We start from the raw sequence: 72,089 nt of genomic DNA on the forward strand, positions 1-72,089 counted from the left end.
TCGTTTTCACTGTAGCTACTGTAGCAAAGTCGTTTTCACTGTAGTAAATAGTGTTTTACTGTAGCAAAGTCGTTTTTACTGTAGCAAATAGTGTTCACTGTAGCTACTGTAGCAAAGTCGTTTTCACTGTAGCAAATAGTGTTTTACTTGTACATCTTATAATATATATATATATATGTATATATATATATATATATATATATATATATATATATACCGGTTTACATAATATTAAATCATATAGAGAATTGGTTTAAATAAGTCAAAATTTTTCGGGTCATCACAGTACCTCTCCGTTAAAGAAAATTTCGTCCCGAAATTTTGAGTAGTACCTGTTTTATGAGCGATATCAGTGAACAAATGTGGGTACTTTTGCTTCATTTGATCCTCACGTTCCCAAGTAAACTCGGGTCGTCGTCTAGCGTTCCAACGAACCCTAACTATCGGTATTTTGTTTTGTTTTAATTGTTTGACCTCACGGTCCATGATTTCAACAGGTTCTTCGATACAATGGAGTTTATCATTGATTCGTATTTCATCAAGAGGAATTACGAAATCCTCTTCAGCTAAACATTTCTTTAAATTTGACACGTGAAATGTGTCATGAACACTACTAAGTTCTTGCGGTAGCTTTAATCGATAAGCTACTGCTCTAATTCTTTCGGTGATTTTAAAGGGTCCTACGTACCTAGGACTTAGCTTTCCTCATTTACCGAATCGTACAACGCCTTTTCAGGGTGACATTTTCAACATGACTTTGTCGCCCACTTGAAATTCTAGCGGTTTTCTTCTTACATCAGCATAATTCTTTTGGCGACTCATGGCCGTTTTCAATCGCTGTTGTATTTGAATGATCTTTTAGGTGGTTTCATGAATAATTTCTGGTCCAGTAAGTTGTCTTTCTCCTACTTCACTCAAACAGATAGGAGATCTGCACTTTCTACCGTAAAGTGCTTCAAATGGCGCTGCATTGATGCTCGTATGATAGCTGTTATTGTATGAAAATTCTGCCAACGGTAAGTGTCGATCCCAACCGGTTCCAAAGTCAATCACACATGCCCGTAACATGTCTTCTAATGTTTGTTTAGTTCTTTCACTTTGACCATCTGTCTATGGGTGATAAGCGGTGCTCATATCTAATCGAGTTCCCAATGCTTTTTGTAATGACTGCCAGAAACGTGATGTGAATCGGGTGTCGCGATCAGATATGACAGAGATAGGTACACCATGCCTGGAAACTACTTCTTTCAAATATAGGCGTGCTAATCTCTCCATACTGTCTGTCTCCTTTATTGGTAGGAAGTGAGCTGATTTAGTTAGACGGTCAACTATCACCCAAATAGTATCATGACTACTTGCAGTCCTTGTCAATTTCGTAATGAAATCCATGGTTATTCTTTCCCATTTCCACTGCAGAATTTCTGGTTGTTGCAGTAATCCTGATAGCTTTTGGTGCTCAGCTTTGACCTTCGCACATGTCAAACATTTGCTTACAAAAGTAGCAATTTCTGTCTTCATATTAGGCCACCAATAGAACTTCTTGAGATCGTGGTACATTTTCTCATTTCCTGGGTGAATTGAGTACCTCGTTTTATGTGCTTCATCCAGTACTAGTTGCCTTAGGTTACCATATTTTGGTACTCATATCCTACCAGCAAAATACAGGGTTCCATCGTCTTTTACTTCAAGTTGTTTTTCTAACCCTTTGCTCATTTCGCTTTTTTCGGTTTCTGCTTTTAAAGCCTCTAACTGTGATGCTTGAATTTGCTTTGTGAGATCAGTACGAATTGTAATGTTCAAAGCTCGAACCCTAAGAGGTTTTACTCTTTCTTTCCGACTTAGGGCATCAGCTACAACATTAGCCTTTCCGGGGTGGTAACGGATTTCACAATCGTAATCGTTTAACAACTCTACCCAGCGACGTTGTCTCATATTGAGTTGTTTTTGATCAAAAATATGCTGAAGACTCTTATGGTCAGTGTACACTGTACACTTAGTGCCATATAGATAGTGTATCCATATTTTGAGTGCAAAAACTACTGCTCCAAGTTCTAAATCGTGCGTCGTATAGTTCTTTTCATGAATTTTTAGTTGTCGTGAGGCATATGCGATAACTTTTGTGCGTTGCATTAATACACATCCTAAACCTTGGCGCGAAGCATCACAATAGATCACGAAATCATCATTTCCTTCCGGTAATGACAAAATGGGTGCAGACGTTAACTTCTTCTTTAATAACTGGAATGAGGATTCTTGTTCCGTGGACCAATCATACTTCTTTCCCTTTTGAGTCAATGCAGTTAAGGATTTGGCAATTTTAGAGAAATCTTGAATGAATCTTCGGTAGTAACCAACAAGACCTAAGAATTGGCGGATTTGTGTTGGAGTCTTCGGTGTTTCCCATTTACTAATGGCTTCGATCTTGGCAGGGTCAACTTTAATTCCATGTTTACTGACAACATGGCCCAAAAACTGTACTTCTTATAACCAGAAATCACACTTTGAAAATTTTGCATACAATTCTTCTTTCTTGAGTATCTCTAGTACCAGTCTTACATGTTCTTCCTTGTTCTTCGAGTAAATCAATATGTCGTCGATAAAAACAATGACAAATTTGTCTAAATACGGTCTACAGATGCGATTCATTAGATCCATGAATACTACTGGAGCATTAGTCAATCCAAAAGGCATGACTAGAAACTCATAGTGACCGTAACGGGTTCTGAACGCGGTTTTAGGAACATCTTCTTCCTTCACTCTCAGCTAATGATATCCGGAGCGTAGATCAATCTTAGAATAAACACTTGATCCTTGCAATTGATCAAACAAATCATCAATCCTCGGTAATGGGTACCGATTCTTGATCGTTAATTTGTTTAATTCTCGGTAATCTATGCACATTCTCATAGATCCATCCTTCTTCTTGACGAACAGAATAGGAGCACCCCAAGGTGAAAAACTGGGATGAATAAATCCACGGTCCGATAATTCTTGCAACTGGTCTTGTAATTCTTGCATTTCTGAAGGTGCAAGTCTATATGGGGATCGGGCTACAGGTGCGGCTCCTGGTACGAGATCAATCTGGAATTCTACACATCTGTGTGGAGGTAGCCCCGGTAATTCTTCTGGAAATACTTCGGAATATTCTCTTACAACCGGCATGTCATCAATGCTTCTTTCTTCAGTATCGATCTTCTTTACGTGTGCCAGAATAGCATAATAACCTTTTCTTATAAGTTTCTGGGACTTCATACAGCTGATAAGGTTCAGCTTCGAGTTGCTCTTCTCCCCATAAATCATTAATGACGTTTCATCCTTTCGAGGGATGCGGATCGCTTTCTTAGCACAAACAACTTCCGCTCTTGTTTTGGACATCCAATCCATGCCAACGATTACGTCAAAACTTCCTAATTCTATGGGTATCAAATCGATTTTGAAGGTTTCACCAGCGAGATTGATTTCACAACCATGGCAAATTTTATCGGCTTTTATCAGTTTACCATTAGCTAATTCAATAGTATATTTATCGTCTAGAGGCAATGATGCACATTTTAGTTTAGAACTGAAGTCTTTACACATATAACTTCTATCAACACTCGTATCAAATATAATAGAAGCTAGTTGATTATTAACGGTAAACGTACCGGTGACAAGATTAGGATCCTCACGTGCTTCACTGGCACTAAAATTAAATGCCCTCCCATGTGCGGATTCTTTGTTCTTCTCCTTATCAGGGCATTGATTTATAAATTGACCAGGCTTCCCGCATCGAAAACGTTTCTTGACATCGGTCGGTTTTGTCTTTACTTCAGAAACAGTAGCATAACAATCTTTCACCACATGTCCTTTCTTTTTGCACTTATCACAGACCACTTGGCAATAACCTGCATGATGTGTGTAACATATTTTGCAGAACGGATGAGGTCCCTTATAGTTTGGACTAGTAGTTGCCCCATCTTGTTTACCTTTAAAAGTTTCTTGCTTCTTCAGGTGAGTACTTTTGCCCTTATAGTCTTCCCATTTCCTCTTTCCTTCAGTTGTCTTGACTTCGGTAATTGGTGCCTTAATCGAACTCTCTGTGATCTGGTCCATGAGTTGGTGTGCCATTGTCATGGCTTCCTGCATCGTATCCGGTTTGGATGATGTAACATTTCCTTTGATATTGATGGATAAACCGTCAATATACATTTCTATCTTTCGTTTCTCGTTTGGCACCAATTCGGGACACAACAAGGCTAGTTCCATGAAACGCTTTTCATAGTTATTGAGATTCGCGTCGAAAACCTTCAGATTACGTAACTCGGATTCCATTTTTCTGATCTCATTTTGAGGACAGTACTCCTCGATTAGCATCTTTTTCAGTTCTTCCCAAGAGATATCATATGCCGTATCTACTCCTTCTACTTTAGCATAATTGTTCCACCAAGTAAGTGCACCGTCTTGCAACGTGCACAAAGCATACTTTGACTTGTCTTCGTTCGCACAATTACTGATTTTGAAAACGGACTCCATCTTTTCAAACCATCGGGTTAGACCGACTGTGTAGTGACCCGAACTTTTTCATGTTTATATATATATTAAATGAAATTGTTATTTACATGCTTAAGTGTTTCCAACATGTTAAGCAATCAAACTTGTTAAGACTTGATTAATTGAAATAGGTTTCATATAGACAATTGACCACCTAAGTTGACCGGTGATTCACGAACATTAAAACTTGTAAAAACTATACGATGACATATATATGGTTATATATATAGTTAACATGATTTTATTATAAGTCTGTATCTCATTAGGTATTTTAACAATGAGTTATATACATAAAAAATGAGACTATTAATTTAAGAAACTCGAAAACGATATATATAACGATTATCGTTATAACAACGTCTTACTAGGTACATATGAATCATATTAAGATATTGATACACTTGGTTAATTATGCTAAATGATAAGTAAATATATTATTAAGTGTATTAACAATGAAATACATATGTAAAAATAAGACTACTAACTTAATGATTTCAAAACGAGACATATATGTAACGATTATCGTTGTAACGACATTTAACTGTATATATATCATACTAAGATATATTATATATCATAATATCATGATAATATAACAATTTAACATCTCATTTGTTATAATAAACAATGGGTTAACAACATTCAACAAGATCGTTAACCTAAAGGTTTCAAAACAACATTTACAGGTAACGACTAACGATGACTTAACGACTCAGTTAAAATGTATATACATGTAGTGTTTTAATATGTATTCATACACTTTTGAAAGACTTCAAGACACTTATCAAAATACTTCTACTTAACAAAAATGCTTACAATTACATCCTCGTTCAGTTTCATCAACAATTCTACTCGTATGCACCCGTATTCGTACTCGTACAATACACAGCTTTTAGATGTATGTACTATTGGTATATTGTAACACCCCATCAAAAATCCCTTTAACGGAATGTTAACTCTGGTCCCAGTGCTTGGCTTGACTTCTACGTGACAGCAATATTCTACAGCGGAAGTAATTAATACTTGAGAATAAAACACGCAAAACGGATCAACAACAATGTTGAGTGAATCTACAGGTTTTAGGTAAACAATACAGTATGTTTAAGAAATACATTTCGAAAACGGTTATTAGTGGAAGACCACCAAGGTTCAATGTTAAAAGTTTGTAGACAACTCTGTGTCCCATTTCAAAAGTTTGTTGACAATACCATGTCAAGTTTCAATCATTTGTAGACAATACCATGTCAAGTTTCAAATATTCGTAGACAATACCATGTCAAGTTTTATTTCATTTGTTCGTAAACCACAATTTTAAATAACGTTGTATAGTATCTAAAAACAGTTATCAGAAAATAGTTTAAGTTCCTTGACCACGAGATTTTACAAGTACAACTCCAAGTTGCGAAACGTTTGCATAATCTATGAGCACCTGAATACTAGCAATGACCCGAGTATAGAATCCACTATACCCGCCTTTACCTCATAAAAATGTTATACACTTGTACGAATGTATTATGTTCAAAGTAAATGCACCACAGTTTTTATAGCGGGTGAGGTTGTCAACCTAACGGATCCGTCTATCTAAATTGTGCCTACACCGATGGTATTTAAAGTATTCAAGCTAGAGGCTTTGTGTACAAACTCAATATGCAGATATAGTACTCGTGTCAATACAAAAAGCATTTGATAATGTAAGTATAACAGCGTGTATTCTCATCCCTGAAAACGTGTAAAAAGCGGGACTGTAGACTCACCTTGAATAAAGCTCGGAATGAAAAGTGGACAATTTACTTGTACGGTTTATAGCCGAGTAATGCAACCTAAGTATACGTATATAGGTTGGTCAATAAATATGTCTTAAACAAATGTGGTTTCATAGTATAAGTTGTCTTATTGCTCGACTCGACGCGTTTCAAAGTAGAAATCAACATACAGTCAACTAATTCATGCAAGTCAAACAAAGTCAACCGAAGTCAAACCGAAAGTCAAACTTGGTCAAAGTAGTCAACTAAAGTCAACATCAGTTGGTTCATGTCAAATATGGGTCAACATGTCAAACCTAAGTCAAACAACACGTTTCAGGTCATGAATAATCATTTTCACAATTTCAGTTTATCGTTGTGCACAAAATTCATGAACACGTAGCATACTTAGCATATTATCTCATGGTACATAATTCATGCAAATATGGCAAACTCCAGATCGTAAATATACTTAAAATTGATTCCAAAAAGTCCGGCTAGGGTCTCATACGATAATTAAAAGTCAGAAATCAGAAGGGGTACATTTGGGGTTCACCAAGTCAGTTTCTGACCGCGCACTGATTTGGTTTCGGCTATAACCGGAGTTAGGAACATGAAATTGATACAATACCAGTGGACATAGTTCACAAACAAGTTAAACTAACACATTTCAAAAATTGAGCAATTTTGGTTTAGCCAATTTGTACAGTTTATTCATGCAAGTTGAATATTTGGTTTTTCAGCTCAATCAGAATTTACATAAAGTATGGCTCTATTGTGCCCAATGCATAAGGTTTAAGAGATTGAAATAAACTAAAAATAAGTCACATATCATGTTAAAATTCATATTCCATAAGCTTACATGCTCATTCAATAAACACAATCCTCAGAGTATAAAACAGGGAGCAATTTACATATTCGATTCTAGTCTCGCTAGTCACATTGGCACGCGATTATCCAAAGATCTAAATACAATTAGCCTATGATATCTACATGAAAGATGAAGTAATTTTTGAGTAGATTTCAAATATGCAAATATTTAATCACAGAAGTTAACACATCTTATTATACAAGGTCATTTTCATGCAAGCGCTGTATAAAACTACTTTTACACTAATTCAAGCATAACTCGAGTTTCACATGAGCAAACGACATGATATCCTAGTCTAAAGTGTGTGTTTTTAAATTATATTTCCAGTGGTATAAGTTTCACAAGCCAATTCGTGGTCTATCAAACCCAGATTTCTGATTACACAACAAAAACACAACGTTAATTTCAAATGGACATAACTTGATCATCCGGAAACGAAATCAAGCGAATCCAAAGCCTAAAATCAATAGTTTTTCGATAGCTATCCATATAAACACTTTTCAATTATATAAAACAAAGTCACAAAATCAGTAGCATATAAATACAATTCGTGATTAAACCCTAACTCGTAATTCGAACAATATAACGACTAAATACATGTACAAACGCGACCAATTGAGCAATAGAACATCTAAATCATATGATAAACAATTAAATCTGGAAAAATAGAGTTTTTAGATCTTACCCTAATCATACAATTGTTGGTATAGATACGTAGGGCTCGTCGAGAGGAACACGGATATGCGATCAATTTAACGATCAAGCAAACATCGAGGGTGTTCTTGAAGAAAAGATGATCGATGATGGTGAGTATTCATGAGATATGATGCACCATTTAACTCTTTATTTTCTGATTACTAGTTTTACATGTAAAAGGTGATGCATATGTCTAAAAAAAATTATGGGATTACCTACTAATGGCCTCCTCTTTTTGACTAATATAAGATATTTTATGATATAATGGCCACCTTCTTTTGACTAATATAATATATTTTAAGATATAATGGCCACCTTCTTTTGACTAATATGAGATATTTTAGGATATGATGTATGAGGTCACGGCCATGTGGCCTCGGGCTCGGGTCTCGGACTCGTTTTGTGTAAAAGCTCGTTCGCGCGTGGTTCGTTTCGAGTGCCGTTAACCGTACCGAATCTCCGGAACATTAACTAGTCGTTGAAACAAAATCACCGTGTTTAATTCATTAAGTAAATAATAAATTAAATTTCTTTCGTAAGTTCAATAATTATTAACAATAATTATTCTATCGTTTTTCTGAGTTCCGTTAACTGAAAAGTTTTCTAGGCGATTAACTTTAATCGTGTCGTTTCTAGTTTAATTCGTCAACCGAATTAAGTTTACTAATTAATATAACATATTAATTCAAGTAATTCACTAAGGATCAAGTACGCATTTAATTTCTTTAAATACAAAAAAAAAAAAATCACGTAAGTTCCATTAACTAACTAACGGACAGTTAACTAAAGTAACGGAAAAAGTTGGGTTGTTACATTACCTCACCGTTATTGAAATTTCGTCCCGAAATTTGGATGATGGCAGTTATTGATGAAAATAAAATATTTTCGTATCATTAGAAATCCACGTTTCAACGTGAGCTTGAATTCTATAACGAAGTTTGCAAATAAAGTTCATACTTGGCTTGAATAGTTTGTCTTTCCAGACGTAAGCCTTCATAGATTCTTTTAATAAAAGAATTTGGTCATATACGATTGTTTCGTCAAATAATATGATAAGATTAAATAATCTTTCGAGATCTCTATACGGATGGACTTCTAAGGTCCGTTTGATTTCGTAATGAATACCAGTTAAGTGTATAGAATTTCTTATCATCAAGAATATGAATGAAATGATTCGGTTACGTGTAAAAATACGACTGAATATGTCACTAATGGATGTATTGAAGTAATAGTTGTCCGCCTTGACTTTTCGATGTAATCACTATTGATTCTCCTAAATTCAAGAGATTTGAATATAATCGTTTGAAATTTGTGAGATTTGAATCCCGGTAATTAAGGAAATTAGAATCCTTTTCTTTTTAATTTAATACGATTATCTTAATCGGCTGACGCGTTGCTATGGTAAAAAGTTCTGATATAAATTGATCATCTCTGCGGCCTTATTTTCTCAACCTCAATCTTCTTACTTTCAAGATTCTATTTTCGAAAATTTTGTGAAGATGCTTCATCCGCTCTTGATTTTCGTTACTATTTTGACTGTGTATACAGTCATTCTTCTTTTTAATCTACCACCAGAAGAATCTCTGTTCTTCTATAATGCTCTAGGGGTGACAGTATTTTTAATTCTACCACTCCTCTGTTTTTCAATACTTATTGATATAAATGGTTTATGATCTTCCATGTTTGTTATCTTTTATATTCTGACCTATTTTTCGAAGACTCGTGCTTTTTATCCAAGAAGATCTTCAACTTGTTCTTCTATACATGGTCAAATAATATGGATCAATAGCCGATGATGATGCAGAAACATTCGCTGTTCATCGTCATAGTATCCGTTTTCACCTTGTTTTCTCTTCTCGACTTTAAATCAAGCAAGTAATGGTCCAGAATTCGTAGGTATGGAGTTTCGAATGATCATAATATACAAGGTAGAAAGGAAAGGTAATAGCACGATTTGATTTGTCAAATTACCAGAATATTCGAAAAAGACTGAATCATCAAGAAATATATTTCCTTGATATGTTTAGTAGTTAAATAGAATGAAAGAGTTATGTAACATGGTTCATGATGATTGTAAGGTCTGTGAATCATCATCTTCCATTAGAAATTCAGCATGACTTCGGAGCAAGATATTCTCTAAAGATATCATCGGATCCAGAATTACCTGGATTCTTTGAATATAAGGTTTGGTCCTTGTATTTGTCCTTGGTCTCCTTCATGGTTAGCTCAATCCGTTTTTCAGTTCCAAATCTGAGCTTTTTCAATACGTTATTCTTTATCATCAAACTTTTGGCCATTAAGACCATCTATAGCTTTTGCTGCTTCGTCAGCATTCTCAAGGTTAACGAATCTGAATCGTTGGTTATCAATCCGAGATGGTTTCAAGAGATTTTATTTTTAGATGATTAAACGCTGATTGTAATCGTTAACGAATCTAATGGTTGACGAATAGGCGTTGTTTATTTCAAAAGTAATGAATGATAATTTCGATGGTTTGATGTGATAATTCATCATGGAATACAAATGAATATAATTCGTGAATGTAGTGATCTTTAGGAAGATAACACGTGCTAAAGCTTTACTTAGATTCTGATACGTCAAAATCAGAATATGTAGTAGTTGTTCTTTAGTGAACGGATACACATATCTTGTGAGTGTAATTAGTATAGTTACTGATTATTGAATCAGAATTTGAAGAATGTATAATGTAACATATTAATGTGAGATATAAATATTTCTCGGGTTTTACCTACCCGTTAAATATTTTTACAATTTACAGTTTCTACATAAGGGTTTTTAATTACAATCTTTATGAAGATGTATATTCGTATATATTCTTCAGATGTAATCATGGATTTAATGAGTTAATATAATATTAAACTCATTTGATTTACGGTTGAAGATAATCTCCAAATCCTTAGAGATTTCATAATTGTCGCGAAATATTTCGCTAATGAAGTTATGAATCAATACTTCATCGTTCATTGTTTATTGATATACCTCGGTATATGATATTGATGCTCGTGGAGTTCTTGTGAAATTTACAAGGCACGAATAATGTTTTCTAGAAAGTTTCGAGTACATCGAAAATAGAAGTGAAAAATCAAACATGTATTTGAATAATACACTTAGTTTATTATGAAATGGAGTTTATTGTGCTGAAGCAGTGATTAATGATTGTTACGTCATTAACGAAGGATGTACATCATAGTATATTAATGATATGATTTAACCAAGTAGCACATACTAGTTAAGATTCACACGTAATAGCTTAGTACGAAAAGATTTATTATTGTTCCAACCCATATATTTATATAAAGTATACATATATAATTTTTTTTTTCAAGGAAGAATGAGTCAATACATCTTAACTCACAATTAATAATATTCCTTGGTATCTATGGGGCTTATGATGTTGATATCCGAAGTACCGAGTGTGATGTTGAGGTGTGGGATGCGGATGTTGTTGTTGGTGAAGCTGATGCTGTTGGTGGTAATGTTGATGGTACTGGTGGTGCTGGTTATGCTGCTGGTGCTGCTGATGCTCTTAGATTTCGCACCATATTCTCTAGAGCCACTACTCGAGCGCGAAGCTCATTGACTTCTTCCACTATTCCGGGATGATTGGCAGTTCGGACGAGTGGATGAATAAGATCTAGAATTCTAGATATTACATATTCGTGACGGGATATTCTGGAAATGAGGGTGAAAATAGTATTCCGAACTGGTTCGCCTGTAAGTGCTTCAGGTTCTTCGCCAATAGGTGAATTCGGTTGGTGGAAGGGATCGCCTTCTTCTCGCCTCCATTGATTAAGTCGACTACGAACCCACCCCCAATTCATCCAGAAAAGATGATGGCTAATAGGTTCATTCGTTCCGGTTACGCTGTCCATGGAGTTCGAGGAATCAGATAAGAAATCCATATTATGTGTTTGGAATAAGGTTTGATATGAATTGAATGTTGGATGATATATTCGTCTCCTTGAATACGTGTATATAGCAAAAAGATTTCCGTAATTTACGGAGGAAATTTAGGAAATATATCAGACAAAATCTAATATAATAAGTATGATAGCGACAGGATTAGTCTATATATAATCGGTGCAATAATTACAGTAAGATGTCGGTGGATCAAAAATGATAAGCAGTGAGAAGTAGTGATCGGTCGCGACTAGTAGTGAGAGGCGGTGTTGAGTAGTAGTTAGCAGTGATAAACAGTACTGGGTAGTGGTATAAGATGACGAGTGTGTCCAAGTAGTGTCTTTGTTGTGACAAGTAGTGGTCGGTGGGAACGGACGGCGTCGAGCAGTGAAGAGTTGTGTCATGATTACAAGTTACTTATAACTTATAATAACAATTAGTTTGCATAGTGTAAGTTTCTACTTGCATTTGAGATTACACGGTTTGTTCTAAACGTTGTTTATCCAAGTAACCTACTTGACTCTCTCCCAATTCCTTATTTTGCGGTGTCGGAACTTCTATATGAGTTACCGTAATGTAATCCCGGTCATTACATTACGCTATCTCACATTTCCATTCGACATCACTCCATAAGTTCAAGATGGCGTAATCAACTTAATTTAGTTAAATCTCGCGTCACGTGTACGTATGTGTTTTGTAGTATGGTGTTCAGTTCAATTCCATATCATATGAGTGTAAGGTGTATATGTACGTGATGTAATGTGTAGCTCTACATGTAGCATAGTGACACATACAGTGTAAGTACGGTGCATAAAATTCGTCCAAGACACACGGCTATAGACTAGACTTCACTAATGCGTCCTACGGTTAGACACGCTAATGTATCCTAGTTCCCTATAGCCAAAGCTCTGATACCAAATGTAACACCCCGTCAAAAATCCATTTAACGGAATGTTAACTCTGGTCCCAGTGCTTGGCTTGACTTCTACGTGACAGCAATATTCTACAGCGGAAGCAATTAATACTTGAGAATAAAACACGCAAAACGGATCAACAACAATGTTGAGTGAATCTACAGGTTTTAGGTAAACAATACAGTATGTTTAAGAAATACATTTCGAAAACGGTTATTAGTGGAAGACCACCAAGGTTCAATGTTAAAAGTTTGTAGACAACTCTGTGTCCCATTTCAAAAGTTTGTTGACACTACCATGTCAAGTTTCAATCATTTGTAGACAATACCATGTCAAGTTTCAAATATTCGTAGACAATACCATGTCAAGTTTTATTTCATTTGTTCGTAAACCACAATTTTAAATAACGTTGTATAGTATCTAAAAACAGTTATCAGAAAATAGTTTAAGTTCCTTGACCACGAGATTTTACAAGTACAACTCCAAGTTGCGAAACGTTTGCATAATCTATGAGCACCTGAATACTAGCAATGACCCGAGTATAGAATCCACTATACCCGCCTTTACCTCATAAAAATGTTATACACTTGTACGAATGTATTATGTTCAAAGTAAATACACCACAGTTTTTATAGCGGGTGAGGTTGTCAACCTAACGGATCCGTCCATCTAAATTGTGCCTACACCGATGGTATTTAAAGTATTCAAGCTAGAGGCTTTGTGTACAAACTCAATATGCAGATATAGTACTCGTGTCAATACAAAAAGCATTTGATAATGTAAGTATAACAGCGTGTATTCTCATCCCTGAAAACGTGTAAAAAGCGGGACTGTAGACTCACCTTGAATAAAGCTCGGAATGAAAAGTGGACAATTTACTTGTACGGTTTATAGCCGAGTAATGCAACCTAAGTATACGTATATAGGTTGGTCAATAAATATGTCTTAAACAAATGTGGTTTCATAGTATAAGTTGTCTTATTGCTCGACTCGACGCGTTTCAAAGTAGAAATCAACATACAGTCAACTAATTCATGCAAGTCAAACAAAGTCAACCGAAGTCAAACCGAAAGTCAAACTTGGTCAAAGTAGTCAACTAAAGTCAACATCAGTTGGTTCATGTCAAATATGGGTCAACATGTCAAACCTAAGTCAAACAACACGTTTCAGGTCATGAATAATCATTTTCACAATTTCAGTTTATCGTTGTGCACAAAATTCATGAACACGTAGCATACTTAGCATATTATCTCATGGTACATAATTCATGAAAATATGGCAAACTCCAGATCGTAAATATACTTAAAATCAATTCCAAAAATTCCGGCTAGGGTCTCATACGATAATTAAAAGTCAGAAATCAGAAGGGGTACATTTGGGGTTCACCAAGTCAGTTTCTGACCGCGCACTGATTTGGTTTCGGCTATAACCGGAGTTAGGAACATGAAATTGATACAATACCAGTGGACATAGTTCACAAACAAGTTAAACTAACACATTTCAAAAATTGAGCAATTTTAGTTTAGCCAATTTGTACAGTTTATTCATGCAAGTTGAATATTCGGTTTTTCAGCTCAATCAGAATTTACATAAAGTATGGCTCTATTGTGCCCAATGCATAAGGTTTCAGAGATTGACATAAACTAAAAATAAGTCACATATCATGTTAAAATTCATATTCCATAAGCTTACATGCTCATTCAATAAACACAATCCTCAGAGTATAAAACAGGGAGCAATTTACATATTCGATTCTAGTCTCGCTAGTCACATTGGCACGCGATTATCCAAAGATCTAAATACAATTAGCCTATGATATCTACATGAAAGATGAATTAATTTTTGAGTAGATTTCAAATATGCAAAGATTTAATCACAGAAGTTAACACATCTTATTATACAAGGTCGTTTTCATGCAAGCGCTGTATAAAACTACTTTTACACTAATTCAAGCATAACTCGAGTTTCACATGAGCAAACGACATGATATCCTAGTCTAAAGTGTGTGTTTTTAAATTATATTTCCAGTGGTATAAGTTTCACAAGCCAATTCGTGGTCTATCAAACCCAGATTTCTGATTACACAACAAAAACACAACGTTAATTTCAAATGGACATAACTTGATCATCCGGAAACGAAATCAAGCGAATCCAAAGCCTAAAATCAATAGTTTTTCGATAGCTATCCATATAAACACTTTTCAATTTTATAAAACAAAGTCACAAAATCAGTAGCATATAAATACAATTCGTGATTAAACCCTAACTCGTAATTCGAACAATATAACGACTAAATACATGTACAAACGCGACCAATTGAGCAATAGAACATCTAAATCATATGATAAACAATTAAATCTGGAAAAATAGAGTTTTTATATCTTACCCTAATCATACAATTGTTGGAATAGATACGTAGGGCTCGTCGAGAGGAACACGGATATGCGATCAATTTAACGATCAAGCAAACATCGAGGGTGTTCTTGAAGAAAAGATGATCGATGATGGTGAGTATTCATGAGATATGATGCACCATTTAACTCTTTATTTTCTGATTACTAGTTTTACATGTAAAAGATGATGCATATGTCTAAAAAAAATTATGGGATTACCTACTAATGGCCTCCTCTTTTTGACTAATATAAGATATTTTATGATATAATGGCCACCTTCTTTTGACTAATATAATATATTTTAAGATATAATGGCCACCTTCTTTTGACTAATATGAGATATTTTAGGATATGATGTATGAGGTCACGGCCATGTGGCCTCGGGCTCGGGTCTCGGACTCGTTTTGTGTAAAAGCTCGTTCGCGCGTGGTTCGTTTCGAGTGCCGTTAACCGTACCGAATCTCCGGAACATTAACTAGTCGTTGAAACAAAATCACCGTGTTTAATTCATTAAGTAAATAATAAATTAAATTTCTTTCGTAAGTTCAATAATTATTAACAATAATTATTCTATCGTTTTTCTGAGTTCCGTTAACTGAAAAGTTTTCTAGGCGATTAACTTTAATCGTGTCGTTTCTAGTTTAATTCGTCAACCGAATTAAGTTTACTAATTTATATAACATATTAATTCAAGTAATTCACTAAGGATCAAGTACGCATTTAATTTCTTTAAATACAAAAAAAAAATCACGTAAGTTCCATTAACTAACTAACGGACAGTTAACTAAAGTAACGGAAAAAGTTGGGTTGTTACATATATACACTCCAATGATCAGCTCTTAGCAGCCCATGTGAGTCACCTAACACATGTGGGAACCATAATTTGGCAACTAGCATGAAATATCTCATAAAATTACAAAAATATGAGTAATCATTCATGACTTATTTACATGAAAACAAAATTACATATCCTTTATATCTAATCCATACACCAACGACCAAAAACACCTACAAACACTTTCATTCTTCAATTTTCTTCATTTAATTGATCTCTCTCAAGTTCTATCTTCAAGTTCTAAGTGTTCTTCATAAATTCCAAAAGTTCTAGTTTCATAAAATCAAGAATACTTCCAAGATTGCAAGTTTACTTCCAAGTTTTCTAAATCCATTCCAAGTAATCATCCAAGATCAAGAAACCTTTGTTACTTACAGTAGGTTATATTTCTAATACAAGGTAATAATCATATTCAAACTTTAATTCAATTTCTATAACTATAACAATCTTATTTCGAGTGAAAATCATACTTGAAATTGTTTTCGTGTCATGATTCTGCTTCAAGAACTTTCAAGCCATCCAAGGATCCTTTGAAGCTAGATCTATTTTTCTCATTTCCAGTAGGTTTATCCAAGGAACTTGAGGTAGTAATGATGTTCATAACATCATTCGATTCATACATATAAAGCTATCTTATTCGAAGGTTTAAACTTGTAATCACTAGAACATAGTTTAGTTAATTCTAAACTTGTTCGCAAATAAAAGTTAATCCTTATAACTTGACTTTTAAAATCAACTAAACACATGTTCTATATCTATATGATATGCTAACTTAATGATTTAAAACCTGGAAACACGAAAAACACCGTAAAACCGGATTTACGCTGTTGTAGTAACACCGCGGGCTGTTTTGGGTTAGTTAATTAAAAACTATGATAAACTTTGATTTAAAAGTTGTTATTCAGGGGAAAATGATTTTTATTATGAACACGAAACTATATCCAAAAATTATGGTTAAACTTAAAGTGGAAGTATGTTTTCTAAAATGGTCATCTAGACGTCGTTCTTTCAACTGAAATGACTACCTTTACAAAAATGACTTGTAACTTATTTTTTCGACTATAAACCTATACTTTTTCTGTTTAGATTCATAAAATAGAGTTCAATATGAAATCATAGCAATTTGATTCACTCAAAACGGATTTAAAATGAAGAAGTTATGGGTAAAACAAGATTGGATAATTTTTCTCATTTTAGCTACGTGAAAATTGGTAACAAATCTATTCCAACCATAACTTAATCAACTTGTATTGTATATTATGTAATCTTGAGATACCATAGACACGTATACAATGTTTAGACCTATCATGTCGACACATCTATATATATTTCGGAACAACCATAGACACTCTATATGTGAATGTTGGAGTTAGCTATACAGGGTTGAGGTTGATTCCAAAATATATATAGTTTGAGTTGTGATCAATACTGAGATACGTATACACTGGGTCGTGGATTGATTCAAGATAATATTTATCGATTTATTTATGTACATCTAACTATGGACAACTAGTTGTAGGCTACTAACGAGGACAGCTGACTTAATAAACTTAAAACATCAAAATATATTAAAAGTGTTGTAAATATATTTTGAACATACTTTGATATATATGTATATATTGTTATAGGTTCGTGAATCAACCAGTGGCCAAGTCTTACTTCTCGACGAAGTAAAAATCTGTGAAAGTGAGTTATAGTACCACTTTTAAAATCTAATATTTTTGGGATGAGAATACATGCAGGTTTTATAATTGATTTCCAAAATAGACACAAATACGTGAAACTACATTCTATGGTTGAATTATCGAAATCGAATATGCCCCTTTTTATTAAGTCTGGTAATCTAAGAATTAGGGAACAGACACCCTAATTGACGCGAATCCTAAAGATAGATCTATTGGGCTTAACAAACCCCATCCAAAGTACCGGATGCTTTAGTACTTCAAAATTTATATCATATCTGAAGGGTGTCCCGGAATGATGGGGATATTCTTATATATGCATTTTGTTAATGTCGGTTACCAGGTGTTCACCATATGAATGATTTTTATCTCTATGTATGGGATGTGTATTGAAATATGAAATCTTGTGGTCTATTGTTACGATTTGATATATATAGGTTAAACCTATAACTCACCAACATTTTTGTTGACGTTTAAAGAATGTTTATTCTCAGGTGAATACGAAGAGCTTCCGCTGTTGCATACTAAAATAAGGACAAGATTTGGAGTCGAATGTTTGTATGATATTGTGTAAAAACTGCATTCAAAAAACTAATTTCGATGTAACATATTTGTATTGTAAACCATTATGTAATGGTCGTGTGTAAACAGGATATTTTAGATTATCATTATTTGATAATCTACGTAAAGCTTTTTAAACCTTTATTTATGAAATAAAGGTTATGGTTTGTTTTAAAAATGAATGTAGTCTTTGAAAAACGTCTCATATAGAGGTCAAAACCTCGCAACGAAATCAATTAATATGGAACGTTTTTAATCAATAAGAACGGGACATTTCAGACTGGTCCCTCGGTCCCACTAAACGTCTGTGGTTTGCATCCTTGAAAAGTTTTGTATGAGCATCCGTTTCGTGAATTTGTGTTTACGGCTGTTGCTTTGGCTGATGCTTCGACTGCTGCTTTTGCTGCCTCGGCTGCAGTAATTCTTTCATTCACACGTTTCTCGACTAGTTCCTCAAACTCAGCATCCGACATTTGAGACATGTTTATTCAATAAACACAACAGAGATAATTTAATCATATAGAATATTATAGGTAAAATGTGTTGTCAATAGTTAATCGTAGCATATTAATAATATGAACCAATTATTATAAAAGCCTTTTCTTCTTATTAGCATTTTATAATTATTTCTAGGGTATTACCTACCCGTTAAGTTCATACATAATATCTAGTACAAGGAATTAACTACTAAAATCCTAATAATATTCAATTATGAAAATTTTTAGCGAGTTACTACGTTATTATGTAATAATAATAATAATAATAATAAGTAGTAATAATACAAATAATCATTCCATGCATTTATTATTAATAAACCAAAATAATATAATACCATACAATACCGATATTTTACATATGCTTATTCTACATAACAAGATAGAGTAGCACACATAAGCAATAGAATAGCGCATGGAAGATTTATGGTTGTGAGGTCGTTTATTCAGAACTATCAGAAACTTCTTCCCATTTGGTTCTCTCTGCCAATTGTTTGTGTGTGCATGGTCCGACAGACATTCTAGCAGTGTATTTAATTTTTGGTTGGGGTTTTGAGGTGCCCGGTGCCTCAGTGGGTTTACTATGGTAAGGGTGGTGACGAACCGAATGGTCCTGTTCCTTTTTAATAATTAAGGAATTTTTATTATTATTGTTGTTTTTATTATCTATAGCAAGTTGAAATTTCTCCTTAGTGACTTCTTTTATTTTATTAGCGAAATCCTCTTCCTCACTGATCTCGTCTGATGACGAACTGTCTGAGTCATGTGTAGGAGAATATGATGACGAACTGTCTGAATCATGTGTACGAGAATATGTACCGGTGGTCATGAACCGAAATCTGCCAGGCGTAATCTTCACAACCCGCCCGTCGACGGTGTATCTGGCCCAATGTCCATGTTCGTTTAGAAATGGACGATCCTCATTTATTCCAGGGATCATGGGTCCATACCAACGATACTGTGGCTCCGAAAAACTAGAGTTGGGTGGAGCTGGAACCTCCTCTGGGTTTACCGGGAGTTGAGATTCCCCGGCTAACACAATTTCTTCTTTAATAGGTATTGGAACGCCCTTTTCAGTTGTGGATAGAATCGATTCAGTGTCCGATTCCGAGTCGTACAAAATGATAGGATTAGAAGAAGTCATCTATCACATAATTGAAACAACAATTACGTAAGCATATAAATATATCACATATAATGTTTTTGACCAAATGATAAATAAAAATCAGTAAAAACAGATATGGTCATAGTCCAGACTCACTAATTCATCCTAACAATTACCAGTTAAATACACTAAAGTAATTTCTGGTTCCCTATGACCTCAAGCTCGGATACCAACTGTAACGACCCATCAAAATCGCTATTTACGCGGCACGTTAATCATTGATTCCACAATGAGGTTTTGACCTCTATATGATACGTTTTAATAAAATATTGCATTCATTAAAATAAGTGACTTTCTAAACATAGAAAGTTATAAACATGTCGGTGAGTGCTTAGGTATAAGCAAATCCCCAAAATACATAAGTTTTTATCATACAGTTTGACATCACAGTCAAATTATTTATTACACAACGCAGTTTTATTTCGAATGCAATAAACTTTATACAAAGCATGAGAGACTCCATGCAGGCAACAAGCACATCACAGCGGAAGCAGTCTAAGGACCTGAGAATAAAACATGCTAAAAAGTCAACACGAATGTTGGTGAGTTATAGGTTTAATTGCTCAAGTCATAATTATATATAAAGATAGACCACAAGATTTCATCAAAAGTTTATCAATAGATTCTACGTAACAGAGCACCCTGGTAACTAAACTTTAACGTTATAATGATAATTACCCCATTCGTTTTAATACACGCAAACCAACGTATCATAAACTCAAATAACATACGTCCGTTAAAAGGCTTGCTCTCTAGCTCAGACGGGGATGTCAAGCCCTATGGATCCATATACAATTATTCGCGCCCACCAGTCCATATCCTATGTACTGGCAGCTACTAGTTACCAAAGCTAAGGGATTTTCGGTTTAACTCAGTGTAGAATTTAGTATGAACTTGTGTCTTATTGCGTTTAAAATAAATTGCATGTATTCTCAGCCCAAAAATATTTAAAGTATTTAAAAAGGGAGACTATAAACTCACGGTTCAATATTGAGACTCAATATTGTAGGCAAATTGCGTAGACGTAATGATGGTAGACGACTGTATGGTTGACCTTGGATTCAAGAACAATACCCCGAACAATACCCAATATTTCCTTAGTTTAAAACGGTTTGAAACCCGAATTAAAAACACCCGCGTATATACCTTATTATTATTAAACTTAAATTGTAAATTATAATTTATAAATATAATTGAACACAGAAGAAAGAAAAGAAAGAAAACTGTGCCTAATCTCGTCGAGCAAACTGGCGTATTTATAGTACTTTTCCATTTACTGTAGCTCATGCGATCGCATGGCCGCCTGATCCGCTTTTGTTTGCTAATTCGTCGACATCAAATAGTGTACTGTAGCAAATAGTGTTTAATGCAGCAAATAGTATTTTACTGTAGCAAATAGTGTTCACTGTAGTAAATAGTGTCACTGTAGCAAATAGTGTTTTACATCAAAGTCGTTTTCACTGTAGCTACTGTAGCAAAGTCGTTTTCACTGTATCAAATAGTGTTTTACTGTAGCAAAGTCGTTTTTCACTGTAGCAAATAGTGTTCACTGTTTTACCGTAGCAAAGTCATTTTCACTGTAGCTACTGTAGCAAAGTCGTTTCACTGTAGCAAATAGTGTTTTACTGTAGCAAAGTCGTTTTTACTGTAGCAAATAGTGTTCACTGTTTTTACCGTAGCAAAGTCGTTTTCACTGTAGATACTGCAGCAAGTCGTTTCACTGTAGCAAATAGTGTTTTGCTGTAGCAAAGTCGTTTTCACTGTAGCAAATAGTGTTTACTGTAGCAAAGTCGTTTTCACTGTAGCAAATAGTGTTCACTGTAGCTACTGTAGCAAAGTCGTTTTCACTGTAGCAAATAGTATTTTACTTGTACATCTTATTATATATATATATATATATATATATATATATATATATATATACCGGTTTACATAATATTAAATAACATAGAGAATTGGTTTAAATAAGTCGAAATTTTTCGGGTCATCACATCTTTGATGTAGGCCCAAGCAATGATCTTTCCTTTAGCACGCAAACTCTCACAGTGCTCAATAAACTTCAAAAATTGAGGCTCCACCTCAGGTTTCATCACATACTTACGAATTCTCATTGATATCTTTCATTCCTCCTCCAGTACTTCTATCTTTTCTTGATTAATTTTTACCGGCAAAAACCCTTCCGGCAACACACTCTCCTGTTCTTTCTCCTTGCACTTTCTATTCAAAAGCTCATCGTTCATTTGAAAATAATCAGCAAAAGTTGAAAGATCATCATCAGCAAAACCTTCATAACGAGGATACGGCTCTGTCGGCTCATCCTCAATTATAACCTCATCAAAACTGTTATCACTTTCATCAACAGCATCAGAATCACTTAAATCCTCATCAAACTTATGTGCCTCTGAAGTCGAGGCTTCTGTCGAGGCTTTTGATGCAGCGTCAGCAGATTCCTTAGCTTCTCGCTCTAGACGCTCCATCAATTCCTGTTCAGTCGTGGTTAGATCCGGAGGGATCTCCCCTTCTTCTAAATCATCATAAACTTTAGAGTGATTAAGGCGATCCTGCATAGCTAAAAACTCAGACACAATTATAACTTGAAGTGGAGTTACGTATAGTGGGTTATCCTCAGTATAGCCCTTAGCAACTTCAAGTACCAAATCCTCCTCATGATCATTATCAGATGTGCCAAAAGGATTGGAAGATTTGTGCGGTTATTTTGTACTTATCACATTGTATTTTTTGGGTTCGCAGAGGAAACCTCTCCAGTGACAACCAAAATGGGTCCCCACTAACGAGTAAAATCCCCGAGCGACGAGACCCGTAACCGGGTGAATTGCGCACATTGACACCCCCTCTAGTCAACCGTCCAATTAATTCGATCATGGGCGTTACCAAGATTCGAACATGGGTCTCCTGCTTCATCCTGAACTCAGTGGCCACTGGGTTATGCCTGAGTGGTTAGTTATCACATTGTATACAACACTTGTTGGTATTAATTAACTTATACCAAATATAACAAAGCTTTGAAAGAAACTACTAATGTTGATGGTAAATGACAAAACTAAGGATGTATGACAATTTTCATGATTATGATTATGAAAATAATCTAATTTTGATATGATTCTATACCTAAGCTTAGGTTCATGACAACCGTATATTAACTTTTCCTCCTTAATATATGAATATGAAAACGTATATGCATTTACATTTACATTGAATAATATGATTATGATTATATGAACAACCACCCTAGTATGTTTTTGATTATTTCTACAAATTCATATTGTAGTTTACATCGACCTTTTTCTTATTAAGATACAGAATGCTGCAAATTCCGTTTCACATAATACATACTTTTATCCTATGTTTTGTTGCAGGCTGTAGCTCCCTTATTTTCACTTGTTGCCCCCAAATCCCAATTCAAAGGTGCCAACAAAAGGGGTATTCCAGTCTCAAGAGACCCGGCTGCTCTCATAGCCAAATACACCGACCCGTTAGTATACACCGGGCCCATGAGAATCCGAACGGGCCATGAAATTCTTCGTATCTCCTCACACTTGATGCGTAACTTCAAATCTGTGACCGTACCCTTCTTCATTCTCTATGGAAGTGCTGATAAAGTGACCGATCCACTTGCTTCTCAGGACTTGTACAATCAGGCTGCTTCAAAGTACAAGCACATAAAGCTCTATGAGGGGTTCTTGCACGATCTTCTCTTTGAACCCGAGCGTGAAGAAATCGGGCAAGATATTATCGATTGGATGGAGATGAAGCTAAGTGGCTATCATTATTAGGAATATTAAATATTAGGTAATGATTTTAGTGGTTTGTTGAAAGGATTTATATGTATTTATATGTCTATGGGTTTGAATTTGGATCCGATAACTACATAAAGTATATGTTGAGACGTAATGATTAATGTTTTTATAAAAGTCTACATAAAACCTTATATTGAGACGTATATTTCGCATACATATATAACGTAATTAATTTCATAAAGAGAACTAATATTTAAATTTGAATAATAATATAATAATAATTAATAATGAATGAGAGTGGATTTTTTTTCTCAAAAAACATGAAATAAATAAATAAGTAGATTTAATTTAATTAGTTATTAATTAGATTAATGACATCACCTTAAGGGCTTATATTTTTTTCTTTTTCTTTTTAATTTTTTCTTAACAAAAGAATTAATCTAATAATGACATCATTATTATAGAATTTTAATAGAAACTATAGATATGTCTATGGGTTTGAATTTGGATCCTTGGTGCTTGATAACTACATATAGTATATGTTGATTAGTCCCTGTTCTTTCAAAATTTGGGTCAATAAAAAATAAAAATTGCTGATGTGACTCCTAAACATATGGTAGAATTTTGAAAGCTACTGATAAAATCAGAGTAACAATTATATTAAGAGTTAATTACACCGATAGTCCCTGTGATCTTGGTTAAATTACGTCTCTAGTCCCTAACTCTTAAAAATTATATGCTACGTCCCTGTAGTTTTAAGTCCAAATGGAGGTGGTCCCTGTGGTCTTGGTTAAATTACGTCGCTAGTCCCTAACCCTTAATTATGTAATGAATTAACTATGCGCTGAATGAAAATGTGCAACAATAAACATTTCCTATAATTCGATGAACACAATGCTTTAGTGATAAGGGTTAACAAACCATCAAATAAAATCCCCAAAGACTGTAGAGTTTACTGTATCCAAAAAGAACTTGAAAAACTCTTCATAGTACACAATTAGACCATAAAGGTAGAGTTTTTAGACTATTCAAAACAAGATGCATATACGTTCAAAAAGGCCTCAGAAATCTCAAGGTGTCTCTTCATCGTAAACAATCTGACAATGTAGACAAAACTTTAATCCATCACAGGCCCCGGCCCCTAATGACAAATAATGCTTCCTATTTGTGTGTGTATTATTAATAATGCAATGTGTTTAAAAAAAACCCTCAGAACTTTATAGTTGTCTCTTTATTGTAAAAACAATCGGACAATGTAAGCAAAACTTTTATTCATCATGGATCACCGCCGTTTGGACTTAAAACCACAAGGACGGAGCATATAATTTTCAAGAGTTAGAGACTAGCGACGTAATTCAACTAAGATCACAGGGACCACCGCCGTTTGGACTCAAAACCACAGGGACGAAGTATATAATTTTTAAGAGTTAGGGACTAGCGACGTAATTTAACCAAGACCACAGGGACCATCGGTGTAATTAACTCTTATATTAATCAACAGAATATCAATCCAAAATCAAGAACAATTGTATTCAATCACAATTGAAATACAGATGAACACTCTCAATACTCACAATACGAACACCAAAGTGTCTATGCTAATCTTGAACAATGAATTCAAGATTTAAGAATCGAATACAGAAGAAAATATGAAACCCTAGAAGAATATGAATATGATGATGATAATATGAGAGTGATGAATTAAAATAAATAAAAAACGGGTATATATAAATTAAAGCTTCCAGCCTTGCAACTTGGTCCCCAAGTATAAAACTTCACACTTTTAGTCCCTCAACTTACATCCAAGCAGCATTAACCACCCCATAGAAAATGACAGCACAAATCTTCTTAAAACAAAATCTTCACAAGATGTGAATCTACAAAACACCAACACAATGAGATAAAATCCAAGCTATATGATCCATGCTAGATTATATTTTAACACCCTCCCTTAATCTAAGCATGGAACATGTTTACAAGTTTCAATTTATCACAAAAGAAATTGTGTTGTTTAATGCTTAACCCTTTTGTAAAGATATCTGCAATTTGATCATTTGTGTTAATGTCATAAATTTCAATGACTCCAGAAGTGCATTTGTTCCTTACAAGATGTAAGTCTATCTCAAAATGTTTTGACCTTTCATGAAAAACTGGATTGGCTGCAAGTTGAATTGCAGACCTATTGTCACAAAATAATCTAACAGGTAACAAATTTTTAACATTAAGATCAGTTAGAACATTAATAATCCACAAAATTTCTGCAGTTGCAGATGCCATAGCTCTCTATTCAGATTCTGTAGAAGATCTGGATACAGTAGCTTGTTTTTTACTTTTCCAAGAAATTAAGGAATCAGAAAAATAAATAGCAAAACCTGTAACAGATTTCCTATCAGTAATGCACTTACCCCAGTCAGCATCTACATAAGCTGATAATGATAAATCATCTGATCTTGAAAGAAGAACACCCTTACTGAAATGTCCCGTTCTTATTGATTAAAAACGTTCCATATTAATTGATTTCGTTGCGAGGTTTTGACCTCTATATGAGACGTTTTTCAAAGACTGCATTCATTTTAAAACAAACCATAACCTTTATTTCATCAATAAAGGTTTAAAAAGCTTTACGTAGATTATCAAATAATGATAATCTAAAATATCCTGTTTACACACGACCATTACATAATGGTTTACAATACAAATATGTTACAACAAAATAAGTTTCTTGAATGCAGTTTTTACACAATATCATACAAGCATGGACTCCAAATCTCGTCCTTATTTAAGTATGCGACAGCGAAAGCTCTTAATAATCACCTGAGAATAAACATGCTTAAAACGTCAACAAAAATGTTGGTGAGTTATAGGTTTAACCTATATATATCAAATCATAATAATAGACCACAAGATTTCATATTTCAATACACATCCCATACATAGAGATAAAAATCATTCATATGGTGAACACCTGGTAACCGACATTAACAAGATGCATATATAAGAATATCCCCATCATTCCGGGACACCCTTCGGATATGATATAAATTTCGAAGTACTAAAGCATCCGGTACTTTGGATGGGGTTTGTTAGGCCCAATAGATCTATCTTTAGGATTCGCGTCAATTAGGGTGTCTGTTCCCTAATTCTTAGATTACCAGACTTAATAAAAAGGGGCATATTCGATTTCGATAATTCAACCATAGAATGTAGTTTCACGTACTTGTATCTATTTTGTAAATCATTTATAAAACCTGCATGTATTCTCATCCCAAAAATATTAGATTTTAAAAGTGGGACTATAACTCACTTTCACAGATTTTTACTTCGTCGGGAAGTAAGACTTGGCCACTGGTTGATTCACGAACCTATAACAATATATACATATATATCAAAGTATGTTCAAAATATATTTACAACACTTTTAATATATTTTGATGTTTTAAGTTTATTAAGTCGGCTGTCCTCGTTAGTAACCTACAACTAGTTGTCCACAGTTAGATGTACAGAAATAAATCGATAAATATTATCTTGAATCAATCCACGACCCAGTGTATACGTATCTCAGTATTGATCACAACTCAAACTATATATATTTTGGAATCAACCTCAACCCTGTATAGCTAACTCCAACATTCACATATAGAGTGTCTATGGTTGTTCCGAAATATATATAGATGTGTCGACATGATAGGTCGAAACATTGTATACGTGTCTATGGTATCTCAAGATTACATAATATACAATACAAGTTGATTAAGTTATGGTTGGAATAGATTTGTTACCAATTTTCACGTAGCTAAAATGAGAAAAATTATCCAATCTTGTTTTACCCATAACTTCTTCATTTTAAATCCGTTTTGAGTGAATCAAATTGCTATGGTTTCATATTGAACTCTATTTTATGAATCTAAACAGAAAAAGTATAGGTTTATAGTCGGAAAAATAAGTTACAAGTTGTTTTTGTAAAGGTAGTCATTTCAGTCGAAAGAACGACGTCTAGATGACCATTTTAGAAAACATACTTCCACTTTGAGTTTAACCATAATTTTTGGATATAGTTTCATGTTCATAATAAAACTCATTTTCTCAGAATAACAACTTTTAAATCAAAGTTTATCATAGTTTTTAATTAACTAACTCAAAACAGCCCGCGGTGTTACTACGACGGCGTAAATCCGGTTTTACGGTGTTTTTCGTGTTTCCAGGTTTTAAATCATTAAGTTAGCATATCATATAGATATAGAACATGTGTTTAGTTAATTTTAAAAGTCAAGTTAGAAGGATTAACTTTTGTTTGCGAACAAGTTTAGAATTAACTAAACTATGTTCTAGTGATTACAAGTTTAAACCTTCGAATAAGATAGCTTTATATGTATGAATCGAATGATGTTATGAACATCATTACTACCTTAAGTTCCTTGGATAAACCTACTGAAAAATAGAAAAATGGATCTAGCTTCAACGTATCCTTGGATGGCTCGAAGTTCTTGAAGCAGAATCATGACACGAAAACAAGTTCAAGTAAGATCATCACTTGAAATAAGATTGTTATAGTTATAGAAATTGAACCAAAGTTTGAATATGATTATTACCTTGTATTAGAATGATAACCTACTGTAAGAAACAAAGATTTCTTGAGGTTGGATGATCACCTTACAAGATTGGAAGTGAGCTAGCAAACTTGAAAGTATTCTTGATTTTATGTAACTAGAACTTGTAGAATTTATGAAGAACACTTAGAACTTGAAGATAGAACTTGAGAGAGATCAATTAGATGAAGAAAATTAAAGAATGAAAGTGTTTGTAGGTGTTTTTGGTTGTTGGTGTATGGATTAGATATAAAGGATATGTAATTTTGTTTTCATGTAAATAAGTCATGAATGATTACTCATATTTTTGTAATTTTATGAGATATTTCATGCTAGTTGCCAAATGATGGTTCCCACATGTGTTAGGTGACTCACATGGGCTGCTAAGAGCTAATCATTGGAGTGTATATACCAATAGTACATACATATAAAAGTTGTGTATTGTACGAGTACGAATACGGGTGCATACGAGTAGAATTATTGATGAAACTGAACGAGGATGTAATTGTAAGCATTTTTGTTAAGTAGAAGTATTTTGATAAGTATATTGAAGTCTTTAAAAAGTGTATAAATACATATTAAAACACTACATGTATATACATTTTAACTGAGTCGTTAAGTCATCGTTAGTCGTTACATGTAAGTGTTGTTTTGAAACCTTTAGGTTAACGATCTTGTTAAATGTTGTTAACCCAATGTTTATAATATCAAATGAGATTTTAAATTATTATATTATCATGATATTATCATGTATGAATATCTCTTAATATGATATATATACATTAAATGTCTTTACAACGATAATCGTTACATATATGTCTCGTTTAAAAATCATTAAGTTAGTAGTCTTGTTTTTACATATGTAGTTCATTGTTAATATACTTAATGATATGTTTACTTATCATAGTATCATGTTAACTATATATATATATATCCATATATATGTCATCATATAGTTTTTACAAGTTTTAACGTTCGTGAATCACCGGTCAACTTGGGTGGTCAATTGTCTATATGAAACATAATTCAATTAATCAAGTCTTAACAAGTTTGATTGCTTAACATGTTAGAAACATTTAATCATGTAAATATCAATCTCAATTAATATATATAAACATGGAAAAGTTCGGGTCACTACAGTACCTACCCGTTAAATAAATTTCGTCCCGAAATTTTAAGCTGTTGAAGGTGTTGAAGAATCTTCTGGAAATAGATGCGGGTATTTCTTCTTCATCTGATCTTCACGCTCCCATTTGAACTCGGGTCCTCTACGAGCATTCCATCGAACCTTAACAATTGGTATCTTATTTTGCTTAAGTCTTTTAACCTCACGATCCATTATTTCGACAGGTTCTTCGATGAATTGGAGTTTTTCGTTGATTTGGATTTCATCTAATGAAATAGTGAGATCTTCTTTAGCAAAACATTTCTTCAAATTCGAGAGGTGGAAAGTGTTATGTACAGCTGCGAGTTGTTGAGGTAACTCAAGTCGGTAAGCTACTGGTCCGACACGATCAATAATCTTGAATGGTCCAATATACCTTGGATTTAATTTCCCTCGTTTACCAAATCGAACAACGCCTTTCCAAGGTGCAACTTTAAGCATGACCATCTCTCCAATTTCAAATTCTATATCTTTTCTTTTAATGTCAGCGTAGCTCTTTTGTCGACTTTGGGCGGTTTTCAACCGTTGTTGAATTTGGATGATCTTCTCGGTAGTTTCTTGTATAATCTCCGGACCCGTAATCTGTCTATCCCCCACTTCACTCCAACAAATCGGAGACCTGCACTTTCTACCATAAAGTGCTTCAAACGGCGCCATCTCAATGCTTGAATGGTAGCTGTTGTTGTAGGAAAATTCTGCTAACGGTAGATGTCGATCCCAACTGTTTCCGAAATCAATAACACATGCTCGTAGCATGTCTTCAAGCGTTTGTATCGTCCTTTCGCTCTGCCCATCAGTTTGTGGATGATAGGTAGTACTCATGTCTAGACGAGTTCCTAATGCTTGCTGTAATGTCTGCCAGAATCTTGAAATAAATCTGCCATCCCTATCAGAGATAATAGAGATTGGTATTCCATGTCTGGAGATGACTTCCTTCAAATACAGTCGTGCTAACTTCTCCATCTTGTCATCTTCTCTTATTGGCAGGAAGTGTGCTGATTTGGTGAGACGATCAACTATTACCCAAATAGTATCAAAACCACTTGCAGTCCTTGGCAATTTAGTGATGAAATCCATGGTAATGTTTTCCCATTTCCATTCCGGGATTTCGGGTTGTTGAAGTAGACCTGATGGTTTTTGATGCTCAGCTTTGACCTTAGAACACGTCAAACATTCTCCTACGTATTTAGCAACATCGACTTTCATACCCGGCCACCAAAAATGTTTCTTGCGATCCTTGTACATCTTCCCCGTTCCAGGATGTATTGAGTATCTAGTTTTATGAGCTTCTCTAAGTACCATTTCTCTCATATCTCCAAATTTTGGTACCCAAATCCTTTCAGCCCTATACCGGGTTCCATCTTCCCGAATATTAAGATGCTTCTCCGATCCTTTGGGTATTTCATCCTTTAAATTTCCCTCTTTTAAAACTCCTTGTTGCGCCTCCTTTATTTGAGTAGTAAGGTTATTATGAATCATTATATTCATAGATTTTACTCGAATGGGTTCTCTGTCCTTCCTGCTCAAGGCATCGGCTACCACATTTGCCTTCCCCGGGTGGTAACGAATCTCAAAGTCGTAATCATTCAATAATTCAATCCACCTACGCTGCCTCATATTCAGTTGTTTCTGACTAAATATGTGTTGAAGACTTTTGTGGTCGGTATATATAATACTTTTGACCCCATATAAGTAGTGCCTCCAAGTCTTTAATGCAAAAACAACCGCGCCTAATTCCAAATCATGTGTTGTATAATTTTGTTCGTGAATCTTCAATTGTCTAGACGCATAAGCAATCACCTTCGTTCGTTGCATTAATACACAACCGAGACCTTGCTTTGATGCGTCACAATAAATCACAAAATCATCATTCCCTTCAGGCAATGACAATATAGGTGTCGTAGTTAGCTTTTTCTTCAATAACTGAAACGATTTCTCTTGTTCATCATTCCATTCAAATTTCTTCCCTTTATGCGTTAATGCAGTCAAGGGTTTTGCTATTCTGGAAAAGTCTTGGATGAACCTTCTGTAGTAACCAGCTAGTCCTAAAAATTGGCGTATGTGTTTCGGAGTTTTCGGGGTTTCCCACTTTTCAACAGTTTCTATCTTTGCCGGATCCACCTTAATACCTTCTTTGTTCACTATGTGACCGAGGAATTGAACTTCTTCCAACCAAAATGCACACTTTGAAAACTTAGCGTACAATTCTTCCTTCCTCAATACTTCTAACACCTTTCTCAAATGTTCACCGTGTTCTTGGTCATTCTTTGAGTAAATAAGTATGTCATCAATGAAAACAATGACAAACTTGTCAAGGTATGGTCCACACACTCGGTTCATAAGGTCCATGAACACAGCTGGTGCATTAGTTAAACCAAACGGCATGACCATAAACTCGTAATGACCGTAACGTGTTCTGAAAGCAGTCTTTGGAATATCATCTTCTTTCACCCGCATTTGATGATACCTGAAACGTAAGTCAATCTTTGAATAAACAGATGAGCCTTGTAGTTGATCAAATAAGTCATCGATTCTCGGTAGTGGGTAGCGGTTCTTGATGGTAAGTTTGTTCAACTCTCGGTAGTCGATACACAACCTGAAAGTACCATCTTTCTTCTTGACAAACAAAACAGGAGCTCCCCACGGTGATGTGCTTGGTCGAATGAAACCACGCTCTAAAAGTTCTTGTAATTGGCTTTACAGTTCTTTCATCTCGCTGGGTGCGAGTCTGTAAGGAGCACGAGCTATTGGTGCAGCTCCTGGTACAAGATCTATTTGAAATTCAACGGATCGATGTGGGGGTAATCCCGGTAATTCTTTCGGAAATACATCGGGAAATTCTTTTGCAATGGGAACATCATTGATGCTCTTTTCTTCAGTTTGTACTTTCTCGACGTGTGCTAGAACAGCATAGCAACCTTTTCTTATTAGTTTTTGTGCCTTCAAATTACTAATAAGATGTAGCTTCGTGTTGCCCTTTTCTCCGTACACCATTAAGGGTTTTCCTTTTTCTCGTATAATGCGAATTGCATTTTTGTAACAAACGATCTCTGCTTTCACTTCTTTCAACCAGTCCATACCGATTATCACATCAAAACTCCCTAACTCTACTGGTATCAAATCAATCTTAAATATTTCGCTAACCAGTTTAATTTCTCGATTCCGACATATATTATCTGCTGAAATTAATTTACCATTTGCTAATTCGAGTAAAAATTTACTATCCAAAGGCGTCAATGGACAACTTAATTTAGCACAAAAATCTCTACTCATATAGCTTCTATCCGCACCCTAATCAAATAAAACGTAAGCAGATTTATTGTCAATAAGAAACGTACCCGTAACAAGCTCCGGGTCTTCCTGTGCCTCTGCCGCATTAATATTGAAAACTCTTCCGCGGCCTTGTCCATTCGTGTTCTCCTGGTTCGGGAAATTTCTAATAATGTGGCCCGGTTTTCCATATTTATAACAAACTACATTGGCATAACTTGCTCCGACACTACTTGCTCCGCCATTACTCGTTCCGACACCATTTGTTCCTTTCGTTCTATTAACCCCTGGTCCGTAGACCTCACACTTCACCGCGCTATGACCATTTCTTTTACACCTGTTGCAAAATTTGGTGCAGAACCCCGAGTGATACTTTTCACACCTTTGGCATAGCTGCTTCTGATTGTTGTTGTTGTTGTTGCGGTTATTATTGTTGTTGGGATGATTATTGTAGTTGCTGTTGTTATTGTTGTTGTTGTTGTTGGGCCGTTTGTTGTAGTTGCGATTGATGCTGCGATTGTTGGGATAATTGTTGCGATTATTGTTGTAATTACTGTTGTTGTTGTATTGGTGATTCTTATCACCGTTTTCCTCCCACTTTCTTTTGACTTGCTTCACATTGGCCTCTTCAGCAGTCTGTTCTTTAATTCTTTCTTCAATCTGGTTCACTAGTTTGTGAGCCATTCTACATGCTTGTTGTATGGAGGCGGGCTCGTGTGAACTTATATCTTCTTGGATTCTTTCCGGTAATCCTTTCACAAACGCGTCGATCTTCTCTTCCTCATCTTCGAATGCTCCCGGACACAATAGGCACAATTCTGTGAATCGTCTTTCGTACGTGGTAATATCAAATCCTTGGGTTCGTAACCCTCTAAGTTCTGTCTTGAGCTTATTGACCTCGGTTCTGGGACGGTACTTCTCGTTCATCAAGTGCTTGAATGCTGACCACGGTAGTGCGTACGCATCGTCTTGTCCCACTTGCTCTAGATAGGTATTCCACCATGTTAACGCAGAACCTGTGAAGGTATGCGTAGCGTACTTCACTTTGTCCTCTTCAGTACACTTACTTATGGCAAACACCGATTCGACCTTCTCGGTCCACCGTTTCAATCCGATCGGTCCTTCGGTTCCATCAAATTCTAAAGGTTTGCAGGCAGTGAATTCTTTGTAGGTGCATCCTACACGATTTCCTGTACTGCTAGATCCAAGGTTATTGTTGGTATGTAGCGCAGCCTGTACTGCGGCTATGTTTGAAGCTAGAAAAGTACGGAATTCCTCTTCATTCATATTCACGGTGTGTCGAGTAGTCGGTGCTATTTCCTTCAAAATAGTCAAATGGAACAAGTTAATCATACAGAATATTAAGAGTAGTTAATAGTATTTCGTAGCATAATATGAACTTATTTATAAAAGCTTTTTCTTCATATTAGCATTTTATAAGTTTAAATTCGGGTAGTACCTACCCGTTAAGTTCATACTTAGTAGCTAATATACAATTTAACTACTACAATTCTATATGAAAAACTGATTATAATAATATTTCGCGTTCAAACTTTTACCCAATATTTTACAAACTTACAATACCGCTTATTTTACATATAGCATGAAATATAGCACACAATAAATTTGATACAAGATGGTTGTGAAGATAATTCTAGCTAGTACACAAGTCGTTCAGCAAAGGCAATAAAGACACGTAATTCATACGTCCAGAAACAAGTCATGCATTCTGGTTTTACTAGGATTACTTCCCATCCTTGGTCTTGTGGAACATAACCATTATGGCCGTTGATAAGACAACGTGTTGTAACGTCGTCAAACGGACGAGGGTTACGTAATGTCCAACAGTCCCGTAACAATATAAAAACCTCATTTCTTACCCCAATTACCGACTCCGTCACTTGTGGGAATGTTTTGTTTAATAGTTGTAGCCCGATGTTCTCGTTCTCACTTTGGTGAGAAGCGAACATTACTAATTCGTAAGTATAACATGCTTCTTTATGTTGCATGTTAGCCGCTTTTTCTAAATCACGAAGTCCAATATTCGGATATATTGAGTCAAAATAATTTCTTAACCCATTGCGTAAAATAGCATTTGGGTTCCCCGCAATATATGCGTCAAAGTAAACACATCGTAACTTATGGATTTCCCAATGTGATATCCCCCATCTTTCGAACGAAAGCCTTTTATAAACCAAGGCATTCTTGGAACGTTCTTCGAATGTCTTACAAACTGATCTCGCCTTAAATAGTTGTGCCGAAGAATTCTGACCGACTCTAGACAAGATTTCATCAATCATGTCTCCGGGTAGGTCTCTTAAAATATTGGGTTGCCTATCCATTTTGTGTTTTTATACTGTAAAATAGACAAGAGTTAGATTCATAAAAAAAATACTTATTAATACAAGCAATTTTTACATATATCATAAAGCATAAGCACACTATATTACATATATTACACCACACGAATACAACTATCTTATTCCGACTCGCTTGTTTCTTCTTCTTCGATTTTGGTTCGTTTTGCCAAGTTTCTAGGGATATATGATGTTCCCCTAATACGAGCCATAATTTTCCACATTGGTTTAGAAAAACCTGGTGGTTTAGAGGTTCCCGGGTCATTGTTACAACCTAAGGACTTCGGGGGTTGACGATACATATAAAGTTCATCGGGGTTGGAATTAGATTTCTCTATTTTTATGCCCTTTCCCTTATTATTTTCTTTTGCTTTTTTAAATTCAGTTGGGGTAATTTCTATAACATCGTCGGAATTCTCGTCGGAATCCGATTCATCGGAGAATTGGTAATCCTCCCAATATTTTGCTTCCTTGGCGGAAACACCATTGACCATAATTAACCTTGGTCGGTTGGTTGAGGATTTTCTTTTACTTAACCGTTTTATTATTTCCCCCACCGGTTCTATTTCTTCATCCGGTTCCGATTCTTCTTCCGGTTCCGATTCTTCTTCCGGTTCCGACTCTTCTTCTGGTTCCTCTTTGGGAACTTGTGAATCAGTCCACGAATCATTTCAATTTATATTCGACTCTTCATTATTATTAGGTGAGTCAATGAGACTTGTTCTAGAGGTAGACATCTATCACATAATATCAAACGCGTTAAGAGATTAATATATCACATAATATTCACATGTTAAAAATATATAGTTTCCAACAAAATTTGTTAAGCAATCATTTTTCAAGTAAACACGGTCGAAGTCCAGACTCACTAATGCATCCTAACAAACTCGATAAGACACACTAATGCAAAATTCTGGATCTCTAAGACCAACGCTCTGATACCAACTGAAATGTCCCGTTCTTATTGATTAAAAACGTTCCATATTAATTGATTTCGTTGCGAGGTTTTGACCTCTATATGAGACGTTTTTCAAAGACTGCATTCATTTTAAAACAAACCATAACCTTTATTTCATCAATAAAGGTTTAAAAAGCTTTACGTTGATTATCAAATAATGATAATCTAAAATATCATGTTTACACACGACCATTACATAATGGTTTACAATACAAATATGTTACAACAAAATAAGTTTCTTGAATGCAGTTTTTACACAATATCATACAAGCATGGACTCCAAATCTCGTCCTTATTTAAGTATGCGACAGCGGAAGCTCTTAATAATCACCTGAGAATAAACATGCTTAAAACGTCAACAAAAATGTTGGTGAGTTATAGGTTTAACCTATATATATCAAATCATAATAATAGACCACAAGATTTCATATTTCAATACACATCCCATACATAGAGATAAAAATCATTCATATGGTGAACACCTGGTAACCGACATTAACAAGATGCATATATAAGAATATCCCCATCATTCCGGGACACCCTTCGGATATGATATAAATTTCGAAGTACTAAAGCATCCGGTACTTTGGATGGGGTTTGTTAGGCCCAATAGATCTATCTTTAGGATTCGCGTCAATTAGGGTGTCTGTTCCCTAATTCTTAAATTACCAGACTTAATAAAAATGGGCATATTCGATTTTGATAATTCAACCATAGAATGTAGTTTCACGTACTTGTGTCTATTTTGTAAATCATTTATAAAACCTGCATGTATTCTCATCCCAAAAATATTAGATTTTAAAAGTGGGACTATAACTCACTTTCACAGATTTTTACTTCGTCGGGAAGTAAGACTTGGCCACTGGTTGATTCACGAACCTATAACAATATATACATATATATCAAAGTATGTTCAAAATATATTTACAACACTTTTAATATATTTTGATGTTTTAAGTTTATTAAGTCAGCTGTCCTCGTTAGTAACCTACAACTAGTTGTCCACAGTTAGATGTACAGAAATAAATCGATAAATATTATCTTGAATCAATCCACGACCCAGTGTATACGTATCTCAGTATTGATCACAACTCAAACTATATATATTTTGGAATCAACCTCAACCCTGTATAGCTAACTCCAACATTCACATATAGAGTGTCTATGGTTGTTCCGAAATATATATAGATGTGTCGACATGATAGGTCGAAACATTGTATACGTGTCTATGGTATCTCAAGATTACATAATATACAATACAAGTTGATTAAGTTATGGTTGGAATAGATTTGTTACCAATTTTCACGTAGCTAAAATGAGAAAAATTATCCAATCTTGTTTTACCCATAACTTCTTCATTTTAAATCCGTTTTGAGTGAATCAAATTGCTATGGTTTCATATTGAACTCTATTTTATGAATCTAAACAGAAAAAGTATAGGTTTATAGTCGGAAAAATAAGTTACAAGTCGTTTTTGTAAAGGTAGTCATTTCAGTCGAAAGAACGACGTCTAGATGACCATTTTAGAAAACATACTTCCAATTTGAGTTTAACCATAATTTTTGGATATAGTTTCATGTTCATAATAAAACTCATTTTCTCAGAATAACAACTTTTAAATCAAAGTTTATCATAGTTTTTAATTAACTAACCCAAAACAGCCCGCGGTGTTACTACGACGGCGTAAATCCGGTTTTACGGTGTTTTTCGTGTTTCCAGGTTTTAAATCATTAAGTTAGCATATCATATAGATATAGAACATGTGTTTAGTTGATTTTAAAAGTCAAGTTAGAAGGATTAACTTTTGTTTGCGAACAAGTTTAGAATTAACTAAACTATGTTCTAGTGATTACAAGTTTAAACCTTCGAATAAGATAGCTTTATATGTATGAATCGAATGATGTTATGAACATCATTACTACCTTAAGTTCCTTGGATAAACCTACTGGAAAATAGAAAAATGGATCTAGCTTCAACGGATCTTTGGATGGCTCGAAGTTCTTGAAGCAGAATCATGACACGAAAACAAGTTCAAGTAAGATCATCACTTGAAATAAGATTGTTATAGTTATAGAAATTGAACCAAAGTTTGAATATGATTATTACCTTATATTATAATGATAACCTACTGTAAGAAACAAAGATTTCTTGAGGTTGGATGATCACCTTACAAGATTGGAAGTGAGCTAGCAAACTTGAAAGTATTCTTGATTTTATGTAACTAGAACTTGTAGAATTTATGAAGAACACTTAGAACTTGAAGATAGAACTTGAGAGAGATCAATTAGATGAAGAAAATTGAAGAATGAAAGTGTTTGTAGGTATTTTTGGTCGTTGGTGTATGGATTAGATATAAAGGATATGTAATTTTGTTTTCATGTAAATAAATCATGAATGATTACTCATATTTTTGTAATTTTATGAGATATTTCATGCTAGTTGCCAAATGATGGTTCCCACATGTGTTAGGTGACTCACATGGGCTGCTAAGAGCTAATTATTGGAGTGTATATACCAATAGTACATACATCTAAAAGCTGTGTATTGTACGAGTACGAATACGGGTGCATACGAGTAGAATTGTTGATGAAACTGAACGAGGATGTAATTGTAAGCATTTTTGTTAAGTAGAAGTATTTTGATAAGTATATTGAAGTCTTTAAAAAGTGTATAAATACATATTAAAACACTACATGTATATACATTTTAACTGAGTCGTTAAGTCATCGTTAGTCGTTAAATGTAAGTGTTGTTTTGAAACCTTTAGGTTAACGATCTTGTTAAATGTTGTTAACCCAATGTTTATAATATCAAATGAGATTTTAAATTATTATATTATCATGATATTATCATGTATGAATATCTCTTAATATGATATATATACATTAAATGTCTTTACAACGATAATCGTTACATATATGTCTCGTTTAAAAATCATTAAGTTAGTAGTCTTGTTTTTACATATGTAGTTCATTGTTAATATACTTAATGATATGTTTACTTATCATAGTATCATGTTAACTATATATATATATATATATATATATATATATATATATATATATATATATATATATATATATCCATATATATGTCATCATATAGTTTTTACAAGTTTTAACGTTCGTGAATCACCGGTCAACTTGGGTGGTCAATTGTCTATATGAAACATAATTCAATTAATCAAGTCTTAACAAGTTTGATTGCTTAACATGTTGGAAATATTTAATCATGTAAATATCAATCTCAATTAATATATATAAACATGTAAAAGTTCGGGTCACTACACTTACCAGGTGAAGCCTTTAAGTATCTTAACAATCTTTAAATGAGACTGTAATGGACTATGCATAAATTGACTCAAGCAAGAAACAATAAAAGAAATATCTGGTCTAGTCATGGTAAGATAGATTAATTTTCCTATCAATTTTTGATATTCAGTAATATTATTAAGAAGATGATCAGAATCTGTTGGTTCAGATGCAATAATAACATTAGATTCTAAAGGAGTACCAACAGGTTTGCAACCTAAAAGACCAAACTCATCTAATAATTCAATGCAATATTTTCTTTGAGAAAGACATAAACAATTTTCAGTTTTTAAAACTTCTATGCCTAAAAAATATTTTAACTCTCCTAAATCTTTGATAAGAAACTTAGATTTTAAAAAAGTTTTAAAATTTTCTACTTCACTTTCACTATTACCTGTGATTATAATATCATCCACATAAATAAGTAAAGCAAGAAAGACAGAATCAGTGTTCTTAACAAATAAAGAATAATCACTTATGCTTTGAACAAAACCATTTTCTTTTAATGCTAAGGTTAATTTTTCATTCCATTGCCTTGGAGCTTGTTTAAGACCATATAAAGATTTTGTAAGTTTGCACACTTTAGTCTCATTACAATCATAATACCCTTGTGGCAATTCCATATAAACATCTTCAAGAAGATCACCATATAAAAAAGCATTATTTATATCAAGTTGAAACAATTTCCAATTATTTTGAATTGCTAAAGTTAATAAACATCTAACAGTAACAATTTCCATACAGGAGAAAAAGTTTCTTCATAGTCAACACCTTCTCTTTGACTATATCCTTTAACAACTAATCTAGCTTTATATCTTTCAATTTCTCCTGTTGATCTATATTTAATTTTATAAATCCATCTACAACCTATAGGTTTTCTATCACAAGGTAAATCAACTAAAATCCAAGTATTATTTCTAAACAAGGCCTCCATTTCTTCATTCATAGCATTTACCCAATTAGGATCTTTGGAAGCTTGCTCATAACTTTTAGGCTCAAAAGATTTATTCAAACTAGATGTAAAACAATAATTCTCAGCACTAAGATTAGAATAGTTAACAACTTTTTCCAAACCATATTTAACTTTTCCTTCAATAATAAAGTCATCAAACTTTCTTGGTAAAACAGACACTCTCTCAGACTTTCTGGTGCTGGCAACCTCATTTAAATCATTATTAAAAATGTTTGAACTAGAATCATTGCCCTCAGGGATATCATGTCAGGGATATCATGTACATGACTATTGTCACCACTTGAGGTACCTAGGTTACCTCCACCTACAGAATGAGTATCATTTGTATGGGTTGCCACCTGGTGACCTTGGTCAGACAATCTTCTCCCTTCATCATTGGGACTTAAAAGATCTTTGGCATTATTTTCAGAATAAAACATATCAAAAAAGTTTAAACTATTTAAAGAATCACTTTTTTCAGAAGTTTTTGAACTTAACAACTTAAAAGGAAAAATATTTTCAAAAAATTTAACATCTCTAGAAAAATATACAACTTTTCTTTCCATACTCCATAATTTGTATCCTTTTTTTTCCAGAAGAATAACCAATAAAAACTGCTTTTTCAGATTTAGAAGAAAACTTGTCACTTTCATTCAAAATTTTAGAAAACACAAGACAGCCAAAAGACTTTAAATGAGAGAGGTTTGGTTCAAAACCATGAACCATTTTAAAAGGAGTTTTGCCAGCCAGAATCTTTGAAGGTGTCCTGTTGATCAAATAAGTAGCAGTTAAAATACATTCACACCAAAAATTAAGAGGAATTCCCCCCTGAAACATAAGACATCTAGCTACATTAAGAAGATGTCTATGTTTCTTTTCACCCACCCCATTTTGTTGAGGACTATAAGCAATGGTGGTTTGATGAATAATACCTTTAGACTTAACCAGATTGTCCATTTGAAAATTTACAAATTCAGTTCCATTATCAGTTCTTATAATTTTAACCTTTTTATTAATTTGATTTAATATCAAATTAACAAGGTTTTCAATATGATTCACAACATCAGATTTAGTCTTTAACATATAAACCCAAGTGGCTCTAGTAAAATCATCAACAATAGTCAAGAAAAATCTAAAGCCTTCTCTACTAACCACCCTATAAGGCCCCCACAAGTCCATATGTAAGATTTCTCCCAAAGATTTTGTTTTATGATCACTTAGAGGAAAAGGATCTCTTATTTGTTTGGATTTTAAACAAATTTCACAAGGAGTTTCTAAATCATTTTTGTTCAATTTTAATTTATCTTTTAAAACTGATAAAACTGGACTTGAAGGATGACCTAATCTACAATGTCATAACAAAGCAGAATCACAAATAGCAGTACTATAACACAAATTATCACCTTTATCAAACAAATAAAGACCTCTATGCAAACTACCAGTCCCCAGGGTGTTTCTTGACATCAAATCCTGAATATAACACTTATGTCTATCAAAACCAACAAATAACTCATTATCTTGAACCAATTTGCTAACAGATAACAAAGACACACAGTATCCAAGAACAACCAACACATCATATAAAATAATATTTGATGTAAGCTTTAAGTTTCCTATTTTCCTAACTTGTGCTTCAGTCCCATTAGGATGTGAAACTTTAAGATTAAAATCAGAAATATCAATTATATTGTCAAGTTCTTTCTCTGAAACAGTCATATGTTGGTTTGCTCCTGAATCTATAATCCAACCTTGATTATCATTAATTGTAGAGTGTGAATTAAAGAATCTATTGAAGTTTTCATTGAAATAAGTGTTCATATTGTAAATTTTACCTTCCATATTAGCACAGGCATTAGAAGACTGTGCAGCAGGTTCATTAAGTAAACTCAGAAGTTTAAGCATTTGCTCATTTGTAAGAGAAGAAAGGGATGAAGGTGTGGTAGCATCAGAATTATCAGAAACAGAAGATGAAACATTAGTAGTAGAATTATTAGAACTAAAAGATCTGTTATACTGATTTGCAGGTTTCTTATAATGTGAAGGGTAGCCAACAATCTCATAGCATCTATCAATAGTATGTCCAATCTTATTACATTTTATACATTTTAGATTAGGATTAGGACCCCTATTTACCTTAGACTTGTTATTATAAGTGAAATGGATCCAGAATTTCCAACTTGAGACACAAAAGCAGAGTTATGGTTTTGATTTTTATTTGAAAAGCTATTAGAAGCAATCTTCCTATGAGATTCTTCCCTAGATATTACTGCAAAAGCAGCTTTAACATCAGGAAGAGGATCTCTTAGTAATAAATTGCTTCTTATTTGCATAAAATCATCATCTAGTCCCATAAGAAATTGATTTAATCTTAAATTTTTTGTATGATTTTGTAAAACCAGCACATGTACATACAGGAATTTTAACCATCTCATCATATTGTTTCAATAAAGAATTAAGATTATGATAATAATCAGACACAGAAATACCATTTTGTTTTAAAGAATTTAGTTTTGAATGCAAATTAAAAATCATGGATCCATCCACTTTATCATAAGTTTCTTTAAGCTCAGTCCATACAACAGATGCAACAGTAGAATAAATTTGACCAGAATAAAGATCTTCAGAAATAGACCCCAGTATCCAAGAAAGAACCACAGAATTACACCTATCCCATTGACTAGCAAGAACAGGATTATCAGCATTTTTAATACAAGTTCCATCAACAAATCCTACTTTATTTTTAGTTGATAAAGCTAACATCATTGATCTACTCCATATAGAATAATTTTCTGTTCCTTTTAGTTTAACAGAAATAATAGGTGTACCAGTAGTATCACTAGTATGCAAATAAAGAGGATCACCAAAGTCTATCTTACTAACAACAGTAATAGCAGAACTATCATCACCAGACATCATGAAAGATACAGAACAACATAGCAAATAAGAAATAGAAACAGATAGCAAAAAGAAACAAATAATCCTATATATGCCTAAAAACACAGAATCCCACAAACAGCACCAATGGCTGCCAGAAGAAGAAATATACTTACAAGACTCCAGCAAAGCAATTTGGTTTATAAAAACCAAGCAACCTGCAATAATCTCAAAATATACAAAGCAAAAAAATAACCAGTAAAGACTCAACAGATTAGAGTTATTAGGTCTATAAAGAATTATCTTTAACAGACAACTCCAATGCTAATGGAAAGTAGGAATCAGATAACTAGGGACATGATTCCACACCAATCAAGTTGACAGGTCAAGTATAGTTATCTACCTGAAATTCCACGAATAGACTCAGATTCAAAAGAAGAATGAAAGAGGACTTACAAACTTCTTTCAATATAATATGAAAGACAGAAATAGCAGCGGAAGAAACACGAAGAATACCGGAGATGAATCTTCAATCGAATAGCAGTACCCAAACCCTAATTTGAAAAATTAGGGTTTTCAGATCCAACAATAAGATCTAAACACCACAATCCGAAATCGAACCCAAAAGAAGATAAGAAACAATACAGATCTAAATAATCCAAGATCTGATCAGATAAAACCAGGAAAACGCTAATTTCGAACAAATACCCAGAAAAACTTCAATCGAACAAACAAACTATCATAAAACGATCACAGAATCACACCGTGACGCTATGATACCATGATAAAATCAGAGAAACAATTATATTAATCAACAGAATATCAATCCAGAAACAAGAACAATTGTATTCAATCACAATTGAAATACAGATGAACACTCTCAATACTCACAATACAAACACCAAAGTGTCTATGCTAATCTTGAACAATGAATTCAAGATTTAAGAATCGAATACAGAAGAAAATATGAAACCCTAGAAGAATATGAATATGATGATGATAATATGAGAGTGATGAATTAAAATAAATAAAAACGGGTATATATAAATTAAAGCTTCCAGCCTTGCAACTTGGTCCCCAAGTATAAAACTTCACACTTTTAGTCCTTCAACTTATATCCAAGCAGCATTAACCACCCCATAGAAAATGACAGCATAAATCTTCTTAAAACAAAATCTTTACAAGATGTGAACCTACAAAACACCAACACAATGAGATAAAATCCAAGCTATATGATCCAAGCTAGATTATATTTTAACAGCTACAAACTAAAATCAAGTGTAGCCAAGAACATAACAAATTAATGTGACAATACATCCCAACATCCCATCCCACTAAATGCTAAATGACACTTTTTTCACGTTAAATTTATTATAGTCGCACTAGTTGTTTGTGGTCCTTTGACATAATCAAAATGATGCTTCTCATCTTACAAAAATGAATCACACAAATAAACAAATGAAGAATAAGCAAACTTTATTTACCAAAGCAAGACCATATTTTCATTCTCCTCATTCAACACAAACATCTTATCAATTTCATTAAGTAATTAAAAGTTTTACCACAACCAATAACAGCATAAAAATCAAGTTGACTTGTTATTTTCAACCAAATATATACCTATAGAAGTTATTTATACATATAACTACTTGGTTTGATACCATAAACATAAACTCAAATTCAGTTAGTAGCAGCCTGAAGTACCTTCTCCATTCTATCTACCATACCATTCAATGACGATTCAATATAACCGAACAAATCTTCTAATCCCCACCCTTCAATCGGATCAGCAACAAACAACCACTCGATCTTACACCCACTTTCGATCTCAATAACTTTTTGCTCAGCCACATAGTGCTTAAACCCGATGTTATTCTCTTTAACCTCATAGCTCAAATTCCTTTCAACAGGATCAATTGATATCAACTTTTCGTGACACCATTTAATGATATCATTAGACGACGATTCGCAGTAACGTACAAGACCTGGCTGACCATGAACTCCTTCAACATGGTGGCATGTGTTTATAGTTGGAAGCCATTTGTGTATGGTGCAAAAGTCTTCAAAAAGTGGCCATATTTGGTCAGCTTTTATGGTTTCTAGTTCTCTACTTACTTTGCCTTCCCATTTTGAAGATTTGGTTTTTTCATCCATGAGACTTGTGAGAGAAAAAGAAAGAAAAAAAAAAAAAGGTGGACTTATGGGATGGAATTATGGAATGTTATTCTTTGTTTTTTCTTATTTATTTAATTGTAATGATGTTGTCTTTAATTGACAAGCATTTAATAGAATCTAATGCATGACTTGCACATTTTGTGTTTGATACTTATTTATATTATTAATATAATTATATTACTCCGTATAATATTATTTTATTATTATTATATTATTATTTATTTTAACGACCCTCATCATTTGCACCCACACACGCTAGAAGGAAACTCCTACTCGGGTTGCTTGGCAACTAATCGCGGGACCTGGGTTGCTTGGCAACTAATCGCAGGAAATTGGAGAAAAAACATTCCGCCCCCAGGAATTGAACCCGGGTTGCTTGGCAACTAATCGCAGACCCTACCACACTGAGGCTTGATACCGTTGAACCAAACATTCGTTTGTTTATTATTATTATTTTATTATTATTATTGCTATTGAACTAGAAAAATGAGCCCGCGCGATGTCGTGGGGTCTTTGGGTTGTGTATTCATAGTTAACGGAGCGTGTTATAGGTGTGTATATGTATTGAATATAGTCGGAGGTATTGAGCGTTTTTTTAAGTATCCGTTTCGCGTATAGTTAGTCTCGTTGTGTTCGTAGGATTTTTTTGAGTTGAACGGTGGGCTCGTTAAAATTTAACTCGCACCGAGCGAGAAGATAGGGCCCGCTAAAAATTTGGCGGAGTTAGTTTTTTTTTATTTTAATAAAATTGTATATTTACACTTTTTACCCCCGAGAAAATGTAAATTTGAGGGGTCGTTGTGTAAATTGAGGCAAAGATGAGGGGTCGAATGCAGTGTGAACGCAAACGCAAAACTACGTCCCAATTACATTGAAACTACAAAAAGTTTGGTGGCTATTAGTATATATGGTGTCGTTGTGTAAATTGAGGCAAAGATGAGGGGCCGAATGCAGTGTGAACGCAAACGCAAAACTACGTCCCAAATACATTTAAACTATAAAAAGTTTGGTGGCTTGATATAGTATAATGTTCTTTCATAGTAAACAAGGAGAGGTCACTTGTCCCTTCGAGTACTATTCTCCCACTTACATAAAAGTCAACTTCAAGTATAAATGTTGTCTCAAAAGTTTTATATGACTAACAAACTCTTTAGTGTCAATTTATATTTTAGAAAATAGTACAGGGAAACTAGAACAAGTGTTGTAAATTTCCTTATTCCTTTTCGAAATTTCGTTTTAGAAAAGTGGTCGAGACGAGATGTTCATTTTCCGAGATTTCTCGGTCAAAGGGGTCAAACTTGATCAAAGCCACGATTTCTCGAATTTTCCCGCTCATTTTTCGGATTTTCACATTGAATCTAGTAATTTCTCTGATTTTCTTGTAAAATATGGTAAAACTGTATATAAATATACATATATTTATCTGTATATTTATATTTATATTAAAAAACTAAAAAGTCAACGTAAGTCAACGTTCGAGATCTCTCCGAGATTTTTCCGAGATGCCGAAATCTCCCAAAATATGTCCAAACGAGATCTTCTCGAGATTCGAGTCCTCCAACCTTGACTACAACTAAGCTAAGCTTCTAGTTTTTGACATTTATTGAATGAGTTATTCTCACTTAAAAATGTGGATATAAGTTAAAAACGTAGAAAAATATGGCGTCAAAATTTGATGCGTGAAAAAACTTTTAGGTGTTATTAACTGTTTGACACTTTTAGATGTCATTGAGTTTTTCTTTTTGACGCTTTCAGGTGTCAAAAATTTGTGACACTTATAAGTATTGTTGGTGATTTTAGTGTCATCCAACATACATTTAGTGAATTGGGATTTACTTGAATGCAAGAGTTAGCTAGTTTTACTTAACAGCGTCTTTGCACATGCGACCAACGAGCTTATAGCTCAGTGGTACCCGATGCCTTTGATCCCTGGGCCCACAGTGGGGGAAGCTTTGACCCAAGAAGGCGCAAGTTCGATTCTCAGTCTGGACGCCCCGCATGGAATTATTTCTCCCTCCGGGGGGAAATTTGTGAAGTGCTTTCGGGGGTCTAGCTAGCTGGGGTAAAGATCGCCTTGCCGTCACTGTGGGTACTGGGAGGAGGTACTTTTCCGGCACAGGTCTCTTTCGGGGTGGGATTGGTGGGTGCTACGGCACACAGGGTTAGCGTGTCCCTGCCAAACTTACATGTCGCGATGGTTGTACCATTAAGTTCTCCGGTCCTCATTTCAATTTCAAGTTCAACTATTCTTACACTTGCATGTATCTTCCTAGTTGTCGAAGTACGTGTCGAAAATAATAATAGATGATCCAATTGAACCTACATATATCAACATAAAACTATAAAACTGCTCTCTCTGAAACCAGTTTATTTATAAATACATATACTAGGCCGAAGACTTAAATTGTACGGAGTAATATAAATTGAACAGGTGAATGACTAAAATAACAATAACAACTTTATTTAATAAAAAAGGTACATCACAGCGACCAAATTGACAGATAATATATGATACTCCAAATAACTGCATACAGACATGTAAATATTTAATAACTTAATACTGTACTATAAACCAGGATCGAGTACTCTCAAGCTTGATCTTGTAGTTGATGATCATTTGTTGTGAACTAGAGCGTCCTCCATTTTCTTAATAGTTTGATCAAGTCCATCTTGATACTTCTTAACCAAATATTCTCGTGTTAACCCATCGATCTGATCAAGCGAAAATGACCAATTAACAACACACCCGTCGGTTTCATTAGGAATGATCTTGATCGTTGAAAGATATGACTTGTACCCAATATTACAATCAACCATCTCATAGGTCATGGACATCTTGTTTGGATCAACAGCTACTAATCGCTCCCTTGACCAACTAACTTGATCAATGCCACCATCTTCGTTTGGAAGTGAGGAACCAGAACAATATCGTGTGCAACCAACCTCACCGTTAGTACCATGGACCCCATAGCAAGTCGATAAATTGGGAAACCATTCGTGGAAGTTGAAGAAGTCTATGAACAAAGGCCATATTTGAGCTGCATTTGCTTTTGTTAGAGTGGTTGAAACCATACCTTCCCATTTAGCCATTGATGAAATCTCTATTTTCTATGTTATTGTGAGGGGTGAAAGAAAAATGGAGTAAACTATGATATGCCCTTGCTTTATATAATACTGGATCTATTGACAACAACAACAACAAAACCCAATACCACATGAGTGGTGTATGGGGGAGGTGAGATGTAGACAATCCTTCCCCTATTGGAGAAATAAAGACAAGTCATTTCTCCACCCAGAATGAAATACTCTCAAGAGTAGAGAAAGTCATCCCTCTCTTTATTCGACGGATAAAGAGATTGCTTCCGAGAGGACCTCCGGCCTTTAAGTAGAAAAAAGTTTTTTTTTAAAAATAAATTAAAAATACAGAATAAAAATAATAATAGACGCCATGAAAATGGTAGAATCAAAATTTCCATGGGTTTTAAATCCTGTCTGGAATTTAATTTAGGATCTAAGAGTCAGTCAAGTCGCCAATAAATCGACGATTGTTGTCGACTCAATAGAGCCGTATTTAAATTGTATTTAAATAAGATTTTATTTCAACCAAATTGTACTTAACTAGAAAAAAATTCGACCGCGCGTTGCTGCGGTTGTATTCAACGCGCGGTCAAATTTAGATATACGTTGTTTGGTACCTAATATATCTAGTAGGTTGGTTTGTTTGTTGGACGTGTATGTCTATGTATGATATATAGCCCGAAATATTTAGTGTTTTTTAAACGATGTCCGTTTCGCGTATAGTTAGTCGCGTTGTGTTCGTAAAATTATTTCGAGTTGAACGGTGGTTTCGGAAAAATTTAACTCGCACTGAGCGAGAATATAGGGCCCGTTATTTAGTGTTTTTTAACGATGTTCGTTCCGCGTATAGTCAGTCGCGTTGTGCTCGTCAGATTTTTTCGAGTTGAACGGTGGTCTCGGAAAAATTTAACTCGCACCGAGCGAGAAGATATGACCCATTAAAAATTCGGGTGGAATTAGTTTCTTTTATTTTAATAAAATTATATATTTACGCTGAGGGGTTGTTGTGTAAATTGAGCTGAATTTGAGGGACCGTTTGTAATGTGAACGCAAACTCAAAACGACGATTCGATAAAACTGAAACTACAAAACTGATAATAATAATAATTTCTTTCATTCTTATAAATTGCTGTATTAAATGTCTCTTAAAAAAGTGACACATAGCCTTTATCGCTATGTTTAGATATATTATATATAAAACTTGATAATATCTGCCGTTCGAGAAAAAAAAAAAAAACTTGATAATATCTTATTTCTTTACCTAAAAAAAAACTTAATTTCTTATTTATGTGATTCAAAGTTACTATAAATAGATAAGTATTGATATCAAATTTAGAACGGAAAGTCAATATTAAAATATATAACTAATTTAATTGAATTTATAAATCTAAATATAATAAGTTTAAACATAATTTTAAAAGCTACGAGTACGTTTTTACCATTCTAAAAATTGAATTTTTTTTATTCAAAATTAGTTTCATTTATAACTCTTAAATAATAAGTCGTTTTTTTGAATATTTGGCAATTTCTTTTTATTCATTTTTTAAAAATTTCGATAACTAATATCAATGACAAGATATTATTTTCTTTCATATTTACTTTTAAAAAGACAAAATTACGCGCGTCGTCCCTGAACTTGTTTCCAGCCTTCTCAAGTCATCCTGATTCTTTTTTTTTTTGCTTGCGTCATCCCTGTTCTTCTAAAATATAACATAGGTCGTCCTTTTGTATACATTCCGTCCAATATCTCCGTTAAAGTCAATCATGTGCGAATCATGTGAGGGTATTTCAGTCTTTTAATAACTTGAGGGATGATGAGCGTAATTTTGTCTAATAATAATAATAATAATTTGAGGGACGACGCACGTAATTTTATTTATTAATAATAATAATAATAATAATAATAATAATAATAATAATAATAATAATAATAATAATAAGAATAATAATAACAGTAATAATAACAATAATAATAATAATATTATTATTATTATTATTATTGTTATTATCGACCAACGTTTTCAAATCGCGACTTCGACGCACGTTTTCGATGCGCGAATCCGAAACGAGTTTTCGAGGCGCGTTTTCGACACGCAATTTCGACGCATGTTTTAGAGGTGTGTTTTTCGACACACGATTTCGACGCGCGTTTTCGAGGCGTGTTTTTCGACACACGATTTCGATGTGCGTTTTCGATGCGTGTTTTTCGCGCGTCTCGAAAAACACGCCAGAAAATCGCGTGTCGAAAAAACACGCCTCGAAAACGCGCGTTAAAAACGCGCGTCGAAATTGCGTGTCGAAAACGCACATCGAAAATGCACTTCGAAAACGCGTTTCGGATTCGCGCATAAAAAACGGGCGTCAAAATCGCGATTTGAAAACGTTGGTTGATAAAGGACTTGACATGTTATGCAAAGTTGACATTTAACTGAGAAAGTTAACAAAAGTTAACGATACCCCTCTTTTGATTAACTTTCGAAAATACACTCCTTTTTTATAGCGAAATGAAATATATTACCTAAAGTAGGAAAAGTGGTATAACATGTTACCTTTTTATGGATTTTGTCCCAATAATAATAAGCACATAATAATAATAATAATAATAATAATAATAATAATAATAATAATAATAATAATAATAATAATAATAATAATAATAATAATAATAATAATAATAATAATAATAATTATAATAATAACTATAATAATTATAATAATTATAATAATTATTATAATAACAATTATTATTATAATAACAATTATTATTATTATTATTATTATTATTATTATTATAATTATTATAATTATAATTATTATTATTATTAAATAAAATTACGTGCGTCGTCCCTCAAATTATTATTATTATTATTAGACAAAATTACGCTCGTCATCCCTCAAGTTATTAAAAGACTAAAATACCCTCACATGATTCGCACATGATTGACTTTAACGGAGATATTGGACGGAATGTATACAGAAGGACGACCTATGTTATATTTTAGAAGAACAGGGATGACGCAAGCAAAAAAAAAAAGAATCAGGATGACTTGAGAAGGCTGGAAACAAGTTCAGGGACGACGCGCGTAATTTTGTCTTTTAAAAATTATATATGTTAGATCTTAATTTCCATTTTTTAAAATAATAATTTTGAAAAATTTAGATCATTAATGGTACTTATCATGTGCCCTTAAGGCAATCATTAGCTTTTCCCTAATGTCTTTTAGTATGAGTCATGCATTAACATATATTCATGATATAAATAGCAATCTATATCTATATTCTATATCTATCTATATATCTATATAGGTATTGTTATTTTTACCATCACATTTACTTATTCCACCTAAATTTTTTATAATTGTTTTTAATTAGGTTTGTGGTCCGCGCGATGCTGCGGATTTTGTAACCCATTTTTTTTTTTTTTTTATATTTTAGTGAATGTCTCCTACGTACTTTATTACTAAGTAGACGCACATGTAGCTCCTTCATAGTTTATTACATTATTACTAAGTACACACACATATAATTACTAAGTAGATGCACATATAGCTCCTTCATAGTTTATTACATTATTACTAAGTACACACACATATAGTGACAAAAATTATTAAATTGTTCATCCAAAGATAATTGAAACAAAACTATACAAAATGATTGTATGTAGACTATAGCACGTGTACCTTTACTCGCATTGAACTTCAAGGGTCTGATGAAATTGGCCCCAAAAATGTTGGATTTGGTCATCCTGCTTCATTAGTTGCATAAACAATGCATAGTCGCCTGAACATAGAAATCTTAATGAAACATGATATGAAATTGCCATGTTTACCAACAAATTTTAAGTCAAATGTAAGGGTGATGGCTGTAGAGTTAACATTTACAAAGGTGTTTATGTGGATGTGGGTTTGTAGTCATTGAATATCCAATAATATAATTACCTGACTTTTCACATATTAATAACTTGAAATCAGTTTATGGCGTTGTTGGCTTTATTGCAAGTTTCTTATGGATCAACTTACATCGTAAACAAATAACTGGATGAATCAAGTATCTTCCCAATCAATACACCAACATGGTGAAAGACGTCAGTTACACAATCATCAAAAAAAATTAAACGACGACAACTAAAACACGACACCATAAACAAAATAAAACGCTAAATAATTTAGAAAGTTAGTGACATCATAAATATGTAGCTTCAGATTAAATGTGAACAGTGAATTCGTATGCCAAGCAAAGATGTTCATGTACGTTGGAAACCGATAACTCTACAGGCGGCTGAAATGTATCGTCAGAGCCCTTACATACGGATCTAATGAAGGTTGTAATTCGAGTCAATAGTGATCGAATGACACGACTTCCTGTCATATTGTACTTAAATAGTATTTGATTGTACAATTAATGGAATTTTGCAAATATTGGAAGTCGTACCTTCATCCAAATAATGCCAAAGACATGTTTGTGATACTCAGGGAACCTATATAGCTGATCATAAATCGCACGGAACTGAAAGACAGATAATTAAGCAAATTAAATATATGATTATACAATGAACTATAGCATATTTAAGCACGAAGAAGCTCAACACACCTCGCATGATGTTGATTATAGGGTTTATGGAGTGTTTTTGTGTTTATTTTTAGGAATAAAAAGACAACTAATCGGATTGCACATGGCTGTACAAATATTTATGGATGAAGGTTTTTGATGCTTAAAAAGAATCAGAAAAATGGAACAGTAGAGACCAATATTTATCTGTAAATAAGCTGGATCATTAGTATTGGAAGCAAAAAGAGTTGTATAAAGCCTTTATGATTCTTCTAGTTTCTCTTATGTAGACAACATGATCTACCAAATTCATTTAGACTACCTTTTTTACTCATAATCACTTGCATAAACAAAATGTAAATTATACAGATAAAAATGAAGATCTCGGCTGGACACCTCAAGAGCACTAAGATTTATTCATATTCATCAATCTGATTTACATCCTCATTTATCTCTTTTATTTTCTTGAACTTCTACTTCATAATATGTTTTAGATTAACAAATGCTAAATATCACAGATGATTAAGATCGTCCTAACTTTAATATGTGTTGCCATTTTTTATTTAAAACTCAAATAACTTGCACTGACAATACCTTTGATGTCACGATGAAGTACTTGATTTACATGACAATAGTGAAGCCCTGTCAAAAGCGGTCTCATATAACACTTTAAAAAAAGAGGAGTTTGTAAGTATACCATACGACTGTTCACGAATAGAACGAACAACAACATAGTAAAATATTAGTACCTTAATCTGCGGAACCGAATACCTCATCCCAGGACGATCAGCAAGGCCAGTTAAGTCATGGTCCATATACTCAAAAACCATGTAAATTCCACCTTTATATTTATTACCATCTGCAGATTACTGTTAATCAAATCAATTAAAAGACAAATAATAGTGTCAGTACTACAAAATAATTGCAAACTCTTGCCTGGCCTCTTTTTCAGGACCTACTCAATAATAAGCACATATCAAATATCATTAGGGGTATCATATATCTTTTAAGTTTGTGTTCAAAGTAAAAAAGGATGAAAAACTTAACCGCAACATTACACGATCAGATATAATTTACCTGGAGAAGTAACAATCTCTTTGAGCTTTAATTACATTCTCGCGTTGCAGCCTCTTCAAGATTTTAATCTCACGTATCGCTGTTATGGGTAACTGTAAATATGATGCAAATGTAGGCAAACTGAAGAAAAAGAATCAAGATTTAATCGAGAACATTGAATTTAAAAACATTCATGTTATTTTTGTGTTAAAGAACTAATTTTTATGCAGAAAAACAAAGAATGTATTACCCCCTCCCGTTCGTTGTCCATTCGTCTAATCTTCAGAGCAACAATCTCCCCTGTTCGAATTTCCCTGGCCATGTACACTTGACTGAAAAAAAATAAAAAGTTACAGCATGTACAAATACAAACACCTTTAAAGGGTGGTCATATACTTTCAAAGAAAAGTCAAACTCCTTAAATCCTCTTAATTCGTCATCATGAAATCCCATTTTATATACCACTTTAAAGAGAAATATTTTCGATCACTTTTGCCATACATCTAAAACGATATATAAGTTTTCTATGACGATAAGAGACTTTTGTAATAATCTTTATGAATTGAGAAGTAACAAAAGACAAAATATCTCAATTAGTACAATTTAACTTTCGTAATAGTAATTACTTAATGAGTACATGTTTCTCAGTTAAACACAACGAAATCCTGGCCCATTTAAAACCCTACCCATTTTGCCACCTATTTTACCTTTCCTCAAAGACCAGATTCTTTGTCATACCAATACATTCCGGGTTCTAACTTTCGTGGGGGCAATGGGCAACCCAAAATGGGTAAAATAAAAACCACGAAATAACGGAAAATCCTTTGATGGAAATCGAAAGCACATGAAAACGATTTAAGAAACATGTGTTTTAATTTTATGAAGTAACTGATATGAATTAATACATAGGATGAACCATGAACTATTTACTTGAAAATATAAATATGATACATAAATACTTACTGATGATATTATATTGGTACATCAAGAACCTCCTAATCCACTCTCTGTATCTACCCATATACAGACTTAAATAAACATAAAACAAAACATAAAATCAGTGTAATATGGAACAAACATAACAAACATGCTAAGCAGTACAAACTCCACTAAATGCACCCTAGTGAGATCAATTTACCATGATAGTGACAGCTGAAGGCTAAAGAAACTCAGTAGCATTCGTGTATAATGAAACCATTTCAATAAAATTATAAAAATTAATTACCTGAAACTTAAATTAGAAGTGCATAAATAGCAGCACCGGCGGTGACGAAGAAGTAAAGGTAGGCAGGTAGGGGAGATATCACATTGATAACTCATTACCCCTAAAATTAAACCGTAACCTTAATCCCATCCGTCCCACCCCTATTTATCCACTGCCACCACCACCACCCAACCACCTCCAGTCGCCGTCATTGAGTATCCATCATGTTGTACAGCCGGTCAGCCCAACATAGTCGACCACTGTAACCGGAAGACCACCATCTTCGATAAGGAACTCCGGCTTTCTTTTCGCCGCTCATTCTGCTCTTCTCCGATGTATACTATCATCGCTCTTCAAATTCTCATCTTTCAAATCATTAGCGTTTTGGTTACATTTATATTCAGATCTGTGTATTCTTGGTAATCATTGTTGGATGTGAGTGGTGGTTGTTTAAAATTGTGGAGGTTGATGGTGGTTGGCGGTGGTGGCCGAAGGTAGTTGGCGCTGGTGGCAGGAGGAGGTGTAGCTATGAGAGGAAAATCTGGGAAAAAAAATTGATACGGTGCTTACAGTAGACGGTTCGGGTCAACCCGGTAATGTAGTTACTATTGACAGTGGGAATGGGCCAGTAGAGTCACACCATTTACCACAATTTATATGTATATGTATATAAATATAAATATAAATATAAATATAAATGATAGGCATACACAAACTTTTTATTACACCTTTATCAAAGGATATTTTAGAGAAACATCATGAAATGATGACGGAACAAGTAAATATAACAGTGAAAATATCACCTTTCATATATATATATATATATATTTGTCTATCTATATCTATATTCGATATATTTTTATATATAAATATATTATTATATTTATATAGATATAGAATATAGAAAGATATATCAATGGGAATTTTAATGATGTCATGACGATGATTATCTACTCATTTCGTTCCATATTAATAGTCCAGTATTTCATTTTGAAATGTCTCAAATTAATAGTTCATTTTTATAAATAGAAAAGATAAGAAGCTTAAGTTCTATTATGCCCTTAATGTATGTAGATAGGACTAAAGGAGAAAGAAAATGTAAGAGTAAAAAAGGAAAGTAATCAAAAAATACAGTATTTTTGTGACATTTCCTTAAACTGTGTGTGGACTATTAATATGGGTCGAAAGGAGTATAGTATAATGAAATTTTAATAATGTTATATGATATGATGACAATTTGACACGTTTTGACGATGATTATGTGATATGGTAATCATTATATGATATGATGATTACGTGTCATCATACTAAGGCCACTCCATATCGTGACTAACACTATTCATCCTCTTAACTTTCACATCAGTGCCACATCAGCACCCAAATTGTAACGACCCGGCTTTTTCGACTTGCTTTTGTGCCTTGTATTTTTGCGAAACTGCGTATTTGTGCGTACTGCGTTACTTTATTACTCTGGAACCTTGGCACACGTGTTTTATATTCATATATACTTTAAAACGTGCCTTGGTATGATTAGAATGCTTAACTTGTCCATTGGATGCTTTATAACCGTTAGCGTTACTTGCCGTTACGATTAAAACGCGGACTGCGCGTACGTTTGACTTTTGTCGGAACCGGAACTTTTGGACAGCGAAATATTAATTATTATTTTATAATAATAATTACTTGGGCCTTTGGATGCTTAATTTTATTTATTTAATTGCTAAAGCCCAATAGTTAGCCTTTTTGGACTTTTTACCTTGTTGGGCTCAAGCCCACCCTACTCTAGCTAGTGACCCAATTAATTAGCCCAAATATATTTACTAGTGGCCCATAATAATAAATAAATAAATAATTAGTGAGTCATGCTAGCATTATGGATAAGGATAATTAACTTTGTTACATAAGATTCTAGCAAAAGGACACACTTTAGACACCATTAGCCAAAAAGTAAACTTTTTGTCCTTCCCCTCCCCCTCCATAAACCATCCACCACCACCACCCTAGATCTTGCCATGTCATCAATCCATGTGATCACTCTTTGCTTATAAATACTAGCCTTTAGCCTCTCATTTCCACACTTGATCATTTTGGTTTTTTTTCACACACTTGTTCTTTCTCTCTTTCTTTCCTATCTAGCATTACTTGTAAGTCTTCTTTTCCTTCTTCTTTTCCTTTTCAAATTCATGATCATCATTGTCATTTTATGGAGATCAAAGTTCCTTTTAGCTTTGATCTTACTTATATCTTGTTGATTCAAGCATGAATCTTTCAAGAACATGGAAGATTCAAGCTTGAATCTTCATAACTTTTGTAGATCTACTTCTTTTATACTTTAAGCTTTCTATTTTATGATAAAGATTCAAACTTTTGTTTGTAATCTTCATGCATCTTCAAGATCCAATCTTTATGCTTCAAGATCTTCAAGAACAATCAAGATGCAAGCTTTCTAGCTTGAATCTTCATATCTTTTTGTTAGATCTAAGTTCTTTTTGCTTTGATCATGTTGTTTTGTGAAAAAGATTCAAACTTATGTTTGTTATCTTCATATATCTTAAAGATCCAAGCCTTATGCTTCAAGATCTTCAAGAACACTTAAAGGTTCAAGCTTTCTAGCTTTGTAACCTTGTAACTTGTGTGAAATGGATCCAAGCTCTCTAGCTTAGGGTTCCATCACCTCTTTTGACTTAGATTGTGTTCATACTTGTTAAATTGATGTAAAGTTTGTAACTTTAGTTGTTATTGTGACTTGTATTAGTGTTAAGACTAAGGATATGATGTAACCTTGGTTCATCATCCATCTAAGACTCATGAATGAGTTGTATTCTTACTTGGTCTTAACATATTGTGTATTGATGGTGAATCTTGGTCAAAGTGATGCTAAACCATCAACGAGTTGTACACTTGAAGCTACAAGCATCAAGGATGAGAACCGTGATGAGCATCGAGCACCAAGAACCCCACCGGAGCACTTGTCCACTGATTTTCGTATCTGATCAGACCACCTGGGCTACTGTAAAGTTGATTTTCAGTTAGTTTGGTTCGAGTAGATGATTTTCCGTTTAGGCCTCGTCTTAATCCGAGTTACGGTTTAGGATTTATGGCCCTCCGAGAGTCACTACACCCTATTAATGTTGTGCTGAAATTTCTGACCTACTCGCACTTAAACCGTCGCCACGGTCAAACGAAGACGAGTTAGGTCTTGAAAATTGGTCAGATGTTAGGGGACTCATATACGGAGCCATAGCCACTGACCATGCGTCTTTTCGATTTACGTAGAAGTCGTAGCAGCTGACCGAAGTCAGCCTATTGTTTCGATCTCTATTCTTGTCAAACTCACTTAGCTTTTATGATGATGAATGATGATGATGATGACACTTAAACTTATTTTATGCACTATTAGAACTTATTAAGACAACCTACTGACCTAGTAACCTTTGATTTAGGTTGACGACCTTTCGGACCGACTTACTACTTGCGTACTTTCATTACCGACTTTACCGCTTTTATCACTGTGAGTTATAGCATCCCTTTTTACTACTTTTACTATTTTTGGGACTGAGAATACATGCGCTTTTTACGTTTTACATACTAGGCACGAGTACTTAAACTTTGTATGTATGTGGGTTATATAACGACATAAACATTCCCTTTAGCACGGTAACGTTTAGTCATTGGTTTTTGAACCGGTGAACGCGAATCTTAAATATGGATCCATAGGGTTTGACATCCCCACTCGGGCTAGTCGCGCTAGCATTTAACGGGTGTTTAATACTTCGTAAGTCATACGCACTTGCCAAGTGCACTTTCAGGGGGTTATAAACGTTAAGTCTAGTTACCGGGTGCCCACGGTTATACATATACTTATTCATACTGATTTGAACATACTGTTTTGATACGCGGTTTGCAGCACTGAAATCTCGTGGCCTACGTTACATTACTGATACAAACAAACTATAGCTCACCAACATTCGTGTTGACTTTTTAAGCATGTATTTCTCAGGTGCTTAGACGATGTTGCTTCCGCTGTTAAACTTGCTGTTCTAGTCTTGCTGTTAAACTTGCTGTTCTAGTCTTGGTGTTAGACTTGCTGTTACAGACCTGCTGTGTTAGACTTCCGCTGCATTACTTAGAGATGTCTCAAGCATAGAACTTTTACTTTGCATTCGCAACTTATGTTATTTTCAGAACTATAGCTTTGTAATGACCTTAGTATCATGTACTCATGTTAATGTTTCCTATTCATCTTTTGTAAAAACGTTATCTTTCATGAATGCATATCGGTTTTCAAACAGCATATAGTGTTTGACCTTGTAATGATCCTGTTGTTGATGTACCGTACACGATGATTTTGTACGGGGCTTCACAGTTGGTATCAGAGCATTTGTTGTAGGGAATTAGGTTGCATTAGTGAGTCTAGACCGGACCAAGTAGGATTCACTAATAGGACTAATCTACAATTTGCTAGTTTACTTGTTTCTGCGGACCACTGCATGCTACTATGTTATATTACTGCATGTTACTGCTTACTACTACTGCATGCCACTGCTTATTTCTACTGCTGTATAATCTTACTGCATGCTACTACTTACCTTTACTGCCATGCGAACTTACTATGTGCTTATTTTATGCTGCTGCATGCTACTATCTGCTTTCGCTTGTTACTTCTGTTTAGTACTGTTTTCATTGCCATGCTATGCACTGCTGTAGACGATCTAGGCTGCTGTAGTTACTATGCCTGATTACATGCTTGCTACCCGTCTACTTTTCGCTATACCGACTTGGAGAACTTATCTTTCCTAATTCAGATGTTTTCTGAACCCTTTTCCCCACTCTTCTAACTCTAAGTACTAGTAATGTAATCCACCTGTTACTACTGTTCTACCATTCCAGAAATCGAAACATTACTTCACGCAATCTAGGAGGATTTGTCGGAGTAACCGCACCTCGAGCTCACCCTAATTAGCCACGTACAACGTATGATCATTCGAAGGATGTTCAGTTTCTGCAAGATGACCCGTATCCCGTACACTTTCGTGACCGTCACTTATCTCTTCCATTCTCCACCACTACTCGACGATCTAACGACACTTCTGGACTTAGGTCCCTGACACTCTTAGGCATTGGAGAAGTCGGGAGGACATCTCCTTTCACAAGGTCAGAGTGCCTTCCACTGATGCTCAGCCATACCCAAGGACTTGGGAGTCGCCTCGAAACATATCGTATTACTACTTGCTACACGTACAACTCGACACGAGACCCATATTGAATTTCTAGAAAGGAACCTAACGACATTACCGGAACCCGAATATTTTGAAGAAATTTCGGGACATTTAGGCATTGATGCATGATCTGCGGGACATACGCACCCACACCTAGGAACCGTGAGATTAACTATGTAGATTATGTTTTGAGATATCATAGATAAAGCAACGTTATATGAAACTGAGTAGAACTTGAAGTGATCACGTTACATTGACCATATGGAGCGATATTGGAATGAATGTGCGATTTAGTACAATATAATGACGCCAGGCCAGCGTGATTATATTGAAGTAAATCATACAGAAGTCCCAACGTTACTACATGAGGAATATGAAGTGATTCAAAGGAAATTTTGGTAGTAACCGCTTGAGTATACGCATTATGGTCCGTTAGAGGTAGGGAAAGAATAACCACGTAGCCTAGATACTGTAACCCAAAAATTTGTTATAGATATAGACACCCTGAATACTTAAGGAAAAAGTTCTTAAACAGGAAAAACTTTTGACTTACTTGCGGTAGAGCAATCGTTACCTCAGTTATGGAGACTCGCATGGATCCTGATTTTAGTTAGGGTACATTTCTTCACAACGTTTATTGTCTCGAAGTTGTTTAATACTAGAGTGATAGAAACCTTACATCTAAGAACCTTAGTGTTATGACTAGTAAGCCATTAACAACCATGAGGGTTAAGTATTCTCTAAGACAAGTTAATGGTAATCTGACAGAGATAGAGGAATAATTTAAGGTAGTACCTTAAAATTAACAGGTGGGTCATTGGAAATGACCTCATGTCAACAAAACTTGGAAAGTTTTAAAGTAGTAGTTGGAAGTTTTAAAGGATTAGTCATCTACGCACAATCAGATGTTATTTGAGAAGGCTGATAGAATTTTTCGCGGTAGTATAATAAGATTTAGTTGGAACAAATTGGCTTTCAAGGATGAAAGCGTAAGTTATTTATAGTAAGAATATTATTCGTATACCTCGCGAGAATGGTGAGCCAGAAGCCATCTGGGTTACTTCAATAACCCGAGATCCCACAATGGAAATGGGAAGGGATGACAATGGATTTCATCCCGAAGCTGCCAAAAACAATAGGCAGTTATGACACTACCTGGGTTATTGGTGATCGTCTCACCAAATCTGCTCACTTTCTAACTACGAAAGAAACCGATACTATGGACAACGATACATAAAGGAAATTGTATTCCGTCACTTCGGCAATTCAAATTCTATCTTAAGGACTACCCAAGAATCTTATTTAATGCTCATTCTTACGCGACTCTGAATCCTAACTTATCCCGAAAGAATTCTTATTCGATGGTAATCACACCAACATCCTTCTTACCTCGATATTAGTCATATCAGTTCGAGATTTCCAAAATCAATGGGTAGTTAATTCCCATCCTCATACTCTCCCTTTCGTATCTCACTTATAAGCAACAACTTTACACTTAAACATTTTTGGTCGAAGGACTTATGCACTACTAATAGTCATCAACCACATTTAGATCCAACAGTTTTCATTACCTCGTAACATTTTTGCTCAAATGTCACCCGAAATTTTCAAAAAATCTTTTACTCGATCTTTTTCCAACTTGTAACCTCCGAAATATGAAAATTTAGTTTGCTTAAAAATTTTACTTACACTATTTTACTGTGCGATCCTCTCAAAGTTTTATGAAAGTAAATTTATTTTATTTGCCGTTCGTGCGAATTTTTGAAATCATATACGTTATATACAATAAAGTAAATAATTACTTATTTTGACAGATACATATGAAATTTTACTTTTACAAATCAAATCTTTTGTTCAAAAGATATTTTACCTTGAATGGTACAAGTTGTACATAACCCTAGATTACAAAGAACTTCGTTTCTTTTCTTACATTGTCACCTAAAACGATTTCTATAAAACTTTCGTTGCTTATTATACAAAATTTTTCGTTGCTTATTCGTATCCAAGTCATCATGAAGACTTTACAACCGTCGAAATTGAGTGATTTATGTGTGTGTAAGTGATGAAGGCACTTACTACCACGCCATGCAGAGCCTTAGGGCATCCACTAACACTTAAACCATTCAAAGCTATTGCGTTACCCCAAGGATCTTATTTGCCACAACTGTTGGAACGATGCTCTTTCTTACATAACTCGAAATCCTGACTTATTTCAAGAGATTCCCATCTAGCGATATTAACACCGTCAGTATTCCGACTTTAATATTAGTCATAACCTGTTTGGCTTTCTGCAAAGTCAAGAAACGATTAACTTCTCATCCTCATGCTTTACCCTTCGTACCTCACTTTTTAAAGGCTTCACACGTGAACATTTTTGCCCAAAGACTTATGTTATCAAAACTACATTTAATTCATTAGTTTTCGTTACCTAGTAACATGTCAACCGATGATTCAAAGATTTTCCAGTCAATCTTTTTCAACTCGTAACCTTTGAAATGCGAAAAACTATGTTTATCAAAAATTTTCACACGTTGATTTTTACACGTTGTTTATTTATGCGGTCCTCACGAGATTTATGGACAAATGAAAGTACTAAAAAATTTTCTGTCACTTATGCGATTTATAAAAGCATATATGTATAAATTTACCCTTACTTATTTTGGTTAATACATTCCAAGTTATACCTCCAAATTATTTAAAAATCGCTCCTTTATTAAGTTGAAGTCAAATGGTTTTGAGCAAATAATACACGTTGTACATACTTCTAAATTTACCAAGAACTTCGTTCCATTTATGTTGTCGCATCAAACTTTTAAAGGCTTTTCAAAACTTCCTCGGTTGATTTTATTAAAGGTTTTCGTATTAAACTACACCATGAATGGATCACACTTCTTCTCGCCCCCCGTTAGGGATAAAAGCTTACTATTAAGATATTTATTAAAAACTCTTAAGCCACTTTGGATGGCAGATTTATAAATTTATTAGTAAGTCTTTGTGCCCGTAAAATGTTCCTCTTAAGGTTAGACTTGGCAAAAACGCGGGCCGATAAATCAGTTCTCTGGGACCCACCCAGTGGTCACCCTATCGTAGGAAAGGCATTAGGCGGGTTTCTACTCTCAATGTTTCACGACTAATCGCAACACCCTCGTAAACATCATCTCTATTAATCAGTATGTTGAGGTACAAGAATCATTTTTTTGAGATTCTTTTCACTAAGAGAAAACCATTCTTTATGACCAAGAGTTCCCGTATCTTCTCATCTGCGCATCCTCTTAAGTATAAGGATAAATTCAGAATAACCCGCTCGAAGAGTTCACTCTCGTTCCAAGATTACACCCTTCGTGCGATTTCTTTCGGAAATATAGTATAAAATACTTTAAGAATCTATGAATCTTGTTATCCTCTTGGAAGGGACTGCTTAAAACGTCTGTAACACGGATATGGTTACTCTACACATTCCTTCCTTCGTTGGTTGCAACTATATGTTGTTCTAGTTAATGTTAACCCTAATTTCAACATGTAACTGAAAGGATAAAGTTACGTTATGGAACTGTGTTTTCATTTCATCTAAGGATAAGTTCACCTGCAGTATGGTAAACTGGGTGATATCCTTCATTGTTCGTTCAGACCGCCCTGGAGACACTATAAATAATTATGGCTTGCATTGTATATAAGTCCGATTAGTCACTTCCAGCTAACATTTCAATTCATTTAGTCAAATGAAATGTTCTTAAATATCGGGTTCATTATGCCTATGGTCTCCTTCCGAAATCAAGGGGTCAGTAAAATTCGTAGCTAACACTATCCAGACATCAAATCACATGGTTGTGATCACCATGTTTTCCATTCCACCTGTCAGCCTTGTATTGCGACATAAGCGCTCAATGTTTTAGATGAGTTTAGTAACATTCATGATGCATTTTACGCATCCAGCTTACTGAAGATGCCTGTAAGGCTAAAAACATCATCTTTCCCTCTGTGGATACATATATTCGAATGACATACTCATGTTAACCAGAGACAAAATCAATTTATTGATCTCTTAGGACAAGAGACTTAATTAATGGCATATACCTATCCTTACTTTTATACGCCCAAGTACCCTTCGAGGCAAATAACTCACTTCTGAGCCCACGAGTCTCACGGAACTTTGATACGCTACTTCTTATTTAAATACTGTACCATTTTTCGTCACTCCTCAAATTTCGGGACGAAAATTCCATTAACAGGTGGGTAATGTAACGACCCGGCTTTTTCGACTTGCTTTTGTGCCTTGTATTTTTGCGAAACTGCGTATTTGTGCATACTGCGTTACTTTATTACTCTGGAACCTTGGCACACGTGTTTTATATTCATATATACTTTAAAACGTGCCTTGGTATGATTAGAATGCTTAACTTGTCCATTGGATGCTTTATAACCATTAGCGTTACTTGCCGTTACGATTAAAACGCGGACTGCGCGTACGTTTGACTTTTGTCGGAACCGGAACTTTTGGACAGCGAAATATTAATTATTATTTTATAATAATAATTACTTGAGCCTTTTGATGCTTAATTTTATTTATTTAATTGCTAAAGCCCAATAGTTAGCCTTTTTGGACTTTTTACCTTGTTGGGCTCAAGCCCACCCTACTCTAGCTAGTGACCCAATTAATTAGCCCAAATATATTTACTAGTGGCCCATAATAATAAATAAATAAATAAATAAATAATTAGTGAGTCATGCTAGCATTATGGATAAGGATAATTAACTTTGTTACATAAGATTCTAGTAAAAGGACACACTTTAGACACCATTAGCCAAAAAGTAAACTTTTTGTCCTTCCCCTCCCCCTCCATAAACCATCCACCATCACCACCCTAGATCTTGCCATGTCATCAATCCATGTGATCACTCTTTGCTTATAAATACTAGCCTTTAGCCTCTCATTTCCACACTTGATCATTTTAGTTTTTTTTCACACACTTGTTCTTTATCTCTTTCTTTCCTTTCTAGCATTACTTGTAAGTCTTCTTTTCCTTCTTCTTTTCCTTTTCAAATTCATGATCATCATCATCATTTTATGGAGATCAAAGTTCCTTTTAGCTTTGATCTTACTTATATCTTGTTGATTCAAGCATGAATCTTTCAAGAACATGGAAGATTCAAGCTTTTAGCTTGAATCTTCATAACTTTTGTAGATCTACTTCTTTTATACTTTAAGCTTTCTATTTTATGATAAAGATTCAAACTTTTGTTTGTAATCTTCATGCATCTTCAAGATCCAATCTTTATGCTTCAAGATCTTCAAGAACAATCAAGATGCAAGCTTTCTAGCTTGAATCTTCATATCTTTTTGTTAGATCTAAGTTCTTTTTGCTTTGATCATGTTGTTTTGTGAAAAAGATTCAAACTTATGTTTGTTATCTTCATATATCTTAAAGATCCAAGCCTTATGCTTCAAGATCTTCAAGAACACTTAAAGGTTCAAGCTTTATAGCTTTGTAACCTTGTAACTTGTGTGAAATGGATCCAAGCTCTCTAGCTTAGGGTTTCATCACCTCTTTTGACTTAGATTGTGTTCATACTTGTTAAATTGATGTAAAGTTTGTAACTTTAGTTGTTATTGTGACTTGTATTAGTGTTAAGACTAAGGATATGATGTAACCTTGGTTCATCATCCATCTAAGACTCATGAATGAGTTGTATACTTACTTGGTCTTAACATATTGTGTATTGATGGTGAATCTTGGTCAAAGTGATGCTAAACCATCAACGAGTTGTACACTTGAAGCTACAAGCATCAAGGATGAGAACCGTGATGAGCATCGAGCACCAAGAACCTCACCGGAGCACTTGTCCACTTATTTTCGTATCTGATTAGACCACCTGGGCTACTGTAAAGTTGATTTTCAGTTAGTTTGGTTCGAGTAGATGATTTTTCGTTTAGGCCTCGTCTTAATCCGAGTTACGGTTTAGGATTTATGGCCCTCCGAGAGTCACTACACCCTATTAATGTTGTGCTGAAATTTCTGACCTACTCGCACTTAACACGGTCAAACGAAGACGAGTTAGGTCCTGAAAATTGGTCAGCTGTTAGGGGACTCATATACGGAGCCATAGCCACTGACCATACGTCTTTTCGATTTACGTAGACGTCGTAGCAGCTGACCGAAGTCAGCCTATTGTTTCGATCTCTATTCTTGTCAAACTCACTTAGCTTTTATGATGATGAATGATGATGATGATGACACTTAAACTTATTTTATGCACTATTAGAACTTATTAAGATAACCTACTGACCTAGTAACCTTTGATTTAGGTTGACGACCTTTCGGACCGACTTACTACTTGCGTACTTTCATTACCGACTTTACCGCTTTTATCACTGTGAGTTATAGCATCCCTTTTTACTACTTTTACTATTTTTGGGACTGAGAATACATGCGCTTTTTACGTTTTACATACTAGGCACAAGTACTTAAACTTTGTATGTATGTGGGTTATATAACGGCATAAACATTCCCTTTAGCACGGTAACGTTTAGTCATTGGTTTTTGAACCGGTGAACGCGAATCTTAGATATGGATCCATAGGGTTTGACATCCCCACTCGGGCTAGTCGCGCTAGCATTTAACGGGTGTTTAATACTTCGTAAGTCATACGCACTTGCCAAGTGCACTTTCAGGGGGTTATAAACGTTAAGTCTAGTTACCGGGTGCCCACGGTTATACATATACTTATTCATACTGATTTGAACATAATGTTTTGATACGCGGTTTGCAGCACTGAAATCTCGTGGCCTACGTTACATTACTGATACAAACAAACTATAGCTCACCAACATTCGTGTTGACTTTTTAAGCATGTATTTCTCAGGTGCTTAGACGATGTTGCTTCCGCTGTTAAACTTGCTGTTCTAGTCTTGCTGTTAAACTTGCTGTTCTAGTCTTGGTGTTAGACTTGCTGTTACAGACCTGCTGTGTTAGACTTCCGCTATATTACTTAGAGATGTCTCAAGCATAGAACTTTTACTTTGCATTCGCAACTTATGTTATTTTCAGAACAATAGCTTTGTAATGACCTTAGTATCATGTACTCATGTTAATGTTTCCTATTCATCTTTTGTAAAAACGTTATCTTTTATGAATGCATATCGGTTTTCAAACAGCATATAGTGTTTGACCTTGTAATGATCCTGTTGTTGATGTACCGTACACGATGATTTTGTAGGGGGCGTCACACAAATCCTATAAATAACCCATAAAATCCTATAACTAAACACTGCCTATCATGGCTAAAACATCTTACCCTTAACTGCCACGTCATTAATTAATCTTTTTTATATTTATTTTAACTAGCACAAATAATAATAATAAACTTGTACAAAATGCATATAAACTTGTACATTGTTGAAAGTGGTGTTTGGAATGCAAAAAAGTGATATGCATGAGCAGCAGGACCCACAATTTATATAACTTGAGGTTCATATTTTCGTTAAATTGATGGAGAAGACGGATAATGAAGCCCTATAACTTATCCATGCCTATAACATTATATGGGTAATGGATGTGACATCATCAAGAAGAGTGGGTAATGAAGCTATGGTGAAACCATAGGGGGTGCTCTAAATGCATAATGTCATATCTTAAACAAGAAGAAGTTGGCCTAGTGGTAGTTGCTTTCTCATATTGGAGTTTATGGGTTCGACTCTCACTTACTGCAAATTTTACCTTGTTGTTACCAGCCTATTTCATGAGCATCAGAGGTTGCGGACGTCTTGAGTTCGGGTCTCATCATAGGGGTTCTACCACACGTGATGCTCGTATGAATTCGTCGTGGGAGTTTCCTCTTGAGGGACGATAGAATTGTAATGATTTGTACTAGCAAATGATCGAGTGGGTGAGTGTTGACATCACGTTCGACCTTCATTCCATTACTGACTCCTAACAACCGTTCAAAAAAAATAAAAATAATAATAATAATAATAATAATGTCATATCTTAGAAATTACGGAGTATTTTTTTTATTCTTCTCGAATTGGTATCTTTTTAATAGTTTAAAATCAAAAGTTGTAGATAGAAGACTTCAACTTCTTTGTGATCAAATTTATATCTAATCAAATCACCTTTTGTTGTATTTTTCATCAATTTATTTTGTGATACGTAATAATACGTCAATATCAATCTATTATATTACAATGTATATTATATTACGAGTATAAAATTACAAGCTAATTTTCGCATGAGACTTTGTTCAAATGCATGATTCATGCTGTCAAAAGTGTTAATCAAGATTGGGCTCCATTTGCCCAAGCAAAACTTGAGAAAATTAAGATAGAACTGTCCAATAAAGATAATGAAACCCTTGTGCAATTTCCTTATGGCCTGCATTTTGCCTCTATATATATTCAGCTTCATTTTTACCAAAAAATACCTTCAGTACGTACCCCGTACAAAATCCCTTTCACCTACTTTTCCCATTTGTTCCCACATTTTCATCCAAATTAGAACCCACAGCGCATCTAGGGATGACAATGGATCGGATATGGATAGGGTGATGTCGTATCCATATCCACATCCATTTAGTTTTTATTCATCCATATCCATATTCATTTAGTTTCAGGTCATCCATTCATAACCATATCCAGTGAATTAAACGGGTTAATGGATATCAAATGGATATTAAAAAAATGTTATAATATTTTCTAATATGCGATTAAAATAAAAAAACGTAGTATAGCAAAAATAAATATGACATGACATAATTACAATCTATTCATAAGAATGTGTAATCTTTGTCGAAGATATAACAAAATTTGTTAAATTTACTATAAAATATAGATTACGAAAAAACTAAATACGAAATTTATAAATTTATTTTGTTAGATATACGTATTTTATTGTAATAGGGTTAAAAGCAAAATGTAAGTCAAACGGTAAATGAACTTGTAATAGTAAAGATGTAAGAATATATCTATATTTATGTATTTGTTTATGTATTTCGAATGGTAATGGAAATATCCAAGGATGAAAGTTTTCATCCATGTTCATATCCATATCCATTTAGGTTCATCTATATCCGTATCCATTTAAGTTCATTCATATCCATCACGAAGCGGGTGGATCGGGTAGATATCCACTGGATCGGGTGGCCATTGCAATGATGAACAAATTATAAAATAATGATCTAGAAAACAATGATGAACAAATTATAAAATAAATTAGAATATATAAAATAAGTTAATTACATAATAGTCCTTGAAGTCTTGTTTAGCTTTCAGAACCAATCTTTTCCTTTTTGCAGTTCAGCCACCAAACTTCAAGAATAGAAATGACAACTTCAATCCTTGCACATTCTTAACCTATAAGTAAATACAAAATAAAGTAAAAAATGTTTAGATTATAAGATGTATAATTCAATATCCCCCTTAATCTGAACATTTTTAAAAAATGTTGAACAGTGTAAGTTGATCACAAAACATACTATATTGTGTTCTATTTAAACCCTTTGTAAAAATGTCAGACACATTTTCAGAAGAAGTAATCAAATGAGTTTCCAAATTTCAAGAACTAATTTTTTCTCTAACAAAATGTAAATCAACTTCAAAATGTTTAGTTCTTTCATGAAGCACAGGATTTTTTGCAATTTATAAAGATGATTTACTATCACAAAAAACTTTAACAGGTAAATTAACTTTAATTTTTAAATCAATATTCAAAATTTTTAAGATCCAAATTATTTCACATGAAACTGAGGCAAGTGCACTGTATTCAGCCTCAGCTGAAGACCTTGTCACAGTAGATTGTTTTTTACTTTTCCAAGATACCAAATTATCACCAAGATAAACGCAAAAACCAGTCACAGACTTTCTCAACATATTACTTTTAGCATAATCAGAATCAACAAATGCAGATAAAGTTATGTCTTTAAATTTCTTGATAGTAATCCCTTTACCTGGTGATCCTTTCTTTTTTTTGGGTAAAGGGTTACTCCGGTGAATATCATTAAAAAATAATAAAAGAATGGAAGCAATAGAGTTCAAAGGTGCAAGTGAGTCTTGCAACCACAAAGAAACCACCGCATAGACTATTACATTCAGAAATAATCTAGACCTCACTAACAAGACCCGCACAACACTATTACGGAACTTTCCAATTGTCTTTCATAACACGAACGTTATGCGACTCCTTAAACTTGAGCATCAGGAGCTTCATTCTTACAGTAGAGAAGATGATTTTGAACATCAGGTCCACCGAACGAGCTTTACCACCAAACAACCTACTACTCCTTTCTTGTAAAGTAAATCGTGGCTGCAAAAACTAGCTTCGGAACCACCATTTTTGATAAATTACGAGCTGCAAAAGGAATAAGAACATCACTAGTACTCCTCCATGAACAACACCAATTCGACATCATGGCTAACTGACCAAACTTCATATGCAGCTGCGCAGAAAAGGGGCATTCGAAAAAGAGATGGGGGCATTCGAAAAAGAGATGGTGATGTGAGTTCGGCTGAACATTACACAACAAGCATTGCAAGTTATTATTCGGATTGCGCTCCCAATCTTTGAGTTTATCCTGAGTTTTCAGCCAAATATCCATAAGCAACCATACCACAAAAGCATGACGAGGGATACACTGCTTGAACCAAACAACATTGTACCATGGGACACAAGTTGCTCGTGGTCGAATAGTTTCCCACACTTTAGACACAAAATATTCTGAGACTGTACCATTAAGATCCTTCCACAACACATCATCATCTTTATTTGTCAAACATGGGGGATTAATGTTGTTGAGAACAGGGAACTCAGTTAACCATGCCGCTGGCCAATTAAAGTTACCATTATGCATAATATTACACACCATTTCAATACCGTGAAAACCCTCATGTATGATGTTCCTCCTTGATAAAACATTTACAAGTCTTCCATGATCGTTCCAAATGTGATACCATGCCGAAGTGTTACCTCCATTTCCAATCTTGTGGACGAGATGATCTTTAATAATATCAAGAATATGGTCAAGCTTGCGCCAACTCCACCTCGTGTTTGGTGAGACCATAACATCCCAAAAACTACGATCTTCAAGACGATAAGAGTGTATCCACTTGACCCAAAAGCAAACGTCTCACCTGAGATGAAAGAAGAGCAATGCTCCATATTTTTAACTTTTTATTGCCAAGGCCCCCTTCATCTTTTGGAAGGCAAACGATATCCCATTTAACTTTCGATTTTCCTTTTTGCATCTCTCATTGGCACCACAAGAAAACTCGCATCATCTTTTCGATCTCTTTAATAATAGAGTCCGGGGTTAAGAAAACCGAATACCAATAAATCTGCATAGATACCAGTACAGACGATATCAATTGCATACGACTCACAAATGACAAAAATTTACTTTTCCTGTTAAAAATGCGATTTCGAACCATCTCCACAAGCAACTTGCAATCACTATTAAGTAATCGATACGATACAAGTGAAACACCAAGATATCTCACTGGTAACTTACCCTCTTCGAACGAAATCATGTTAAGGATCTGACTTTTTAGATGATGAGGCACACTAGCAAAATACCTCGTGCTCTTAGGAATGCTAGGAGTAAGCCCGGAACAATTCTTAAATTCCTACAGGGTATCGAAGATTGCCTTCACCGAAGTCATATCAGCATGGGTAAATAGAAAAAGATCGTCCGCATAGCATAAGTTGATAATACTTTGACTCTCACATTTCGGATGATACTTGAAACCCATGGTTTGTTGAATATTTCGATTAAGCATAAGAGATAAG

At 34.3% G+C, this 72,089-nt stretch overlaps 5 protein-coding genes across 12 annotated transcripts; 1 reads left to right on the forward strand and 4 right to left on the reverse strand.

The window, feature by feature from the left end:
• The first annotated feature begins 22,708 nt into the window (after positions 1–22,708).
• LOC139842178 (caffeoylshikimate esterase-like) lies at positions 22,709–23,598 on the forward strand. Its single transcript, XM_071832349.1, has 2 exons — positions 22,709–22,789; positions 23,182–23,598. The coding sequence occupies exons 1-2, from the start codon at positions 22,709–22,711 to the stop codon at positions 23,596–23,598; spliced, it is 498 nt and encodes a 165-aa protein (XP_071688450.1).
• A 17,916-nt stretch (positions 23,599–41,514) lies between these two features.
• LOC139842179 (uncharacterized) lies at positions 41,515–43,074 on the reverse strand. The gene is made up of 3 exons (XM_071832350.1): positions 42,558–43,074; positions 42,295–42,502; positions 41,515–42,226 (listed from the first exon to the last, which is right to left on the reverse strand). Exons 1-3 carry the CDS (start codon positions 43,072–43,074, stop codon positions 41,515–41,517), a joined length of 1,437 nt encoding a protein of 478 aa, XP_071688451.1.
• A 937-nt stretch (positions 43,075–44,011) lies between these two features.
• LOC139903971 (lachrymatory-factor synthase-like) lies at positions 44,012–45,195 on the reverse strand. The gene is made up of 2 exons (XM_071885898.1): positions 44,740–45,195; positions 44,012–44,228 (listed from the first exon to the last, which is right to left on the reverse strand). The coding sequence occupies exons 1-2, from the start codon at positions 45,187–45,189 to the stop codon at positions 44,214–44,216; spliced, it is 465 nt and encodes a 154-aa protein (XP_071741999.1). The 5' UTR covers positions 45,190–45,195; the 3' UTR covers positions 44,012–44,213.
• A 2,628-nt stretch (positions 45,196–47,823) lies between these two features.
• On the reverse strand, positions 47,824–50,054 carry LOC139842180 (lachrymatory-factor synthase-like). Its single transcript, XM_071832351.1, has 2 exons — positions 50,022–50,054; positions 47,824–48,318 (listed from the first exon to the last, which is right to left on the reverse strand). Exons 1-2 carry the CDS (start codon positions 50,052–50,054, stop codon positions 47,824–47,826), a joined length of 528 nt encoding a protein of 175 aa, XP_071688452.1.
• Positions 50,055–51,837: 1,783 nt separating this feature from the next.
• Positions 51,838–55,674, reverse strand: LOC139844406 (cyclin-dependent kinase C-1-like). 8 transcript variants are annotated; one of them, XR_011757928.1, is made up of 7 exons: positions 55,118–55,674; positions 54,856–54,920; positions 54,143–54,224; positions 53,914–53,992; positions 53,586–53,695; positions 53,431–53,503; positions 51,838–52,794 (listed from the first exon to the last, which is right to left on the reverse strand). XR_011757928.1 is itself a non-coding variant. In XM_071834633.1 (7 exons), the coding sequence occupies exons 1-4, from the start codon at positions 55,210–55,212 to the stop codon at positions 53,636–53,638; spliced, it is 339 nt and encodes a 112-aa protein (XP_071690734.1). In that variant the 5' UTR covers positions 55,213–55,674; the 3' UTR covers positions 51,838–52,600; positions 52,720–52,794; positions 53,431–53,503; positions 53,586–53,635. The 8 variants fall into 8 exon arrangements, 4 of the variants coding, with proteins under 4 accessions (XP_071690734.1, XP_071690735.1, XP_071690736.1 ...); XR_011757927.1 differs by having other exon boundaries at positions 53,586–53,705; XM_071834633.1 differs by lacking the exon at positions 54,856–54,920 and having other exon boundaries at positions 51,838–52,600; positions 52,720–52,794; positions 53,586–53,705; positions 53,914–54,005.
• Between the last annotated feature and the right edge of the window lie 16,415 nt (positions 55,675–72,089).

The sequence above is a fragment of the Rutidosis leptorrhynchoides genome, chromosome 4, assembly GCF_046630445.1.
Source record: "Rutidosis leptorrhynchoides isolate AG116_Rl617_1_P2 chromosome 4, CSIRO_AGI_Rlap_v1, whole genome shotgun sequence".
Taxonomy (NCBI): Eukaryota; Viridiplantae; Streptophyta; class Magnoliopsida; order Asterales; family Asteraceae; genus Rutidosis; species Rutidosis leptorrhynchoides.

Coding starts and splice junctions, on each gene's coding strand:
- LOC139842178 (XM_071832349.1), top strand. CDS start 22,709: ATGGGTCTCCTGCTTCATCCTGAACTCAGTGGCCACTGGGTTATGCCT. Junction 22,790..23,181: donor TCACATTGTATACAACACTT/GTTGGTATTAAT, acceptor GTTTTGTTGCAG/GCTGTAGCTCCCTTATTTTC.
- LOC139842179 (XM_071832350.1), bottom strand. CDS start 43,074: ATGTCTGGTGATGATAGTTCTGCTATTACTGTTGTTAGTAAGATAGAC. Junction 42,503..42,557: donor TCCTGTATGTACATGTGCTG/GTTTTACAAAAT, acceptor TTATGGGACTAG/ATGATGATTTTATGCAAATA. Junction 42,227..42,294: donor CTTATAATAACAAGTCTAAG/GTAAATAGGGGT, acceptor TACTATTGATAG/ATGCTATGAGATTGTTGGCT.
- LOC139903971 (XM_071885898.1), bottom strand. CDS start 45,189: ATGGATGAAAAAACCAAATCTTCAAAATGGGAAGGCAAAGTAAGTAGA.
- LOC139842180 (XM_071832351.1), bottom strand. CDS start 50,054: ATGATTGACTTTAACGGAGATATTGGACGGAAT. Junction 48,319..50,021: donor ACGGAGATATTGGACGGAAT/GTATACAAAAGG, acceptor ACAATAACATAG/AAAATAGAGATTTCATCAAT.
- LOC139844406 (XM_071834633.1), bottom strand. CDS start 55,212: ATGAGTTATCAATGTGATATCTCCCCTACCTGCCTACCTTTACTTCTT. Junction 54,225..55,117: donor ACTTCTAATTTAAGTTTCAG/GTAATTAATTTT, acceptor ATTTTTTTTCAG/TCAAGTGTACATGGCCAGGG. Junction 53,706..53,913: donor AGAGATTGTTACTTCTCCAG/GTAAATTATATC, acceptor TTTGATTAACAG/TAATCTGCAGATGGTAATAA.